At 42.2% G+C, this 67111-nt stretch overlaps 2 protein-coding genes across 3 annotated transcripts; both read left to right on the forward strand.

The window, feature by feature from the left end:
• The first annotated feature begins 15284 nt into the window (after positions 1–15284).
• LOC136477461 (chloride channel protein CLC-c-like) lies at positions 15285–28004 on the forward strand. 2 transcript variants are annotated; one of them, XM_066475630.1, is made up of 8 exons: positions 15285–15480; positions 18367–18773; positions 19439–19639; positions 19962–20139; positions 24916–25178; positions 25524–25793; positions 25884–27015; positions 27420–28004. In XM_066475630.1, the coding sequence occupies exons 2-8, from the start codon at positions 18478–18480 to the stop codon at positions 27531–27533; spliced, it is 2454 nt and encodes an 817-aa protein (XP_066331727.1). In that variant the 5' UTR covers positions 15285–15480; positions 18367–18477; the 3' UTR covers positions 27534–28004. The 2 variants fall into 2 exon arrangements, with proteins under 2 accessions (XP_066331727.1, XP_066331728.1); XM_066475631.1 differs by lacking the exons at positions 15285–15480; positions 18367–18773 and adding an exon at positions 18871–19323.
• A 2811-nt stretch (positions 28005–30815) lies between these two features.
• On the forward strand, positions 30816–36034 carry LOC136477458 (uncharacterized). Its single transcript, XM_066475627.1, has 5 exons — positions 30816–31237; positions 31335–31560; positions 34125–34150; positions 34227–34539; positions 35229–36034. Exons 1-4 carry the CDS (start codon positions 30873–30875, stop codon positions 34477–34479), a joined length of 870 nt encoding a protein of 289 aa, XP_066331724.1. The 5' UTR covers positions 30816–30872; the 3' UTR covers positions 34480–34539; positions 35229–36034.
• Positions 36035–67111: the final 31077 nt, after the last annotated feature.

Raw genomic sequence — 67111 nt, forward strand, 5'->3', positions numbered from 1 at the left:
CTGGACACCAAAGTGAGCGCTCTGGTCGGAGAGGTTGGCTAGAGTCGATAAGCGGGCGCTGTTCCTCCTCGGCCTGACCTTCCGATCGATGACTGGACCGCCCTTCTGGCCTATTGTTTTAGACACTTGGGCCAACCCATGAGTTGCATGCTGTTTGCTTGGGCCGAGCCTTTGCGCGGAAGCCAGTCCACGAGGGACCCCGGGTTTATGAACCCAACACTCCCCCTATGTCAAATTTTCCTCCTATCACTTAAATCTTTGTTTCTCTCCCCCTTGTTGTGTTTTCACTATCTTTGTATACTATTTCTCCCCCTTTGTCATCAATGACCACAAAGGTTTAAAAAGTAGATAGGTTGAGATTATCAATGTCAATCAATGAGGTGAGGATCAATTTCCCAAATTTGGTCCAATCTAGATCATTTGCCAAAGATATTTAACATGGTTTGATCCAAGGACAAGCTTCTTCACACCTCCAAATAAGGGTTATCTTGTACCATGTTGAGTTAAATACTTAAAGCTTATTTTCTAGATTAAACACTAGGTTTACAAGCCCACAAACATGTCATATGCTACCACTAGACTAAAACAAGCATAAAAGCAATAGTGGTACCATACAATCATCAAATTCATTTGATTTTTATGAATGAGCCTATTAAAAGCGAGAGATGACTAGATGCACTAAACATGTCCTTAGCAAGGATGTATGCCATGCCAATCAACTTTTACCTTAGATTGCTCGAAGGAGAGGCATGTCATATGAGTGGGGGGGGGTGCGTCAACACATATTTGAGAAAATCAATATGTTCAACTCATTCCTTAGCTTGCAAAACCTTTTTTCATCCAATGGCTTGGTGAATATATCAGCAAGTTGATCTTCGGTGTATACACTCTCAATGCAAATGTCCCCTTTTTGTTGGTGATCTCTTATGAAATGGTGGCAGACATCAATGTGCTTTGTTCTTACATGTTGAACCGGATTGTTGGTCAACTTGATTGCACTCTCATTGTCACATAGCAATGGCACTTTCTTGAACTTGATTCCAAAGTCACTCAAAGTGGCCTTCACCCAAAGTACTTGTGCACAACAACTACCGGCGGATATGTATTTGGCTTCGGCGGTTGATAATGCAACACAATTTTGCTTCTTTGATGACCATGAAACAAGTGATCTTCCCAACAATTGACATGTGCCCGAGGTGCTCTTCCTTTCAACCTTGCATCCTGCATAATCTGAGTCAGAGTAACCAACTAGCTAAAACTTTGCTCCTTTAGGATACCACAAACCAACATTTTGTGAATGCTTCAAGTACCTCAATATTCTCTTTGTAGCCTTCAAATGACTTTCTCTTGGTGAGGATTGAAATCTTGCACACATGCACACACTAAACATGACATCCGGCCTTGATGTGGTCACATAGAGTAGGCTTCCAATCATAGATCGATATAATTTTTGATCCACCATGTTTCCACTTGCATCACTATACAAGTTTCTATTTGTTCCCATTGGTGTACTAATAGCTTTACTATCACTCATTCCAAACTTCTTGATCATGTCCTTGATATACTTGCCTTGACTCATAAATGTACCATTCTTCAATTGCTTGATTTGAAGACTAAGGAAGTAACTCAACTCTCCAATCATGGACATCTCAAACTCATTAGCCATCATCTTTCCAAATTCATCACAAAAGTCTTGATTGGTTGATTCAAATATGATGTCATCTACATAGATTTGCAACACAAATAAATCTTTTCCAATCTTCTTGATGAAAAGAGTGGTGTCAACCTTACCCATCATGAACCCTTTAAAGAGTAGGAAGTCCCTCAATCTCTCATACCATGCTCTAGGTGCTTGCGTCAAACCATACAATGCCTTCTTCAACTTGTACACATGGTCGGGCTTCTTGTCATCTTCAAAACTAGGAGGTTGCTCAACATATACTTCTTCATTGATGTAACCATTGAGAAATGCACTCTTAACATCCATTTGATAGAGTTTGATGTTGTGGGCACAAGCATAGGCTAGCAAGATTCTAATTGCTTCCAATCTAGCAATCGGGGCATATGTTTCTCTAAAGTCAAGACCTTCAACTTGTGTATATCCTTGTGCTACCAATCTTGCTTTGTTCCTTACTACCATCTCATCTTGATCTTGCTTGTTTCTAAAGACCCATTTGGTTCCAATCACATTGTGTCCCTTTGGTCTCTCTACTAATTCTCATACTTAATTTCTTGTGAAGTTATTTAACTCTTCATGCATAGCATTCATCCAATCAACATCCTTCAATGCTTCATCTATCTTCTTTGGTTCAATGGATGACACAAATGAGAAATACTCACAAAATGATACCAATCTTGATCTAGTTTGCACACCTCTTGAAATATCATCAATGATAGTGTCCAATGGATGATCCCTTGCAATATTGGTTGGTTGGAGGATTGGAACTTGATTGCTTGCTCTTGCTTGATCATTGGGTTGAGATGATGTACTAGCCACTTGATTTTGTTCATTGTCATGAGAGCCACTTGTACTAGCTTGATTTGTATCATCTTGCGCATTTGAGTTAGAGAGCACTTGCACTTGATCATCTCATCATCATTCACTTGCCTAGGCCTCAATTCACCAACATCCATGTTCTTCATGCAATTTGAAAGTTGAATGCCTCCAACATCTTCCAAGTTCTCATTCTCTTCTTGTGAACCCTTGGTTTCATCAAATTCAACATCATGAACTTCCTCAAGAGTACCACTATCCAAATTCCAAACTCTATATGCTTTGCTTGTAGTGGAGTAACCAAGTAGTAATCATTCATCACATTTCTTGTCAAACTTGCACAATCTAGTATCTTTCTTTAAGATATAGCATTTGCAACCAAAGACCCAAAAATATGCAATGTTGGGCTTTCTACCATTCAAGAGCTCATATGGTGTCTTCTCTTTCAATGGGTGACAATAGAGGCGATTGCTACAATAGCAAGCCGTGTTGATAGCTTCGACCCAAAAAGATTGACTCACATTGTACTCACTAAGCATAAACCTTGCCATATCAATGAGTGTTCTATTCTTCCTCTCAACAAGGTCATTTGATTGTGGAGTATACTTGGCCAAGAATTGATGTCTAATTTCAAATTCATCACACAACTCATCAATTCTAGTGTTCTTAAACTCACTACCATTGTCACTTCTAACTCTCTTGATGGTTGTTTCAAACTCATTGTGAATGCCCTTGACAAATGATTTGAATATTGCAAATACATCACTTTTGTCCACTAGAAAGAATACCCATGTGTATCTAGTGTAATCATCCACTATCACAAAGCCATATTTATTTCCACCGATGCTAGTGTATTGTCTTGGCCCAAACAAATCAATGTGCAATAACTCAAATGCTTTACTAGTGCTCATCATGCTTTTCTTAGGATGGATGTTTCCAACTTGTTTGCCGGCTTGACAAGAGCTACAAAGCTTATCCTTCTCAAACACAACATCTTTCAAGCCTCTAACCAAGTCGTGCTTAACCAATCTATTCAATTGTTTCATTCCAACATGACCAAGCCTTCTATGCCATAATCAACCCATGCTAGACTTAGTGAACAAACATGTAGATAATTTAGCTTCACTAGCATTGAAATCAACCAAGTATAGATTCTCATATCTAAAGCCCTTGAAGATCAAGTGAGAGCCATCTACACTTATGATCTCTACATCATCTACCCCAAATATGCATTTGAATCCAAGATCACACAATTGAGCCATGGATAGCAAATTGAAGTTCAAGCTCTCTACTAGCAACACATTGGAAATGCTCATGTCATTAGATATTGCAATCTTACCAAGCCCTTTGACCTTGCCTTTGCCATTGTTACCAAATGTGATACTATCATAACCATCATTACCATTGGTATTGATTGAGTTGAATATTCTTGCATCATCGGTCATGTGTTGAGTGCACCCACTATAAGGAACCCAATGCCTTCCTCCGGCTTTGTAATTGACCTACAAAAGAAGATCAATTATTTTTAGGTACCCAAACTTGCTTGGGTCCTTGAAGGTTAGTGACCAAGCTCTTTGGCACCCAAATAACTTTCTTCTTTAAGCCCATCCATAGTTTACCAATGAACTTAGCCTTTACACCATTTGCACCCTTGGTAAGCATATAGAAAGAATCAATCTTAATGGAGGATACATTAGCATTTTTGCTCTTGTTCATGCACTTTTGCTCTACATGACCAACTTGCTTGCAACTAGTGCAAAACTGACCATTGTTCTTCACAAAACTAGTCTTGTGAGGAGCAAAGGCCGCCTTGCCTTTCTTGGGGGTATAGCACAATCCCTCTTTGTAGAGAGAAGCTCTTTGGCTACCCAAGCACATAAGCAAGTGGTCCTCACCACCATAGGCCTTAGCCAAGGTATGAGTGAGCTTATTGACCTCCTTCTTGAGGTTCTCATTCTCAACCATTAGTGAGGCATCACAAGTGAAACCATCACTACTAGATGAGGTGGAAGTAGAAGTACTGCAAGAAGGGTTAGTGGGAGCAACAATGATAGGCATAGATAATGATTCATCAATTATATCACAAGTTAAGCCCACATAACAAGTCTCAACATGCTTCTTTTTATTTTGCTCATCAAGCAAAGAGGAATGAGATTTTCAAGCTTTTTGTGAGCCTTGCCTAGCTTCTCATAGGCTTCCTCTAGCCTCTCATGAGATGCATTGAGCTCATCAAAGGCTTGCTTAAGGGCTTTTAGTTCCTTACGTAAGCTTTTGTATTCCCTTCTCTTAATGCCAAAGTGTTCTTTAGCATCTTCTAGTATGTCAAATAGTTCATCCTTAGTAGGTTCATCATCATCACTATCACTATCATTTTCATTTTCATTTTCATATTCTTCATCACTTCCATCATCACAAATTTATACCTTAGTGGCCTTAGCCATGAAGCATGATGGAGTGTCAAAGAGAGAAGGCTTCTCATTGATAGCAATGCTTCCAAATGCCTTCTTCTTGATGGTCTTATCATCATCACTATCATCATCATCACTTGAGGAAGCATCACTATCCCAAGTGACCACATATGAACCACCCTTTTTCTTCTTGAAGGTCATCTTGTCCTTCTTCTCTTTCTTTTTCTTCTTGTCCTTCTTGTTCTTCTTGTCATCATCTTTGTCACTACTGTATGGGCATTGAGCAACAAGATGATCTTTGATTCCACAATTAAAGAACCTTCTTGACTCTTCCTTGTTCTTGGATAAAGATTTCTTCCTTCTAGCGTGGTATCCTTTCTTCATCATAAACTTCCCAAATCTCTTGACAAAGAGAGCCATCTTCTTAGCATCATCATCATCCCATGAGCCATCATCTTCACTTGATGTATCTTGCTTTGCCTTGCCCTTAGATGATGTGGCCTTGAATGCCACGCTCTTCTTATTCTCATCCTTCTTCTCATCTTTCTTCTCCTTCTTTTCTTACTTCTCATCATCATCTCTATATGTATCATCGGTCATTATATCTCCCAACACTTGGTTTGGTGTCATGGTGTCTAAACCACTCCTCATTAGAATAGTGACCAATGTGCCAAATCTTGAAGGCAAACATCTCAAGAACTTGTGGGAGAAGTCCTTGTCCTTCACCTCTTCTCTAAGTGCTTTGAGATTATTGATAAGCACTTGAAGCCTATGGAACATCTCCGGCACACTCTCATCCTCCTTCATCTTGAAGCTTGCAAACTTCTCTTTGAGAATGTATGCCTTTTCACCCTTCACGGCTTGAGTGCCCTCAAATGATTCCTCCAATTTCTTCCATGCCTCATAAGCTCTCTCAATGTTCTTGATTTGCTCAAAAGTTCTCTCATCCAAAGCATCATGGATGGCACTAAGAGCAATGCCATTATTTTGGAGTAGCATTTCTTCGACGGCGGTGGGAGCCTCTTCATCTTCAATCTCAATCTTTGTCTCTACCACCTTCTAAACCTTCCTATTGATTGACTTAATATAAGTTGTCATCTTAGCTTTTCAATAGGGATAATTTGAGCCATCAAATTGGGGTGGCTTCTTGGTGTTGTTGATTTGAGCCATTTTGACACCAAAGGTTGTTAAGCCTCAAATCACGGTGACCTCGGCTTTGATGCCACTTGAAAGGTCCTAATGGCTAGAGGGGGGTGAATAGCCTATTAAAAAATTCTACAACAACACTTAACAAACCGGTTAGACAGTTATGAGGCGAAGCAAGTGTTGCGCTAGCCTACTAAAAATGCAAGCCACCTACCACAATTCTAGTTTATATGGTTTCTATCCACACAATAGCTATGTCACTACACTAAGTTAGTGTGCCCTCAAATGCTAACTAAAGAGCCACACTAACCAAACTAACAAGCTCTCACAACTAGCTACACTAAAGAGCTTGACAACTAGTTTGCGGTATTGTAAAGAGAGAGAGCAAGATAATTATACCGCCGTGTCGAGGAGTGAACCAATAAATCACAAGGATGAATACCAATGAAGACCAATCACCTCGGAATCAAATGATGACACAATGATTTTTTTACCAAGGTTCACTTGCTTGCCGGCAAGCTAGTCCTCGTTGTGGCGATTCACTCACTTGGAGGTTCACGCGCTAATTAGCATCACACGCCAAACCCTCAATAGGGTGCCACACCACTAACACAAGGTGAGGATCACACAAGCCACGAGCAATTCACTAGAGTACCTTTTAGCTCTCCGCCAGGAAAAGGTCAAGAACCCCTCACAATCACCACGATCGGAGCCAGAGACAATCACCAACCTCCGCTCGACGGTCCTCGCTGCTCCAAGCCGTCTAGGTGACAGTAACCACCAAGAGTAACAAGCGAATCCCGTAGCGAAACACGAACACCAAGTGCCTCTAGATGCAAACACTCAAGCAATACACTTGGATTCACTCCCAATCTCACAAAGATGATGAATCTATGATGGAGATGAGTGGGAGGGCTTTGGCTAAGCTCACAAGGTTGCTATGTCAATGCAAATGGCCAAGAGAGTGAGCTAGAGCCAGCCGTGGGGCTTAAATAGAAGCCCCCACGAAATAGAGCCGTTGGCTTAATTATTGGGCTGACTGCGCATTGACCGGACACGCTGCTCGAGTGCACCGAACGCTGCACTGGATGCACCGTTTGTGAATACCGGACACGTTCGGTAGGTCAACCAGATGCGTTCGGTCGCTCCCAGACCATCACGTGTCCAGTGCAAACCAAAGTAGTCGTTGTTGCCCACACTTGCTGACAATCGGACGCTTAGACCGGACGCTGAAATTAAAATGACCGGACGCTGAGCCACAGTGTCTGGCCAAGTCTAGAGAGTACCTGAGGCCGACCGGACGCGTCCGGTGACTCTAGACCGGACGTAGAAGACACAGCGTCCTGTCGAGTCCAGTAAGCACCTAGGTCCGACCGGACGCGTCCGGTCACTCCGGACCGGACGCTGCCAGCGTCCGATCAACTGTTTCACCGAACAATGACTTTGCTAATTCACACTGGACGCGTCTGGTGTGGCGACCGAACATGTCCGGTCGCTGAGTTCGTCGTTAATACCAGACGTGTCCGGTCACCATTCCAGACGCGTCCGGTCACTCTGTGACCAGCTCGACTAACTCTTTTTCACCTCTATCTTTTTCACCCTTCCTCAAATGTGCCAACCACCAAGTGTATCACCTTGTGCACATGTGTTAGCATATTTTCACAAACATTTTCAAGGGTGTTAGCACTCCACTAGATCCTAAATGCATATGCAATGAGTTAGAGCATCTAGTGGCACTTCGATAACCGCATTTCGATACGAGTTTCACCCCTATTAATAGTACGGCTATCGATCCTAAATGTGATCACACTCTCTAAGTGTCTCGATCACTAAAACAAAATGGCTCCTACCATTTATACCTTTGCCTTGAGCCTTTTGTTTTTCTCTTTCTTCTTTTCAAGTCTAAGCACTTGATCATCACCATGGCAACACCATCATCATGTCATGATCTTCATTTGCTTCACCACTTGGAATGTGCTACCTATCTCATGATCACTTGATAAACTAGGTTAGCACTTAGGGTTTCATCAATTCACCAAAACCAAACTAGAGCTTTCACACACGCTGCGCTAGCGCTTTCACGATCACTTCATGATCGCAAAAACGCTCGGGGGCTACTGTCGGGGTTGTAACCCCGGGGTGTCTCAGGGCACCGAATAGTTAGCAGGCCAAGTGGCCCACAATTCCCCAGTCAGCGAAGGTCCGAACGACCGAGGCCCAACTAAGCCGAATGCATCAAGGCTAAGGTCGACCACGACCCCTCCTCCAGCCTTGACCGCACGATGCTCACACACGCCTCTCCCTCATCGCGACCCCTGGGAGGGATGGAAGAGGTCGAGCTCCGCTAGGCATGCCCGCTCTGACAGGAGTGAGCATGCCATACTGACCCCACAAGGACCAAGGGGACAGCGGTCACCCTGGTCCGGTCAGATGCTAGCCCTGCGCCACAAAGATCGAACAAGACAACACTGCCCTGAGGTGGTGACGATAGGCACGAGGACCACCAGCTAGATACGGCCCGACAAGACGCATGAACAATCTCACCCACTATAGGATGGGATCCACGATGGGGGCCTTGACTTAAAGGCCACCCGAACCGACGAGAGCCACGACCCCAATGATCGGGATCGTGGCCCTCAGCTCCTCAGTGATGACCAAGTGATCGACGACCCAGGGCAGCTACCTAATGTGGATACGACGCCCCTAGGAGCCAGGAGACGATGACGAAGGCCATGACGGACACCCCGTTGCACGGGACGGCTGATGAACCACCATCGAGGCTACAATACCGCCACGACCGACATAGTAGCGCCACGTCATATCCTGCTGCAACGTGGCCAGAAGACCATGACGATAGCCACGACCGGACGTGCACCAGAAGACGGCGTAGTTTGTAAGCCAAGTTAGTTAGGCCCTCTCTCAGGCTCTCGACCCTTCGGTCGGGAGAACCTCCTCTTTGTACAAACCCTGGCCCCAAACTCTATATAAGGGCAGCCACGGCACCCATCTCGGGGATGATTCACATCCTCTGCCATTCCATTCATTCAGCATTGTAGTAGGGCTCCTGGAGCTTCTCTTCAGGTAGCCCTTTGCCTAGCATAGGACCTTCCATCTCTTCCACCTTTCTTGCACCCCCCATTGTAAGAACTTCAGAGCATTCAAGCGAGGAACACGCACTCGATCATCTTTGAGACTGAACGTAGGGTTTCGGCCTGAACTAGTATAAATTCTCGTGTCCATTGGATGCTACCATCGTCTTTCTAGAGCAGCGCGACAATCGTATAAGTTTACTAGTCCAGTTTACAAACACCGACACACCTATTAGCAATTCAAACCTGCTAATGGAATTAATAGTTAACAGCACTCTAGCTAATAATTAATAGGTCTGTTTGATCTATCAGTACTAATTTTAGCTGCTAATTTTTAGTCCTAATAGATTCAAAAAGACCCTAAATCTTGCAGTTTCTTGCGTTTTCTTAATCCATATACAATTAAAAAATGTTAGGACATTCTATTCCTACATTCCTAGAATATGTGTTTTAAAGAGACCCTTAGTTTCCTCCAAGATTCTTTTAGAATGAGCGAATTCATAGAAATTTTTGAAGGAATTGTTCCTTTGTTCGCTTGCTCGTATACGATCGTGGATTATAAGCTGGAACAGTATTTTTGTCTCACACCAAATCAGCCAGCAGTAAATATTACGACGAAACGAACAGGCTGTATGTTTTTTCTTCCATTCCAGTTCCGAAGCGGGTTCTGTAGGTCGTGGAGTAATTAGAGTTATAGTGACGTCTGAGACAAGAAAAAAAAAGTAGTAGTATTCCGTTGATACGATGCATGTCATCTTATTATCTCAGCACCATCTAGCCTTAAAAAAAAACGGTTCATTTCGAAACCGCTCTTTGTTGATTCGTCGCTTCCGACAGCGATAGGACGTGTCCACTGTAGCCGCGTTTTTTTTTTGGGAAGAAAAGATCGATCGATCACAGGAGTATAGTAGTAGGCTAGTAGCTTATGCGTTGTGGACGGCTGGATGGACATCGGATGGCTACAATCGGTCGACCGGAAAGAAGGATAAGCTGTGCTGCTGGAGATGGCTACAAGTTGAGCCCGAAATCGGCACTTGGTTGCTTCTTGCTTGGGACTTGGCACCGTCTCTCCGTATGACACTCTGTTAAAAAATATAGGCTTATTAGGTTGCGCAGACGACCAGATGTGGACCAAACCTATAACAATGGAAGGAAGGACCATGATGCCACTACGTAAAAAAAAGATTTTTAGCAACGGTTCAATTTTTTTTAGGGGCGGCTGGTGATGAAGCCGCCCCTACAGTAGCATGCTCGGGTGCCCAGACACCAGCCGCCCCTACAACCAGCCGCCCCTACAAATAGGGTCTGATTTGTAGGGGCAGCTCAATCACCAGCCGCCCATAGAGTTGCTATTTGTAGGGGCGGCTGGTGATTGAACCGCTCCTACAAATGCCCCCATATATATATGCTTCGATTTGTAGGGGCGGCTCAATCACCAGCCGTCCCTACAAACCCTCCGATCTATAAAACAACACGCAAACCCTAGCCTGATCCCACACCGACGCCTCTCGCAGACACCCCTCGGTCACTCCTCTCAGCAGCCGCCTCCCGTCCCCTCCTCTCTCGTCTTCCTCATCTCCCCCACGGGACAGATCCAGCGAAGGATCCGACGCTCCTCGTTCGTGCGCCCCGTCCCGTGGCCGGCGAAGCACAGCTCCGTCACCGCCGTCTGCCGTGGCCGACGAAGATGATGTCTGGCGGTGGGTACTCCGCCCTCGACGACCCCAAGGCCTCCGGATCCGTCCCGGTATGCAACCGCCTTTTCTGCCATTCTCCCTCCTCTCGTGCGGCACACAGCCGGCCTCACTATCTCTCTCTTGCCACACCACGCAGGCGGCCATGGGGACAGATCCGACGGCCATCAGGTTCGCCGACTCCAACCTCCAGACCTTCCTGTCGTCCGAGGCCAGGGGCAAGATCGCTGGCGCCTACCGCCCGCCCACTGACGCCGACGGTCAGATCTCGCGGCCTCAGCTCCTATGCTCTTCACGTTTCTCTTCGGATCCGACTCATTGACCTGGCCGCGGTGGTCTTTTTTGCGCAGACACCTTCTCGTCCAAGGGCGGCGGAGCTGGAAGCGGTGGCAGAAGCGGTGTCAAGAGGATCTGGGAGTCCGTCTTCCCCTTCCGCGACACGTTTACCGAGAAGATCTCCGAGAACCCTGACCTGTATGCTTTTCAATCAGTTCCCCTGCATTACTGAAACGTGGCAGATGCGATAGATCATTGCGAGTTTTTGTTAATAATATGCTGGCTATTATTCATAGGTTAAATTGCACCTCAGTGTTGAATGTAGACCTGTTTGCTTTGGCTGGAAGGTGTTGGTCATGTAGTTTATGCATTCACGTCTCTGGTTCTGCGCACTGATAGCTGGATTGTTCCAAATGCTTAGTTTCTTTTTGAGCAGGATCTGTTGGTTTTTGGTCGAACTGATCCTTGGAACACAAAGGTCTAGCATTGATCCAATTGCGACAAGTTCCAAAAGTGATTCATTTGGCATTGACTTTTATAGCACTTTCTCTTAATAAACATCAAAGTCCCAAAGGTTCATATTAACAGCAGCTAAACATATTGATTCAATTGACATTGAGTTTTAAGAACATTTTTGTCCTAAGAAATACTAAAATCTAATGTAAAGATGAGCATAGAGAAAGTGAAATATTTTAGTAATAAGACATTTTACATGATTAATATTTTTACAGGATCTGAGGCAATGTTTGCTGATTTATGCTACTTCTCTGTTAAATATGTTCAGGTATTTCCCCTGTTGTTTAGGGCTAAATGTTCCTCCTTCAAAATATTTTATGGTAATTTACAATTGCTCATATGTTGCAGCTTACCTTTGTGTTTCTTGTTCTTCCATGCCTTCTACTGGGATACCTAGGACAAGCTGCATTTCTTATGGAGAACTTAGATAAAAGTCAGCAGATCTTCTTTTTGTCCATTCTAAGTAAGCAAAACAGTTTGTCTGATTTGCTATGTATTGCTACATATGCTGAAACAAAAATTCTCATATACAATGAAACTGAACTTCGTTTACTAGCCTCTAGACTCATTCTGATAGACATTCTTCAATACATGTTGCAGGTGAGGCATTTTGGCCAGTGGTATTCATAGCTACTCTAGCAGCACTAATTGCTAGTCGTGCAATGACAACTGCTATATTCTCGACCATAAAGCAGGCAACAGCTCTTGGCTGTTTTCCACGCCTCAAGATTATCCACACCTCTAGAAAGTTCATGGGCCAAATATACATCCCGGTGATGAACTGGTCCTTGCTGGTTTCTTGTCTGGCATTTGTTGCAGTATTTGGGAGCATAAATGGGATTGGCAATGCATATGGTATGTGATATGAGCCTTATTGGCAGTTCATTAGCAATGCAATCTATTTCACCTATCTTTAACTCTATTTTCTTGATACATCCTTAACGAATTCGCCACACTGATTTCCTTTTTCTATAATATACTAGTTTTCTTTGCCTGTATAAACACCACCTGATTTTTTATATCATGTATGGAACTATGGATGATCTAGAAGGCTTAGCTCACTATGATTCTATCATGATCAAGTGTGGATCTGATAAGCTAACTAGGGTATACAATAAATGAAGAGAGGAATTTGAATTGGTTCAAATATATTATGTACGGGGAAGTTCAACTCCCTCATTTATCAGCATTTGGTTGCAATCTGCGCACCTTCATAGTCTAGGTGGTGTTTTTTGTCTCCTTTACGACATCTCTATTGCTATAGTGATTAATAGATTTACTTATACAACTACAAGTGACTACTTGGAAGGAAAAATGTAAAATGTCAACGATTCTTAAGAAAAAGAAACCTATGTTCAAGTGTTATCTTGTTATGTATGTGGTTATTTTCTTCCACCCTAATGAACTGGTTCTTGCTGATTGATGAGATGAACCTGCCAGTGCTACATCTCGGCTTCCACCACAGAGGCGGTGCAAATGTTTCCTGATGAGATGAACCTACCTCGAGAGGTTGTTCCTATTTTTTTGTTATTAGTAGGTCAACTGGCTAGTGCTTTGTGTTGGAATGTGTCACTTGTCTTTAGGATTGATAATTTTTAATTTTGAATTCATATGAGATTACCAGAAAATATGGCAAAACGCTGACAGGGTAGACAAAAGCTTGATTTCGAGCTAGAAGTGGTAATCATTTCTTTCCAGAAGCTAGCACATGCATTTCAGTATTATCTCATATGAATACAACTAAAGCCTTTATTTCTTGAACTAGCTTTTAAAACTTGTATTCTTCATAGTTGTAAATGGTACCAGGATGATGATGATATAAGATTATTACAATTATTAAGGTGCATCGGTTTCTTGATTGTGGGAGGATGGTAGTCATTTCTGATCCATTCTGTGGGAGATGTTGCTAACATTATTTGATATGTTGGTTGTTTGCTGGCTGAGGAGCATAATTAGAGATTTATTATTATTTTATTTGTGAATAAGTATACAAGATGTGCAACATGCTTTTTTTTCCAGAGTGTAAATGCTCAGATATGCGTGATTCCAGCAAACTTATGACTGATTAGATTCCAGCAAGTGTGGGATTATTGCTCAGGAATGGGAGGAAACCTGTTGACTTGTAGAGGAAGAGAGATGAGCATACTAGTTAGTATTTTTTAGTTGACTTGATATTTTTTTTTATATTTGATTTGATATGTATTACTACAATTCGCATTTGGAAGACATGTCATGGAATATTTGTTATAATCTGGTATAAATAAATGTGTATTGTCATTGAGTTTCAGTACAATCGCAGAAGAAGATAAGTCATGATGAAAAATATATGTTTTGGTCGAATTTGAATTGTAAATTTAATTTTTTTTACGGAAAAATGATTTGTAGAGGCGGTTGTTACTGTAGCCGCCCCTACAAATTGATTTGTAGGGGCGGCTGATGTTCCCAGACCGCCCCTATAAATTGATTTGTAGGGGCGGCTACAGTACCAACCGTCCCTACAAATAGATTTGTAGAGGCGGCTGGTAACACCAGCCGCCCCTACAAATCAATTTTTTTGGACGGTCTGAGAACCGTCCCTACAAATACATAATTTGTAGCCACCTTTTCATAGGAACGGCTGGCAAAACCGTCCCAACAAATGATTACCAGCCGCCCCTAAAAACGTTTTTCCACGTAGTGTGCCGCTGTTTGGTAGTAACCCTGAGCTGTGGTGGATCCCCTCGCTTCCCCCGGTCCGCGAGGCCAGTGCATTAGCTTCTGTGCAACCACATCCAGCAGCACAGCGGAGCCACACGTACGTATCCAAACCGGTTGTTGGCTACCTCTTGGGATACCGCTAAAGTCTCGTGGCTAGAATCTCTTAAAATATATTCGAATTCTCTGAATACGCGAAGTAGAATCTCTCGGGATGAAATAAGCGGCCTGTTCGCTGGTTGGTTTCTGGACTAGTTTGGGCTGGGTGGTGCTGGTTTGTTGTGAGAGGAAAATACTGTTGACTGGCTGGTTTGGGCTGGCTGAAACCAACAAGCGAACAGGGTGAAGAAAAGAAAGTTAAAACACCTCCGTCAAGTGCTCGATTTTGTATTAATGGTCACGGATGCATCCAACACGATCACATGCATGATTCACGTACAGGACGGCTCTGGGGCCGGCCGGGCATCATATGCAATTGACAGCCAATCAATGCATGAGAACCTTTCTGTTTCAGAGAAGAGAAACAATTTAATTTGCATCCTTTTTTTTATTAAAGAACAAATAACAAGAAAGTTACAGAGGTACACAATGAAGAAGGGAGGGCAATACAGACAGACAGCACAATTTGCATTCTTAGAGAAAAGCCAAGAGTTTTTTTAACCTGAAATAGGAGCGCCAACACATGCAAGCACGCAACGGTTTACATGCATGACTATATATATATATATATATATAAGTAAGTGGTAGATAAAGAAATGTATAATACGTACGTTTTGATGATGAGTACGACAATGGTTAATGCTATGGAGTGAAGCATGGGCTTTAATTTCCTATGAATGTATGTATGTATATCCTCCCTCCTAGTATAGTACAGTAGAATATATACTTCAATCATTCAGTCGTCTCGCTTCTAGAGCCAGCACTTCTCAGGCTCAGGCTCTCTCTTCAACCCCTTGTATTTTCTTTGGAAGCTTCCATCCACAACTCGCATCGTTCATCTTCCACTGATGATGCTATATATATAAGGAGCCAGAGAGAGAGAGAGAGAGAGAAGAGAGGATCTGATGATGCTGTGGCAGCTCCTGAACTGGACAAGTTGTAGCTTGCTTGGCTGCTGGATAAGTTGATCGATCCATCAGCGCCAATCTACAAAGCAAGCTAAGGTAAGCTCCTGTATGTGTTTTAACCTCTTGATTGAAAAAGCGCATATAATATATATGCTTGTTCTTCCTTGCCTCAAGCAACCTGCTTCTGCACTTGCTCTAAGCCTCTAGATGCTTAATTAACATGCATGATAATATAATTTTCGTACGTTTTGCTTCCAAGAATATGTAACCGTGGGATATGATCATATGAGATTCTTCTCCTTTTCTTGATGGAACCGGAGACGACTCTTCTTCTTAGCTTGCTTATTGTTCTTTGACGAGAGTTCTCTCTCTCTCTCTTTTGTGTAACTTTGAGGAGAGTTCTCTATCCATTTGTTTTGAGATATATATGATACGAGCGTACTGATTTGACAAGAAAAGGGAAAAAGTGAAGCCCATTTTTAGTAGGTTCTTCATTGGTGTTAGTCTAGATCGATCATGGGATTGGGATGCTTAACCACACTTACGTTTATATGTGTGTGTGTGTGTGTGTGTGGGGGGGGGGGGGGGGGGGGGGGGGGGGGGCAAACAGGAAAGCCAGGCTGGATCCGACGTGTCTACAGGCCATCGGTCAGTGTTCATCTCGTTGGGTCCCACACCTCGTAGAAGGTAGAAATGGAGCCGTGTACGGCCAATAATGGTGTGCTCAAGGCTCACCAAACCCTTGATCCGAAGCTAGGCCAGCTGGTCCGATCCCGCAATCCATTTCATTCGATGTTCGGTTCTGTCTAATTTTAGTCATCCGTGTAAAATGAGCCAGATCACTGACTTTGCAGGTAAGCAATTGAACATAAATATTCCACGTGGATGGTTATATATAGCCTTATACGTAGGACAAAAGAAGGTGCTTTATTGCCAAAAACAGCTTGGAAATTTTCCTTCCAGAAAAAATCCCTTGTTTCAGATTAGTAGCCCCCTCCCAATATATGCTCGTTGAACATTGATCCAACAGCATGTATACATACAGGGGAGAGAGAGAGAGAGAGAGAGAGAGAGAGAGAGAGAGAGAGAGAGAGAGAGAGAGGAGAGAGAGAGAGAGAGGGAGGGAGCAATGCAGTATTTATACGCATACTTTGTTTGGAGAATACGATGATGATGACATGGATCCGTAGTTGTTATATTATTGCCATGAATGAAAATACGATGGCTGCCGCGGCTTGCCTTTGTCTCTGTCTCATCCATTCAAGAGCCTATACTGATTAGTCACCATGATTCTAATCTAAACTAAATCCCCAATACATGATGACCCAAGTAATTGCCATTATTATACAGATATACTACATGGACATAGAGAAGACCGCTACACATTATGGCTCCGTTCGTTTCGCTGAAAAAATAAACCAAAGCATTATTTCGGCTGATTTGTTGTGAGAGAAAAATATTGTTCCGGCTAAAAAAACAAGCTGAAAAAGACAGATTATAAAAGAAGCCAACATGGCCTATAACGCTGATGATGATGGATGGATGCAAAACAAAAAGGGGCAATAAATCAAATTAAATTAAGTTCGATGGTTGGGTCGGCCTACAGCCTCGTCCGCTCTGGATTCTGGAACCAACGTGCACCATGCGCCGCCTAGTAAGTGGCACACGTTGCGTTTCGGGGAGCCACCAGCAGTTAGAAACCTCGCTGAATATATAAAAATAAGCATTTCCAAGTCACCGCAGAAACTCCACGTGGCTCCAGGACCCACCGCGGTGTGCGGCTGTCACTCAGGGAAAAAATTGTATGCGCCCTCCTGTATCCATCGCGTCGCGGTGCATACATAGGGTCAATGGCTGACGCGTGTCTCCCTCCGTGCCTGGACTGGTCGTGGGTGCCAGCTGGAAGCACGGCTTGCCAAGACGTCATCAACAGCATCGCTAAATCAAGGATCCTGATATTTTTTTTATCGACAAATCATGAACCGCTACGGCGGACGACCTCTCGACGCAGACCTGGAGACACGCGTCAGCCATCGACCTGATGTATGCAAGGCGACGCCATGCATACAGGATCCATATAATTTTTTTTCCGTCACTCACCGCCCTGGTCCCCCCCGGCCCGTGGGCCCTTCCTGCATGGCCCACATGTGGCCGCCCATTTCCTTTCAGATTGCTTGTGCCTATAGCGTTCGAATCTGCTGCTGTACACCCATACATACACAGACACACAAACAAAGGGCGCGTTTAGTTACGAAATTTTTTTTGACTTTTAGCTACTGCAGCACTTCCGTTTGTATTTGGTAAAAATTATCTAATTATGGACTATTTAGACTTAAAAGATTCATCTCGCCAATTACAGACAAACTGTGCAATTAATTATTCTTTTTACCTACATTTAATGCTTCATGTATGTGCCGCAAGATTTGATGTGATGATGAATCTTGAAAATTTTTGGTTTTTGGGTGGGATCTAAACAGGGCCTAAAAACACATTTCTTTTTAACTACAAAGTCACATGACGACTCTGATCCTGTATGGCTGTATTATCCGTATACGACTGGGTTACTTCGCTTTAGAAACTTCTTTCATATATAACAAATGTCAGCTTAACTAAGGTATCGTTTAGGTGACAAAATTTTTAGGAAAATGCCACTGTAGCACTTTCGTTGTTATTTGACAATTAGTGTCCAATCATAGTCTAATTAGGCTTAAAAGATTCGTCTCGTGAATTTCATCTAAACTGTGTAATTAGTTTTATTTTTTATTTATATTTAATGCTCTATGCATACGTCTAAAGATTTGATATGACGAAAAATCTTGAAAAATTTAACATTTTAGAGTGGAACTAAACAGGGCCTAACACAACCTTCTTTCATGTAGTCACATGAGTTCTACTTCTGTATGGCTGTATCCAATCCTTAATGAACCCTGGCGACATTCTGAAATCATTTTCAACTTTATCTTCTCAATTCAATTCTTGCAGGCTCTACTTGGACATTGCGTAAGCTGAGAGACCGTCGAGGCAAGGCAAGCCAACAGCAAACGAGTCGACAACACCACAGGTCGGCAGGTCCAGAGCAGAGGCGGGCGTCCAATGGACATGGACGGCAACGGCAACTCCCCGCGGCCTCCTCCTCCGCGCCGGCCGGAGCGGGAGGGGAGCTACAACAGCTACGACATCGAGAGCATGGACGGCGGCTCCGGGGCGCCGCCGTGGCGCCAGCACAACAACGGCTCCTCCGAGGCCCTGCTCCGCTACGACGACGGCGGCGGCGCCGACCGCGGGAGCGCGGCGCGCCAGCCGCTGCTGAGGAAGCGCACCATGAATACGACCTCCCAGATCGCCATCGTCGGCGCCAACGTCTGCCCCATCGAGAGCTTGGATTACGAGTAGGCATTCTTGTTTGTTATTTCTCCTTCCCTTTCTTTTTTTTTACCCCCCTTGACTATTCCTCTTACTGCCCTGTCTGCTTTCAAGTTTATGGTTTTTCTTCAGCCTCTGTCCTGAAAAAAAGAAGATTTTCTCCCCTTCTTTGTTGCTACCCTGGTTGATCTTCTTCCTTGGGTTAGAATTTAGAGTGCCCGTTGCTTTTTAGTTCACTTGGCACAGGGAATTAACAATTGTGGCTGTGATTCTGATTCCTGTAGCTGTTCTTCATGGTTCAACCGTTGCGGGAAGCAACCAGGAGAGTTCCTCGTTATAGGACATAGTATCTCAGCCACTGCCTCCTTAGTACTTCATGCTCGCATCTTGCTTATTCATGTCAACTCTATGATAACTACTACTTGCTTTATGTCCAATCTTCCTTTCGTCTGTAAGTAAATGGCATGTAAGATGGGTACACAATACGAGTTCCTATAATATAAAGCTTCCCAGATATTGTTCTGTGAAGACAAACTATGAACTGGAGCGGTGCCAGCATCCTATATGACAAGTCATGTAATGATCTCCATTCCATGAGTAGTTTAATGGTGACTGAATCGCAAAAGTAAAGCAAATGTGCAGACATACTTCAGTCCTTTTCTTACACCCTTCAATATCTTGCATATTTCAGAGTCGTGGAGAATGACCTTTTCAAGCAGGACTGGCGATCAAGAACGAAGAAGCAGATATTTCAGTACATTGTCCTCAAGTGGAGCTTGGTGCTCCTTATTGGCCTACTAACTGGAGTTGTTGGCTTCTTCAACAATCTTGCGGTTGAGAACATTGCTGGATTCAAATTGCTGCTCACGAGTGATCTTATGCTCAAGGGGAGGTGAAGTTTCAGCTTCTTTTTTGATGGACAACTTGCATTTTGTTAGTTTTGGTATTCTACTTTGTCATATATTGCTTCGTAATCTTTAGCTCATCGCTACACTACCGAAACATTTTGTTGATACTTGGAAATGTTACCAAGTTCACAAAGGCAATAGTTAAGTTCTTTTGGTTGCAATCTATAAAGATTTTCATGTGCAATAGAAATGCTTCTGTGAGAACTAGGGAGCATACAAAGTTGCTATTATTAGTAATAAATGTTTTATTGGATTGAATACATAATACTTCGAAGTAATTAATAATTGTGTTCTGCTCCAGTGCAGGTATATTGGAGCATTTTTTGTGTATGGAGGTTGGAATTTAGTCTTGGCGGCAGCTGCAGCAGCAATCTGTGCTTATATTGCACCTGCTGCTGCTGGGTCTGGTATTCCTGAAGTTAAAGCATATCTTAATGGGGTCGATGCCTATTCTATATTAGCTCCTAGTACACTCTTTGTTAAGGTAAGTTTTGGCTTAGAACCATATGTAAAATCTTATGTTCTAAACCTTTTTGTTTACACCATTTGCAATTTTCTGATTAGCTTGTGGAACAGGATCCTGGGACTAGTAAGCTCAACTGAGTGTTATTGTTCTTATTCATATCATATCATAGTCTAAAACTTAAAGGACTTCTCTCGGAAGCAATATGAACCTGAAGAAACTTAGCGCTAACTTACTTCCAAGTAGCAAGAGAAAGAATATTGCTATTGAATTTGATTTACAGCATTCATCATCCGTGATAATGAACAATATATTCACATCAATGAGCGTCCAGTACTATTTTTTGTTTATATTTTCTTTCTTACTAGGTTCGTGCCCGTGCGTTGCTTTGGGACAACTAAACTTTTGTACTAAAAACATAAAGATCACACGATAAAATAAAAATACTGTGAAATTAAATATGTTAAAGTGACATTTAATCCAAAAGGCAAAGTTCATGAAATTAACATAGTCACGGAGAGCGCGACGTCGCAGGCTCACCAACTCTACTGTATACACCTTTTCGTGCGTCACAGCGGCGACAAATAATGCCCTGATAATTTGAGCATGAACATGTTGTATTGTTACAAAAAAACGATAATGTGAGCGTGATGTTCGGAATGTCAATATTAGAAATTGAATTTTGTGCATGGCTAAAATTCTTATTGATGGTTTGCAATCATCAAGGTATGCATTTATAGTTTTGTACATTTGTGCACACGCACTAAAAAGTTCATATCACCATAACAAGATTAATTGATTCCTTAACTTTTTAGAACTAACCATCTCTTAGAACGCTTCAACCAAAAAATGCTTAGTCACAGACTTACAACCGCCATGTGTCAAACAAGAAAAATATCTCATGTTACCACTTCCATTATATCACTATTTTTCTATCCTCCAAATTCAGTACAGCATCTCCTATAACTTCCTCTAAGATCACCAAAAGTAATTGCAACTCTATTTTTAGCATCCACTATTTTGAACAGTTGTCCAAACCCAACAATCTCATCTTTGGAAAGCTATCCCATTTGCCTTGAACTGAGTGCCAAATTATGCCATTTATGAGCAGAATTGTCCAAGCATTAAAAAAAACTTGATCCTTTATATTGAATGCCACAAGTCTACTAACAGACACAATCACGCACGCCACTTTCAATACAGATTGCTGTACCTTTTCAGCATAATTTACAAACCTAAAATAGATTACAAGTGAGAATATGCTGACTCAGACACACTAAAGTCTAAAATAGAGTTCAATGCCAATTGATCATAGAATTGCTATTTTCAATAATGCTTTGATAGATTTTTAGTTTTCTTGTGTTTCCTAAATGCAGAGACCATAAGATTTTGGTTATCAAGAAAAAAGGGTAAGCAGCTGCATGCCATACCTGATCCAACCATACTGTTCATTTGCAAGTGATTTGGCCCCCAACCTTATATGCTGATCATGCCATTTGCTCAAGGTGTCGCTTTCGCTGGAGCTCAACAACCTAAAAGAAAACAGAAGAAATACATGAGCCAATAGTGTTAGAACATGCACAGGTGGAAGGAAAGCCCATGTATATATTCACCCAAATTGGTTTGCTTAGGAATACATGTATCAGCACAAATGAAATTAGAATTGAGTGCCAATTTAACTGGACTCAAACAAAGAACCATAATCACCATCTGAGTATTGTCACACTTTCAAAACAGGGATAAGCCACAAACAAATATCAAAACAACAATGGCTAGATTGTAAGCCTGTAAACAAAAAAAATATCATAACAATGGCTAGCTATTTCTTGACTCAATGCACTGACGAGCAAATCGGAGAAACCTAACTTCTTAACCATCTTCAGAAACTCGCACCGTTGAATAATAATGTTTGTGGCTTCTTGATATGTTTTTAGGGATCCTTTATTGTAAATCCCAAGTAATTTTTGTCCTGCACGTACCACAACAGTCACATCTCAGCTGTTAATATCATGAATTTTTGAACAATAGTCATATACAGTTTGAAAAGGATGATTCCACCTTCCTTTTTCAGAGTATAGTGCACATATGTATTTTTATTATGACATTTGAGTGTACACACTATCTCTTATAGAGCATACTTGTAAGTACTCCTATTTTTATACAGTTCGTGCATTAGAAAGTACACTTTGCCCTTATACTGAACCAAAGAACAACCTTTGCCCTTCAAATACCAAAGTAATAAGTACTTAATGCCTAGATTTCTAGTACCAATAGTGATAACTGCAGGCACAACCGTTGTCCAACCAAACAAGACATTGGCGTGACTGTTTCGTAATTAGAGCCCGATTCATAACACATATTAACAGACTACAGTAAATGAATAATCCAAATGGGAAGGACTGAGAGAAGGTGGACAAGGTAAAATGAAGCAAGAGCAGCGGGCTCACCAAGGCTTGCGCTGTTGCGCTCGAGAAACTCGGCTGCGCTCACCACCGCCTTCAAAACACAAACAGAAACCTATCAATGTACTATCAAAAGTCTAGTGAGCAAAAATACACCTGAATACCTTTTTATTGATTTTTCATCACTAAAGAAACAAACATCCTCAGGACACAAGGCTCACTTATTTAGAATTCTGCAAATGGATTGAATGAAGGCTCAGTTGCAACAACGCAATATGCTGGAATTTGGTTGCAGATGCTTCCTGAGTTAATATTATTTGTTGAAATAGGTAGCTAGGTAGCTGTCAAAATAAGATCGTTGAGCGAGCACCAAACCCCAATCCCAACTGAGAGAAAGGGAGCTCAGTTTTTTGATGAACTGGAAGCTGTTGGCCGTGGCAAGAAACAGAACAAAAATTGGTTAAGCCGTTACTTTGTTGCAGAACATCGAAGGGACAATATGAATATATTCTATTTTCTAGACACCATTTGGTCACAAATAATCTGAAGCACAATGAATATAAACTGCAACTTTTCCCAGAAATTATTTATGTATGAAATCCGTATAGTTTCTAATTGAACAATGCAAATGAATACAGAAGTACTTGATTAATTGTAGCAGCTGAGGACAAGCATATCACACATATTTTTTTGAATAGATTGTTAGCGCTGAGGTTTCCACAAATGAAGTCGACTTACCTTCATGGAGATCCCGCTCGGATGGTTCTACTTGGCTACTTTGTGTCTCATGCTTCTTCATCAGTGTGCTGTATACAAATGCAATGCGAGCATGCGGCTGGCTCCCCATTTACATGAACCCTGAAGCTGCTTATAACGAAAGGCTTGTCATCGGTGTGTGTTGCTATACAACAGAAAGAGCTGAATTTTTTTTTCAAGGAATAGCCCTACTTCCTTCGCCTGGGTGCTATTATCAGTAAGGGCTAAGAACTCAAATATTCAACATCTTGTTCGTACAGCTCTCTGGGCGGCTTCTAAAGCAAGTAGAAATTCCTACGGCTAAAGGAAGGAGTCCATGCCTCCATGGAGGCTAATAACCCAGACCAGAGAAAGTAATACCTGAGCGACCTCCGCGAGGGCACCGGCGACGCGGACCTCACCCTGGCCTTGCCAGCGGACCCCGGCTCCACGGGCTTCCGGCGCCACCGCACGCTGCTAGTACCGCGACCCGAGGCGGCGGCGGAGTAGCTGAGGGTCTACGCGAGGTCAAGGATGCCGAGTTCCTGCATCCGCTCCATGTTCTCCTGGATCCTCGCGGCCCACTCGCGCTCGTAGTCCCCAATCACCTCCGCCTCGGTCGCCGCCAGCGGGGACGCCGGGCTGCCCGACGGCTGGTCGGGGGCAGGGTTCTTCGGCGGCCGGCCCCGCCGTTTTGGGGCTGGAGCAGCACGTGCAGGCGGCGTGCACGCGGTAGCGGCAGCCGGCAGGATCGGAACCGCACGTCCTCCAGGCGGCACGGAGCAGCACGGGCAGGAGGCGTGCCACGAGTCCTCTAGTCCCTCCCGCGACAGCCGGCAGTGGATGGATCGGCTGGTGAGGAAGATGGAGGACGTCAAAGGCGAGGGCAATGATGGCGAGGACCGCCCGCGACGATGATGACGGCGCAAGATCCTGGTGGGTGACGGCGACGACGGGGCGGCGGCTGAGGACGACGGCAGCCGCGCGTGGAGAGCAATTGTCTGTCTACGGTCGAATCTCGGGGCGCGAGCTGGATGACGATTCCTTTCTCACGGATGAATCACGGGGAGCGACGCGGATGGCGGTTTCCTTTTATATCGCGCGGGGGAAGCGCGGTGAAAGCAGGCGGGGATCACAGGGGCAGCCCAACAACCCTAAGCGGTGATTGTGGCACCAAAAAAATGTCATATTTTACTCTTTTTAGTCTAGGGAATTGATTTTTGCCTTCCTAATTTGTTGCGGCTGTTATGGGGATTGAGCTGATCGCATGGAGCGAGTGTGCGTTGCCTTCCTGATCTGATCGCATGGAGCGGCTTTGGTGTCGCACCTGTGGACGGAATAGTTATGAATGTTTTAGTTGTATAGAGATTAAAAAAAAATAGAACGGTGACCTCAACAGATGACAAGAAACTGGCGGCACTAATTTGTTCTTAGGATAGTGACCCTAAAAGAGTGTCCTTAGTCCTTACGAAAATTACACCAAATATTTCTGTTAGAAAAGCTTATACAGATATGATGTTTGTATATTTAGAATAAGGGAAGGTTCCTTGACTTGGCAGAATCATTTTACATTGGAAACTGACAACAAACTGTACCAATACCAGCATGGGTTATAGAGCTGTCTGTAGAAATATTCGATTCTGAAATCTTCTACTTGCAGATTTTTGGTTCAATACTTGGAGTTTCAGCTGGATTTGTGCTAGGAAAGGAAGGGCCCATGGTACATACAGGGGCATGTATTGCCAACTTGCTTGGTCAGGGTGGATCACGCAAGTATCATCTTACTTGTAACTGGCTACGATACTTTAAGAATGACAGGGATAGGAGAGATTTGATCACATGTGGATCTGCAGCTGGTGTGGCAGCTGCCTTCCGTGCACCTGTTGGTGGTGTTCTGTTTGCTCTTGAAGAAGCAGCATCATGGTAGCACCTCTTTCTAGAAAATTTAGCATTGTTTTTTGGGCTAAATACTTTCACTATTTGACCTCTTGCATATTTTGGTTGTCACAATATTGCAGGTGCAGTATCTATGAACTTTCAATGTCTATCCGTTTTTACCTAACATTGATTTGGTGTTATGCTTTTTATTGTTCAACAAATAATCATTAGTTGGGCATGTGGCTACAACTACAATAGATTGAACAATTGATGAAATTGGGAAAAAATGATATTAGCATAGTTATCTACTATTAGTCTGCAATCTGCATAAATTTCTTTTTTCAGTTTTTCGTATGATGAAATATGATGTTTATATACATCATTTTACAGGTGGCGAAGTGCTCTTTTGTGGAGAACATTCTTTACAACTGCTGTTGTTGCGGTGGTATTGAGGGGACTGATTGAGTTCTGTCGCAGTGGAAAATGTGGTCTCTTTGGGAAAGGTGGATTGATCATGTTTGATCTCAGTTCAACTGTTGCAACCTACAGTACTCCAGATCTAATTGCAATTATAATCCTTGGGATAATTGGTGGAATCTTTGGAGGCCTCTTCAACTTTCTGTTGGACAAGATCCTCCGAGTTTATAGTATTATCAACGAGTAAGCACTCAACTGTAATTAACATGTTTGCCTAACTTCTCTGCTTATTTTAAGATATGATATCATCTATATTATTTAATCTGCCTGCAGGAGAGGTGCTCCATTCAAGATCCTTCTCACTATTACAATATCAATAATCACATCGATGTGTTCCTATGGTCTTCCTTGGCTTGCAGCATGCACTCCATGCCCTGTTGATGCTGTGGAGCAGTGTCCTACTGTTGGTCGCTCAAGCAATTATAAGAACTTCCAATGCCCACCAGGGCATTACAATGATCTTGCGTCACTCTTCTTCAATACAAATGATGATGCCATCCGCAATCTCTTCAGCAACGGCACATCAACTGAGTTCCAAATGTCATCTCTTTTCATCTTCTTCACTGCTATTTACTGCCTTGGACTAGTGACTTACGGTGTTGCTGTCCCATCTGGTCTCTTTATCCCTGTTATTCTTGCTGGAGCCACGTATGGGCGCATAGTGGGAACTCTTCTTGGATCCATATCTGATCTTGATCCTGGCCTTTTTGCCCTTCTTGGCGCAGCATCTTTTCTTGGTGGAACAATGAGAATGACTGTGTCAGTCTGTGTGATCCTTCTAGAGCTCACCAATGATCTCCCCATGCTCCCTCTACTCATGCTTGTTATTCTCATATCCAAAACCATAGCAGATAACTTTAACAAGGGAGTTTATGATCAGATAGTGGTGATGAAAGGCTTGCCATTCATGGAGGCTCATGCTGAACCATACATGAGGCACTTGGTTGCTGGTGATGTGGTGTTTGGCCCACTAATCACCTTTTCTGGGGTTGAGAAAGTGGGGAACATTGTTCATGCATTGAGGTTAACTGGCCACAATGGTTTTCCTGTGGTTGATGAGCCACCCATAACGGAAGCCCCGGAACTGGTTGGGCTTGTGACTAGGTCTCATCTATTAGTTTTGCTGAACAGCAAGAATTTCATGAAGGGACGGTTCAAAACTAGTGTTAGCTTTGTTCTGCGAAGATTTGGTGCATTTGACTTTGCCAAACCAGGTTCAGGTAAAGGTTTGAAAATTGAGGATCTGGATTTCACTGATGAGGAGATGGACATGTATGTGGATCTCCACCCGATCACAAATACATCACCTTACACAGTGGTTGAGACAATGTCACTGGCAAAAGCGGCAATCCTTTTCCGGGAACTCGGGTTGAGGCACCTTTTGGTTGTGCCAAAGACACCAGACGTAAGAGACCTCTCACTTTCTTAGTCAGACATGGAATCGATGATTCTAGTGCTTTATCAATTTGAGTTTGTTATTTGTTTACATTCACAAATTGGATACATCATACATGATATGGATTCTGGCTTTAGATGCATTGAAAGTCATATACCTTCTAGGTGCTTAGTACCTCATTAGTTGTCATGCAGAGTTATATCATTTGTTCTTTGTTTACTTTATATCTTCTGTTTTCTTGAATATTTAAATATATGTATTTAAGCTAGTATATATGTCCAGAGTAACCTTAACCCCTTAACCCAGTGATTACGCCTGCAAATTTATTACTATAATCCATTTATGCATTACCATCTTTAGTTTGGGAAAGTTTCCATGGCTGATGATGGGTGTCTGTTTCTTGTCGAGTGCAGAGGCCTCCCATAGTCGGGATTCTCACGAGGCATGATTTCATGCCTGAGCACATTCACAGTCTGTTCCCGAACCTCAATCCTCACAAGTACCATTCAGCATCAATGGCAGGTTGATAATGAGGCTTTTTTCTGCTTCCCATCTATGTACATTATTCGGATGCGGATGCTGGCTGTATGTAAATTGCAAAGGTGTATCTGGTGTTCAATTGGATAGAGCTCATCTTCTCTACATGGTTTGGCTTGTGTGGATTTTGTAGCATATGCTCTTTTTTGCAATAAAAAAATGTGGCAGTTATTTTGCTGGTGACTGCCTATTATGAGCCTGCGGCAAGAAATGCACAGCAAGTTGCGGAGTAAACATTCAAAGCTCCAGAATATGGAGAGAAAGTGTGTATTGCATATTTGCATTGTTCCTGTAAAGCATGTTTAGAGAACTGAAACTCTTGAGGATTTATCTATAAATAATACGGAGTATATATCTCAGGCGGACACATGGGCGATTGGGACTGCGAAGTGCAGATTTCCTCTTGCGATTGTAAGATCTACTTGGATTGAGATTCGTAACATTTCTGCTCTGCTCTGTTACGATATTCACATGTCAAAATGTGTTGACATCCTAACCGTGGTTCCTGCACAATTAAGGCATGTGTCATGTTCATGCGTTAAGTTCTTTTTTTCAAATGAAAATGGATACGAGCTATTAGAATATATTACTCGTACCTAATGTAACAGAACAGCATGCCACGCTCGTCGGCTCGTGGCCGCCAGCCATCTGCCGACGACGTGAGATACCTCACAGTGATAATCCTTCCAACAGTATGTGCTTTGGATGTTGTCGCGCACCGTGATGATGCCCTTGGGCTCTGGGATCTTGAGCTTGTGGTATACGTAGACGTAATTCGGAACCGTCATGAACTTGATGTAGCATGGCCTTCCGAGTATAGCGTTATAGGACCGTGACCTGTTTGGTTTTAATGCTACATGGAACTAGACTAAAATGTTAGTTGAAGCATATTGACATGGGCCTATTTGTATATTAGTCTGATTATCTGCTATTCTCAATATTTGTTAGATTGTTCGTATATACTCTAGAGATGCATCTGTAATTTCTTTGAAAGAACTAGAAAAACTGTCCATGCCCGTAGTGCAGGCCAGCCAACTAGCTGGTTGAGGATGAAAGCTAGATAGAGTAAGAAATCTATATGTGAAAGTCACTGCTAATGATTCCTTTTTTTTCTTCATAGTTTTATAGGCACTGAGAATGATGTAGTGAAAAATCTCAAATTTTGATATGTTGCTTTGATTATGGGTTGCATTACTTTGACTATTAGCATAATAAAAATGCATTAGTAGAATGATCTAATATGGATGGCAGTTAGAATTGTTCTGAGATAAAAGAAAGCATCATTGCCTCAGTCCTGATATTATCTTGATTGTGTTAGTTATTTATTTTTCCAGAAATTTCTCTGGTTGCCCTCTGTAGCTCTTTGCTTTCTCAAATGGTTATATGCTTTTACATGTTGGTTTGGTCTGTCCTACTGTCATTTCAATATTAGGATTATGCTGTAGCTGGTTTCGAATTATTATGTGTGCATGTAGTGATAAGTCATTTGGTAGATTAACCACTGCCAGGAGATGTACAAGTAGAAGGATCCAAAGCACAAGGCCTATGTGATGGTGCACTATTGGTCATTGCTCCAACACAATAAGGAGTGGAAACTGAGAAAGAATAATTGTGATTCACCGAAGAAGGTGCCAAGCAAATCCTCTCTAGGCTTGGCGCAAGTGCATGAGGAAGATGAGGTGGGAGGAAGCAATTACTGCTCTAAGATTGGAGGCGCCCAAAAACAAGAGGGAGAGGATTAAGAAGGGACGGGACCACGTGTTTCACACAATAGTCCAAGAGACAATTGCAACAAAGGAGTTTGAGGCTGAGAAGAAGCAAGAAAATGAAACAAGATGGATGGAGATCAGGGCCATGGAGATGCACAAGGTGGTGATTGAAGAGAAGTTGCGAGTTCTTGAAGAGGAGTTGCAAATGAAAAAAGTGGAGCAAAAAAATGCAGGATTATGTTCATGGACATTATTGGGCTTGATGAAACACAAAAGGCCTATGTTTGTCAATGCATGCTCAAATTTTGGCGTCGAAGATGGGAGGGAGTGGCAGTGGAGTGGAAATGCAAGGGTTTGTTGATCTGTATATGCATTTTCAGAAATAGAATGCCTTGTTTCGCCACCAATTTTGGAAGAAAAATCACATTAATTTGCACTCTAAACAAATGGCAGCACTCTGAACCAATTTTGGAACTAGCTTATTGTTTGCTCTTGAGAACAATATGGTTTTGAACAGAAGGTAGACCTTAATACCTATTTGTGTTACTGTCTTCAAGTTGAGCATTAGTAGTAGCACTAATAGTGAAATCGGTCTTGTGCTATGGCTATGGTGAACAATCTTTGCCTATTATTTATGAAAGGTTACTTGAACCTTGCACATAGTTGGTTGTGTAACATATCCACTGGTTGTGTGATTTGTCCAGTTCAGACCATTCTATATGCTTTCATATTTAACATAGCAGGTGAGCTTGGTTGTCTGAATGCCCACAGGCCATGGTTTCACAGCCGTAAAATTTTAGTCTTCTCATTATCTAAAAAAAAGTTTCAGTCTTCTACATATTTTTAATATATCTTGGCATAAATTTGAATATGACCATGAGCCTTTTTAATATTGATTGAATTATGTGTGGTAGACATAAAAATAAGAATGATTGTGAGTGCAATTAGAGTGTTCATGAGTTTGTATGAAAATATAGAGAGAAATACAAGAATGGACTATTGGGATAGGGTATCAGTGATCTGCAAAAGTATTCTCCCCTAATAATCCAAAAAGGGGTATTAGGTTATCCTCATTAACATCTTATCGGAGTTATATTGTGGAGCCGTAATACTTTGCCATGGCCCACTATTAGATTGATGCACACCTTTAGATCTATAAAGACAATAAATCATCAAAAGATTCTGATATAGGTAGATGAGAATCTTTCGAGTGTGAAGTATTTTCATTTCTTTCGTTTTTTTATAGTAGACTACAAAGAGAGAACTAATTGAATTCCATTTAGTAGCCTTGTAGCTACAACAAAACACTTGGCAACAACTACACAAAAAAAAAGACAGAACCAATTGCCAAATTGCATTAGAATGATTATTTCAGCATCCTTCCTATCTTGCGTATCATGATGCTTAATCCTCCTTGCGAACGAAGTTAACGAGGTTGTAGATGATACATGATAGTGGCTGCGAGCATAATTCCAGTGCCAGTGCTAAGATGGAGAGAGCTAAGGCAGGAAAAACAAACAGATAAGGCAAGGAAAAACCTGTCTGTTTTTTGTTTATCTTATTTGGCACCATTATCCTTGGGGGATCCCAAACCCCCGACCACTCAGCTCCACGGCCACCATGCTGCCGCTCCACTGCTCAGCTAGCGTCCACCTCCACTGCCTCCCGCCATCTCGCCGACTCCGCCTTGCTTCATCCTTCCCTCTCCTCTGCCGTCGCCTCCGCCGCTCCACCGCCATCCGCGCCGAGGCTCAAGTGCGGCCTCCGCCGCCCGTCTCCGCAGCGGAGCCAGAGCCCCCCGACGCCGGCGCTGTCGAAGCCGAAGCCCAAGGACAGGGACCCGTGGAGCTCCGTGCTCCGACGCTCTTCTCGACGGATGACAATCCCACCCCGCTCCAGACTGCCACCAGTCTCCTCCTCACCGGCGCCATCTCGGTCTTCCTCTTCCGCTCCCTCCGCCGCCGCGCCCGCCGCGCAAGGAGCTCGTAATACATCCCCACCCGATGCCATCCTCTATCTACATCACTCCGCATATGCTCTCCAACAGAAATCTGATGGCGTGGATGATTGATTGCCGCAGAGAGTGCGGTCGAGCGGGGTGAAGAAGAAGCCCAACAATCTCACCGAGGAGGCTCTGGAGGGGCTGAGGCTGGTGAGCGCCTCACCCATCGAGACCGAGAAGCCGCCATCACCGATCCAGGTTCTGCTCGGCGGGATTGCGGCGGGGGTCATCGCACTCATCCTCTACAAGTTCACCACCACAATCGAGGCTGCGCTCAACCGTCAGAACATCCCCGACAGCTTTTCGGTCAGCACTTCACAGTCTTGTTCTTATCGTTTCTTAGTAGTTCATTAAGCACTGACATCGTCATTATACGCGTTTGAGCTTGTTTGGCTAATATGCCATAATTGAAAGTGCTATCGACTGATTTGGTGTGAGAGAAAAATACTGTTCGTTGGCTGATAAGTCATAGCTTATAAGACAAACACGACCAAACGAACAGGCTGATAATCGGGGATTTTGATATCGAAATGACCTATGTACTTGCAATTGTTTGTTGCTAGAAATCGGCAATTAAGTAGGATGCTCGTACTCGCTTGTTTTCAGTGAAGAAGACAATTCAACTAGCATTCGTGAGCTATGATGCAGTGGAGCCATGCTCCCACAGGACAGGCTGAGCACACCTTTGGTCGGTGATAAGCCCTAGCTAAAATCAATAAGCGAACAGGCTGAGTGTTTAGTTGCCCACGTAAAGATATAATCGCATGAGACAAAAGTGGATAAACATGTGTTATTGAGATATTTATTTTAGACAAATATACTTTAATGGTTCTTATTTTATCTTATTAAATCTTAATATCCTTCGAAATATGTTAGTATCGTTTAATATACAGTAATCATACTCTAATCCAGTCATTAGTTGGTGCACGATGCGCATGCCACAGGCCTGGCGTGCTAGAAACGACCAAAAAATCCGTATCCACAGATGCAGGCTGTGGGTTGCTTTTTGCACCCGCGGGGATATAGGCTCTGATGCAGTCATCCAAACATGAGAGGCTGCACGCCACGGGCCTGGTTCGGCCTCCATGCAGCCAACCAATCGAACTGATGTGTTGCCTGTAATCCTGTTCCTGTACACGCCCGCGTGTTACCTTTGGGTCAAATAAGCATTCCCAGTTGTTTAGGACGGCAATTAGGCCTGCTACGGTGTATGGTGTAGAATATTGACTTACGAAATGACGACATGTTCAATAGATAAGTGTCGCAAAAATACGTATGTTGCGTTTGATTTGCGGTCATACGGATCGAGTTTGGAACGATGATATACGTGATAGATTAGGGGTAGCACCAATTGAAGAAAAGCTTATCTAACACCGGTTGAGATGATTTGGACATGTTCAACAGAGACCACCAGAGGCACCGGTGCGTAGTGGAATCTTAAGTCAGGATAGTAACGTGAAGAGAGGCAGAGGAAGACCGAAGTTGATTTGGGGAGAGGCAATAAAAGGAGACTTGAAAGGATGGAATATACCCAAAGACTTAGCCTTAGATAGGAGTACTTGGAAAACAACTATTCACGTGCCTAAACCTTGATTGCTTCTGTTAGGTTTCAACTCTAGCCTACGAACTTAAAGGCTTTGTTGTTGTTGTGTTGATGTTGTAAGCCATTCCCAGTTGTTCTGGACGTGGACGTTTGTAGTGCTCGACGCATGCAAGCTCATGCGGAGCACATCCAGGTCTATAGGGAGATGTGTGCTATGCTGTGGTTGTGGATGTGGGATGGCACGGCCGGTCGAGTGGCATGCCGTGCATGTAGGGCAGATCACTGCCACTATTAGGAGTTGTTGTTCTCTTTATATTAAGTGAAGCATACGGAAAACGCTGCCAGTTCTAGCAGCACAAAAGATCGGGTGACTGGGTGATCACCGGCGTTGTGTGCTCGCCGGAATTTACAACATTATAATCATAAGAGTTTGTTTTTTTGCTTTGTGTGTCTGGGTATGGGCTGGCTAGGTGGTGTTCCTTCTCAGGTCTTTGGACTTTGGATGTTTCAGTGTTAACATTTTGAATTTTCTCAAGCAATATAACTTTTACTTTGTATGTTTACATTGTAACACTTTCTGTGCAACAAACCATGCTATGCATATGACTCCATTTCCAACTAGCACAATCAAGCCAGCACATTGAGCCATCAAGGAATGGACCAGGGTTAAGTTTAGTTGCAGATGAACTGGTCATATGTTTCATTCAAATGTGTAGCATTTTTTTACCTTAATGGAGTCACTAAAAGCAGTGAAGGGCTGATTCGTATTTTCTTGTAGTGTGTCAAATAAGAAACAACAATCTTATAATTGTGCCATAAGCTAAGCCCATAACCAAATTTTATTAGTTTGACTGAAATCTGTGCTGATCGGCCATTGCCATAAAATTAGATATATGTATTTATTAGGCAATTCTTCGAAATGAGTTTGATATCGATCTGCCTTTTTTATGTTCTTGGTTTGGATGTCTCCTGTTCCTTTTAGTATGCTTCTCGGCAAGATAACTTTTATTTTATGTGTTTACATCATTACACTTTCTTTGCAACAGTTCAATAGTTCATCCTATTTGTGCATTGTGTGTTACTGGCAGGTCTCTGAAGTTAAACATTGTAGTCCATATCAGCATTAGACTTGTATCAGTTTAATTGAGTTTTTTGGCTTTTGAAACAAGTGACACCCTCTTTCTTGTTAATGCAAAATGATGTGTATCATATAGGGTACAGTACAATGTATTTTGTTTTTGTGTTGTTTTCAGTATGCTTATAGATAACTAGTTTGTTATAGCTATCTTACACATTATCTAATAGAATCCAATTGTGTTTTTTTCAGGTTCGTCAGATTACAATCACAATAAGGTGTTAAATGATCCATTTTGCTGTTTGTTCTAAGCTGGCTTCCTAGACCTTATTCCACTTATACTGCTCTTTTCAGAACAATTATCACTGGGCTATGCTACCTAGCAACTTCTGTCTTTGGAATCAATGCAGTGGGATTAGTTTTGTATTCCCTCCAACTCACTTTACAATCAATCGTGGACGATGACTCCAGCTCCTCCACAAGGAAGATTACTGAACAAGCTAATACACTGGCATCATCTGATAACTCCACAAGTAGCAGGGAATCAGACAGTAGTGATATGCGTGTCTCTGACAAAAGTAAAAACTCAGCAGAGAAGCAGAGTTAGACATGTAATATAAGTAGCCAAATTCTGAGCTCTGAGGGTACATATAATTGGACAATCATTGTAAGCATTCCTTCTCATCTTTAGCTGAAAAACTTATTCTCATCTTTAGCTGAAAAATCTGGCGGGTGCAATCTCAACTAGAGAGTTTCAATTAAGCTAGTACTCCCTCCATCCAAAAAAGAAGAGAAGAATGCAATTCTAGATTTGAGCCAACTCAAATTGTCTTAAGTTTGACTAAGTTTTAGAAAATATATCAATATTTATATCTCTAAATATGTTTATTATGAAAATATATTCTATGATTAATCTTATGATATTTACTTGGTATCATAAATGTTAGTACTTTTTTTTGTATAAATTTGGTCAAACTTAAAATTATTTGACTCCTTGAAAAGTGAGAATTACATTATTTTGGAATGGAGTAATAAGCTATTAACATATGGAACTCGAACATATTTGTCTGAGCTTGTAAAGTTGTACTTGTTATATAGTCTTGCAAGATTTCTGATTGCCGTTGCCCATTGGCACTCTTTCCTTCTGGTGTAGAAATTGTTGTTGCACAAACTGTTGCTAACGACTTAAACATTATCATATTTCCTTGCTGCTACAACTTAACATTATCATATTTCCTTGCTGCTAATCTCTCTTTAAAAACTTATATCATGTTGTCTAACAACTTGAGATTATCAGATTTCCTTGCCGCTAATCTCTGTTAAAAACTTATGATGCTGTCTTACAAACATTCAAAGGCGGATAACAAATTAACAAGACCTGTCAAGACTCAAGCTCAAGCAAAAGCTGGTGTTGGGAAGTGGTCCGTTCTGGTATGCCCCAAAAAGCAGCTAGAGCTATGAGGCAATTGGGATCATCGTCCATCTGTAAGCTGAAGGCTGCTCTGTGCTCACTCGATGTCACAATAAAAAAAACTTCGAGTAGAGTAATCATTTCGTAACATTTTGTAAGTCTTGTTCTGTATGTATGTCTGCACATGTATTGCCTATGAGGCTATGAACAAAGACACCGGCGTTCTTTTCAGTTTTGTATGCAACTTTTATACGGTGCGCGTGTGTTTTGAAACAGATGCTGGATTTATGGATTGGGAAAGGATTAAGAACAGTAGGTAAATATGCATATTATATCTGATGTTTAACACTGAAAATGCTAGAGTATTACATAATTATATATTACATACTCTATTGCAGCAGTTTTTGTAGAGGGAGTTGTACATAGGAATTTTACATACTAGATAGTAACTTGATCGATACGATATTACTGCTAGGAAACACATGTATAGTAGGGGTTTCTTTATTGCCACATTGGAGTATACTATATTCCTATAGATCATTGTTCGTCTAAATGGTCGTTTAGCCTGTTTGCACACTGTTTAAATGCTACGTAGTGGTACATTGTTTTCGTTTAATCAACCGTTTAGCCCTTTTAAACAATCGTTTAGCCTGTTTAAGTGGTCGTTTAGGCCGAATAGTGGCTAAACAGTAGGTGACCGATCGTTTAGCGTTTAGGATAACTTTGCTATAGATAGAGGCTTTGCTTTGGTGCCCATAAGGTTGATGAAAGGTCAACACAAACATTAGTTTCGCTGGCTGTGGCGCAAAAGGTTCGATGTTTTTTGAAGCACCGTTGCCCAATACGTTGTTTATACATGACATAGAAGATCCATGGTCAGTTTTTTCTTCAGTTTTTGCCCATTTCAAAATGTGTATTCTGTTTGGAAGGCTTACCTTTTCAAGGTGGTGCTAAGCAAAGGGTCATCTCCTGGTGCATCAGTTACCTCCTTCATTTTTCTTCTGACTTTTGTTCCTTGGTCAGAGTAGCATCAATTTCCTAATATGAAATGATGTATCAAATTATAAATCTATGGAGACTCATCAAGCAAATGCATTTGAACGTACCCGATAGAAAATATATTACTCGTATCTCAATCGATAGCAATAACAGAATCAAAGTGGATAAAACAAATAAGGGGTTCTCAAATGAATACCAAATGCAGAAAAAATTGAGCATGGATAGAATAAAGGTGATTAGCCATAAAATTAGATATATGTATTTATTAGGCAATTCTTCGAAATGAGTTTGATATCGATCTGCCTTTTTTATGTTCTTGGTTTGGATGTCTCCTGTTCCTTTTAGTATGCTTCTCAGCAAGATAACTTTTATTTTAGGTGTTTACATCATTACACTTTCTTTGCAACAGTTCAATAGTTCATCCTATTTGTGCATTGTATGTTACTGGCAGGTCTCTGAAGCTAAACATTGTATGTCCATATCAGCGTTAGACTTGTATCAGTTTAATTGAGTTTTTTGGCTTTTGAAACAAGTGACACCCTCTTTCTTGTTAATGCAAAATGATGTGTATCATATAGGGTACAGTACAATGTATGTTGTTTTTGTGTTGTTTTCAGTATGCTTATGGATAACTAGTTCGTTATAGCTATCTTACACATTATCTAATAGAATCCAATTGTGTTTTTTCAGGCTCTTCAGATTACAATCACGATAAGGTGTTAAACCATCCATTTTGCTATTTGTTGTAAGCTGGCTTCCTAGACCTTACTCCAATTATACTGCTCTTTTCAGAACAATTATCACTGGGGTTGTGCTACCTAGCAACTTCTGTCTTTGGAATCAATGCAGTGGGATTTGTTTTGTATTCCGTCCAACTCACTTTACAATCAGTCATGGACAATGACAGCTCCTCCACAGGGAAGATTACTGAACAAGCTAATACACTGGCATCATCTGATAGCTCCACAAGTAGCAGGGAATCGTACAGTAGTGACATGCACGTCTCTGACAAAAGTAAAAACTCAGCAGAGAAACAGAGTTAGACATGTAATATAAATAGCCAAAATCTGAGCTCTGAGGGTACATATAATTGGACAATAATTATAAGCATTCCTTCTCATCTTTAGCTGAAAAACTTATTCTCATATTTAGCTAAAAAATCTGGCGGGTGCAATCTCAACTAGAGTTTCAATTAAGCTAGTACTCCTTCCTTCCAAAAAAGAAGAGACGAATGCAATTCTAGATTTGAGCTAACTCAAATTGTCTTAAGTTTAACTATGTTTCAGAAAATATATCAATATTTATATCTCTAAATATGTTTATTATGAAAATATATTATATAATTAATCTAATGATATTTACTATATGGCTTGAATATTTTTTACATCTTTGGTTGTGATTAGTAACCGGTGTGAGCACTCTTGTACCATTTTTTGTGTTTGAGATGTTGGATCAGGATTGTCTGGTCTTTGTTCTATCCATGCTTATGTGAAATATTGAGATCATAGGTTCATGTTGTTGTGCTGTTACTGTTATATTCGATCTTTCTATTCAGTTTGAAGTGAGTTCTTGTACTGTTATATTTGATCTTTCTATTCAGTTTGAAATCATGCTTTCATTTCACTGTCAATTGTTAGGACCAATCTGTATGCTTATTTGATACAGTTTCTTTAGATCATTAGCTTGCATTACTGATTTGAACACCTGATTGACTGATTTCTGAAATTTGCCCAGGAAGATGATGGTAACATCCAAAAGACACGAGAATTTATACTGCTTCAGGCCGGAGCCCTACGTCCAGTCTTAGAGATGATCGAGCGCATGTTCCTTGCTTGAATGCTCTGAAGTTCTTATAATGGGGGTGCAAGAATGGTGGAAGAGGTAGGAGAGCTAGAGCTAGGAGATGAACTGCCCGAAGGGAAACTTCAGGAGTCTAGAGGTTGTGAGGAATGTGGAGATTCAGAATGAATCCGATCCCCTCAGAGGGATGCCCTGGCCGCCCTTATATAGAGTTTGGGGCCAGAGCATGTACAAAGAAGAAGATTCTTCCGACCGTGGTGTCGTGAGCCTAGGGGAGGGGCCTAGCTAACTTGGCTTGCAAGCTACGCCATCTTGTGGAGTACGTCTGGGCGTGGTTGAAAGCTCTAGTTTGGTTTTGGTTAATTGATGAAACCCTAAGTGCTAACCTAGTTTATCAAGTGATTATGAGATAGGTAGCACTACTCCAAGTGATGAAGCAATGGCAAAGATCATGACGATGGTGATGGCATGGTGATGATCAAATGCTTAAATTTGGAAAAGAAGAAAGAGAAAAACAAAAGGCTCAAGGCAAAGGTACAAATAATAGGAGCCATTTTGTTTTTGTGATCAAGACACTTAGTGAGTGTGATCACATTTAGGATCGATAGCCGTACTATTAAGAGGGGTGAAACTCGCATCGGAATGCGGTTATCAAAGTGCCACTAGATGCTCTAACTCATTGCATATGCATTTAGGATCTAGTGGAATGCTAACACCCTTGAAAATGTTTGTGAAAATATGCTAACACATGTGCACAAGGTGATACACTTGGTGGTTGACACATTTGATCAAGGGTGGTGAAGTTTGGGAGCAAGAGTAAGGAACTCCACCGACGGAGTGTCCGCCCGTAGAGTGCGAACAGTCCGACGGTGCCACCGGCGCCCTAGATAGAAAAATTGGAGGTCACTATAAGTGATCGGACGCTGGCCTTGGTTGGACCGGAGCGTCCGGTCAGTGGCAGCAGAGGGCGCGTGTTTTGGTCTTCGACCGGACGCTGGCGCTAAAAGCGACCGGACGCTGGTAGGGTGCGTCCGGTCAGTGCTGACGTACGCTGACGTAGGGCATACAGAAGAGAAGTTGAGTGACCGGACGCTGGGTGAGTCCGGTCGTGAAATCTCATGTTTGGAACCTTACTGGAAATGACCGGACGCTGAGATCCAGCGTCCGGTCACTTTGTAACTGACGCGTCCGGTCATGTCATGACCGTTGAGATCAGACGACTCCTGTTGAACGCAGGATGACACGTGGCTTACATCGGTTGACCAGACGCTGGGTCTAGAGTCCAGTCAGTCTGACTGGAGCGTCTGGTCAGCCCGTAGTGTGCCCAGTGAAGGGGTACAACGGCTCTATTTCGTGGGGGCTTCTATTTAAGCCCCATGGTCGGCTCAAGCTCACCCTCTTGCACATTTTCATTGACATAGCAACCTTGTGAGCTTAGCCAAAGTCCTCCCACTCATCTCCATCATTGATTCATCATCTTTGTAAGATTGGGAGAGAATCCAAGTGCATTGCTTGAGTGATTGCATCTAGAGGCACTTGGCATTCGTGTTGCGCTGTGAGTTTTGCTTGTTTCTCTTGGTGGTTGCCACCACCTAGACGGTTGGAGCAGCGGTGGAGGATTGGCACGAGTTGGTGATTGTTCGTGGCCATCTTCGGTGATTGTGAGGGGAGTTATACCTTCCTCGGCAGAGCGCCGAAAGGTAACTCTAGTAAATTGCTCATGTCATTGAGTTACCTCACTTGTGGGTCGGTTCTTACGGTGTCCTATCGTGTGGATGAGGTTTGTGAAACACCTCTTAGCTGCCGAACCACCAAGTGTTGGTCGACACAACGGGGACGTAGCGTGTTGGCAAGCACGTGAACCTCGGGAGAAAATCGATTGTCTCTTGTCTTTGGCATTCTCCCGATGATTGGCTATATATTCATCTTGTGATTGGTTCATCCCCTACACGGCGGTATAATCACCCTACTCTCTTATTTACATTCTTGCAAACTAGTTGATACAAGCTCTTTAGTGTAATTAGAATTGAGAGCTTGCTTTATTATTTACATTCATCTAGTTGAGCTCTTTAGAGTAGTAGGTTTGAGAGCTCTCAGTGAGTAGTTATATAGCAAATTTGTGTGCCTAAGTAATCATTGCAACTAGAATTATTGGATAGGTGGCTTGCAACCCTTGTAGAGCTAGAGCAAGTTTGCATTACGCTATTTGTCATACTAATCAAATTGCTCTAGTTGATTTGTAGATTTTAAATAGGCTATTCACCCCCCCCTCTAGCCATATTAGGACCTTTCAAGTGGTATCAGAGCCGTGGTCACCGTTTGATTGAAGGCTTAACAACCTCGGTGTCAAATTATGGCTCAAGTTGTGTTCAACCATGCGGGGGACAAACCACCGTTCTTTGATGGCACAAGCTATGATTATTGGAAGAGAAAGATAAGGGTGTATCTTGTTTCAATCAATGATCAAGTATGGGATGTAACCAAGAATGATTATGCTATCATTGATCCCGACAATCCCACCAACCAAGATAAGTCTAACAAGCAATGCAATACAATGGCTCTCAACACCTTATACAATGCCCTTGATCCAAAGGTGGTTGAGCAAATCAAGGATTGTGAAAGAGCAAATGAAGTGTGGAGGAGATTAGAGGAAACCTATGATGGCACACCGGAGGTGAAGAGTGCCAAGTTATATATTCTCAAGGACAAGTTGATAGGTTTCAAGATGAAAGATGATGAGAGCATACCGGAGATGTTCCATCGCTTGCAAGTCATTGTCAATGATTTGAAGGCTTTGGGAGAAAAGATCAAGAATGATGATGTCTCTTATCAGTTCTTGATGAGTCTACCTCCAAGGTTTGAAATGTTGAGATTACTAATCATAAGAGGAGGATTAAAGGAGATCACCCCCAACCAAGTACTAGGTGAAGTCATGACACAGGAGACATACCATGTGGAAAGGGAGGGGGATGACAAGGAGGACAAGAAGGAAGATGAGGACAAGAAGAAGACGAGTGTAGCATTCAAGGCTAGCTCATCATCATACAAGAACAAGGGCAAGTCAAAGAAAGAGTCAAGTGACGATGAGGATCTTAGTGATATTGATGATGAAGCTATGGCTCTCTTTGTGTGTAAGATGGGCAAGTTCATGAAGAAGAAGGGCTATGGTGCAAGAAAGAGAAGAGACCATACCAAGAGCAATGAGTATGTGAGAAGATGCTACAATTGCAAGAGCCCCGATCATGTTGTAGCAAATTGTCCTTATAATAGTGACAATGATGAAGATGAGAAGAACAAACACAAGAAGGACAAGAAAGAAAAGAAGGAGAAGAAGGAGAAGAGGATGACCTTCCAAAAGAAGAAGAAGGGTGAAGGCTATGTGGTCACTTGGGATAGTGATGGCTCATCGGATAGTGATGACTCTAGTGATGGTGGCAAGAAATCAATCAAGAAAGCACTAGCAAGCATCGCCATCAATGACAAGCCCTCCATCTTCGACACTCCATCAACATGCCTCATGGCTAAGCCTACCAAGGTAAAATATGATGAGAGTGATGATGATGAATGTGAAAGTGACTCTTGTAGGGATGACAATGATGATGATGACGATGATGAGTACTCTAAGGAGGAGCTCATGGACATGTGTGAGCAAGTGCATGCTTGCAATGAGATGAAGAGAAAGGAGTGCAAAGAATTGCGCAAGAGAGTAAACTTTCTTGAGCAATCCTAGCACCCACCGGCTCTTAACCTCAAAGAGCCACCGGAACAACTCTTTGTTGGGTTCTATCCCAAGAAAAGCCTCATAGATGACCCTGAAGCCTATCAACTATAGCACACCATTAGGAGGAAGATGCTGCATCTGGACACCATGCTTCTAAAGGAACCCCCAGAGGAAATCCGACGCCGGAATCCTAAAGCCGCGCTCGTGGAAGTCAGTGAAAGACACCACTTCCCTAGGCCATGGATTATGAAGCACTTCACCGGTGGCGGCCCTCCACCCGATGACCCCCTTTGGTAGAAGAAGACCATCCTTGACAAGCCGCAACAGCCGCACCTCCATCACCGTCGAAGGTTTCCATTCACTCATCCTTGACACAGGCAGAGGCGAAGGCAGAGACATCGGTGGAGGGATACAGCGCCAAGCGGCCACTGGCAACTACGCACCTCCTAGGTAAATCCCTCAAAGTTCAATTCCCTTCCATTCCTCCCCTGATTGCAGCGTGGGATAGTGGAAGGCCAAAAACAAGGTAAGGGAACATGAACCAAAGGGGTCGTATATGTGGCGGTGATTGAGAACACGAACCGCTCCCACGTGGGGTCCACCTCGGAGCAAGTCCCACAGGCCCTCGACAAGCGAACCGCCACGCTGCAGCGATCGTGTGGCACGGTGTGCCATGAATTCATGTAGGGCAGCCCCCAACGACCATGACTCCACGTCGCGCTTAGGAAACCCATCCTTGGGCCAACCCTTAGAAGGGCTCGAGGCCACAAAAGAGATAGGGGTAGAGAGAAGATGGGCCTCCGTAGCTCTAATCAGTGGTGTTGAGCCGCACGACCGTCTCTCTTTGTGTTCGAGTCATCTACTTTGAAGTCTCCTAGGTCGACCCCCTCTAAGGAGAGGCATCTTGCCCTTCGGCCACTACGGAGGCGGTTGGGGATCGACGTGATTGATGGCCAATGATTTATGGGACGTCTCGCGTGAGGCACAGCCGAACTCCACGTCGATTGGGGAGCATATCAGATCCCACTCGAATTACCCATTGACCTCGACGAGGTGCACCGCTCCGACCATGTGGTTATGGTAGACAAGCCTCTCCCCGCATGGGGTGAAACCAAAGTCGCTTGAGAACTAGCATCACAACCCCTTGGGGTCAAGAAAGACGCCAAGGAAAAAAGGAGTGGGGCCCACGTGCCCCCGATAAGGATTGTGGCCAAGCCACGACCATCTCCTCCCAACATCCTAGGTCACCAGCCCACTACCGCATTGAATCTCATGAACCAAAGAGGGCTAATATCCCCATCATGGGATAACAGCCAGATCGATAGAAAGACCTGCAAAAGTACCTCCACAAGGAAGACACCCATAGGCACGTGGTCCGCCTCTTGACCACACACAACAAAGGATGCTTCAAAAAACCCATGCGGTAATCCTCAGCGGATGAGGGCATCCCAACCTGTGTTGTTGCCAAGGCAAGCGACCACGACTCAACCACCACCAAGAGACCCAAGAGACACAAGTAAATCTAAAGAAAGGGACTCTCTCTCATCAAACCATAGAAGCGGGCGTGGCTAAGATGTGATGAAAATCTTGAAATCACCACACTGGCAACATCTCTAGTAAGCTCGAGGAGACCTCACCACCACCATGGAAGGGCAGACGATGCGCCGACCTTCCCATAGCAAGACAGTTCCTAGGGCATGGGAGCGTAGGGGCAGGCCTGGAGGTCACGCCAGCTCAAGGGTGCCTGAGCAGGCACCCATGGGCGTTCATGAACGCTAATAGAGCTCAGGCAGGAAGCCTCTAGATCAGGACAATTCTGTCCTAGCAGAGACAGGATTGCCTAATCCCAAAAGAGCATGCGCCCTACGGGCATGACCCCCTCCTTCGCAAGTTCCTTTTAGGCACCAGACGGAGGAAGGAGCATCGCCAGCCCCCGAAAGCCTAAAAAACACGAGTTTAGGACCCCGCGGCTCCCTCCCAATCTCCCACATTTTGGAAACCCATCGGAAGGGAGACAAGGAAATGGCAAGAGAACCATTACTTACAGGTCTTAAGGAGAAGCAAGCAGCTAAGACCCCCGCGCCAATGGGAGGTCTCAGCCCACGTCGGACGCCTTCAAAAGACGGGGATTGAAAGGACCTAGGATGCCGCCTAGAGGGGGGGTGAATAAGCGTTTCTGAAAATTAACACCTTTAAATACAGAAATAATTAGAAAAGGGAGTTTCCAAAATGGAAACTCTAAATTAAGAGTAATACCACCCCTCACAAGTTAGCCACAGAGTAAACAAGGTATAAAGAATATATCTAGAAGCTACAACCCTGCAACACAAAGTTAGAACAGAGAATAAATATTTTCAGCATAGGTAGAAAATACCGGACGTGTCCGGTATACACGAATTCTGCAGAACAGCCCCAAACTTGCTCCTTTCAATTTCTATCTTCGAGCCAAACTGCAGGTACCTACTAGAGATGACAATATACATAGAGAACCTACACAAGAGCTGGAGCAACACAAATATCAAATGAAATGCGAATTGGGACACGATATTTGTTTTACCGAAGTTCGGACTTGTTCGAGTCCTACTCTCTGTTGAGGGGGCTACAGGTGACCCAGCGAAGGTTAGCCCTAGAGGGTACCACAAAGGTCACTCTAGCTAGAGTCTTTTCTAACTCCTTTCCTCCTTCCACTAGTTGATTCTGAGGCGGCGAAATCGACCGTTACAAACTTTCTGAGGCAACCACAATCTCTTGGATGCTCTCCGGCGACGCCTAGCCATCTAGGACCGAAGAGTCCAAGAGTAACAAATGTGAATCATGAAATATACAATATGCACAAGTGCTCAAGTGGTGGCTATCTCTCTTTTTCAAATTCTCTCTTAACCCACAAATGGAGTATGCGATTTGGATCACACACTCACTAAGAGAGGGTTTAGGAGAGTTGGCAAGGCTCAAAAATGTGTATGTGTATCAGCAGAATCAGCAGCATCAACAGCCTCCAAAGGTCGAGGCTTAGGGATATTTATAGCCACCTTGGAAAACTAGCCGTTTTATAGCCGTTGCCATACCGGACACATCCGGTATGACTTACATTGCACAAACGGTAACTAAGTTATAGTGTCAATGTGAGGCGTCGGAACTCCCGATGAATGCCGAAACTTCCGACCGTTGGAATTCCTGACTCATGTCGGAACTCCTGACCCTCAGCACATTTGAAAACTAAGTAACTGAGTTGAAGTTTGTGAGATGTCGGAACTCCCGATGCATGCCAAAACTTCCGACCGTTGGAACTCCTGATTCACGTCAGAACTCCTAACCCTTGAGACATTTGAAAACTAGCCGTTGGCCTCTGGTCGTCCATATCGGACACGTCCAGTATGAATACCGGACATGTCCGATATGACCAGGACAGTGAACTCTCCAAGTTAGTTAAAGCGTGAGACGTTGGAACTCACGGCCACTGCTGAAACTCCCAACTTACGTCGGAACTCCCGACGAACCAACCCGAGAACAGCAATTTTACCATTGCTGGGCAAATACCGGACACATCCGATTGCCAGACCAACAAGAAATCAGTTAGCACTTTTGTCCCTCAAACACTCAAAACTCACATGGGTTGGCATAAGCACTTATGAAACATTATCTGTCAACATGATGCATCCCTCTTAATAGTACGACATTCCTATTAACTCAAATTTAAAAGTATAACAAATTTAAACCTTTTGAGTTGATCTCTTTCAACTGAAGCCGTGTATTCCACTCTTCATCAAGTGAGGGTGCCAACATGTTGATATTGATCTTTTCACTTGAGCATAGCCATCTTGAGCACGTGACTTGATTCCATTCATCAAACTTGAATAATCCCAAATGTATCAAGTCACTTCCATCAAACACTCCAATAGTGATTTGATCCTTCACATTGACATGACTATCATAGATTGATTAGTACCTCAACTAAATGCAAGTACTTCCTTCTTCACCCTACCTAGGTTCTTTAGCCGCCAAGCCATCGCTTGCCCTTCACCCTTGCTTAGTACCTTGAAGCCTTTCCTTGCTATCTTCACCATCTCAAGCCATCAAGTCACATCTTGTGTTGAATCATCCATTCATTTATATTGTTATCTTTTTCATTTCAATTTAGCAAGCTTCAAATATGAGACCATTCCATATGCGATCCCTCATGTCTCATTAATTAATTCTTAGGAGCTTGCTTTCACATAGTACATGGAAATCTCACAATAAATAAGCCTTTGCATGAATTCCATTTGCATTGTTGTCTTGTGCTTGAACTAGATTGTTTATACAACAACACATCATTTTGGCTTTCATTAAGTACCTATGAGATAACCTATAACCTGTCCACACTTAGCAAATGAGTTAGACCTTTAATCACGGTGTCCTTCAATCATCCAAAACCCACTAAAGGGCTATATGCACTTTCAATCTCCCCTTTTTGGTGATTGATGACAACTTGATTAAAGCTTACAAAAGAATATAAACATTTAAGCTTTTGGGTTCAATGATTTATGAGAGGCTCCCCCTTAATATGTGCTTATGATTAGAATTCATAAAATGTCCTCAAATGTCAATTGCACATACTAAAACATATAGGAGACTCCCCCTAAATCATTGCATCCGTGGGGTGCATGTGTGTGTGATAAGTAAAACCGTGATGCATATGACAAGATATATCACACAAGAATAAATATAAAGACATCACATCAAATATTTTCATTCTAGCATGCATAGTCCTTATGAAAATAAATATAACACATGTATGTCACACATAGCACTCATTACACATTTTCTCAAGTCCACAAGCCACTAATATAATATAAATAATGATCATGTCTCAAGAGATACATAGATAAAGCATAAGTCTCATCTCTCACATGATACAATCTATCTCAAACTCCAAATACATCAATGAAGCTCAAAAACTGAAATAAAGCTCAAAAAACTACAGCCTGCAGTACATGTCTTCAGGTACAAAGATAAGCAAATGAAACAAGTATCCCTAAAGCTTTAATCAGTCTCTCCCCCCTTTGTCATCTATAACCACAAAGGTCCATCAATGACATACTAAGGACAAAGGGGCTACAAGCTATCTCTGAAAGCTGTGATCACTCATCATCATCTTCATCTCTACCAGCATCCTCATCATCTGAGCATGTAGCACCGGCTGGACGAGAACCACCCACACCAGACAGGTCATAGAAACTACCCATGAGGTCACTCCACCAGTTCGAAGCATACTCATCTGTAGCACTGGGACGTGTCTAAGAGTGAGTAGGCACTTGAGCCTATAGTGGTAAAGTGTCAGGGTGCTCTAGAGCCTACTGCTGCTGCTATCGCTGAAGGAACTCAGCATACTCTATGTCATACCTGCCCTACTGCTGCTCCTTAGTCTTAGGCTCACTAGCTGCCTCATCTGATAATGGAGACCTAGGAGGATCAAGCTCAAGTCTAGAAGCAATCTGCTTCAAAGTTCGAGTATCTTTCCTCCTAGCCTCCCTCTCCTTCTGCTGACAGGTCCGTATGTCCTTGCACATCCCAAAGATAGCACTGAACATCTTGCAAATATGAGAAGGAGGACTGCGGTGATGTGAAGAAGAATGTGAAGGAGCATGTGGTAGAGGATAAGCTCATCTAGCTGCTGCACGACCTGTAGGTGAATCTGCCTCTAGTGCTGCTGCTCCTCCTGGTCCTGCTGGAGGTACCCCAATCTTTGTCAAGTCATCTACAATCTTCAGGACTTTATGCTTCTTGTCATACTCAAATGTGTGTCATGTGACCTTCTTAATCATAAACATGATGTAAGGTGCAAATCCATAGCCCTTGAGGGGCCTCTCTCCCACACTCCTAATCTCTGACCAAATAAAGTCAAACACACTGAATGGCTGAGCATCAGGTGCCATCCTGTGGAGCAGGTTCCTAGAATAATCTGCAATGTTGCCCTTGTCTCCACCCTTGTAGTTAATAGTCTTCCTGAACATCCTGTCCAAGTATCTACAAGTAGGGTGAAGACCTAGAACCTTCCCCATTGCTCCTCTCTCACCTCCTGGTGGATACATGTAGGCGAGCTGCTCAGGAGGTAACACCTGCTCAGTGTGGATCCTGTCTCTCTAGAGGTCCTCCTCTGAGAAGCCAAGAAAAACTACAAAGGTGTCATAGTCAACACTGTACCACTGGCCTTCAAGCATCCAATGCATACGCCTCGGCTCCTCTTCCACATATAGAGTGGCATAAAACTGTGCAATGACTTCAGAGTTCCAATCATGCACAAACTCCATGAGCATGTATACACCTGTGCGCTGACAAGTGGCAATAGCATAGTCAATGGAGGACTTCCATAGCTCTCTGACATGTTTCCAATCTATCCACTAAGACTTGGCTACCACAGGATTCCTAGCAAGTATCACACTAGTATAATAATTTAGATGGAACATAGTGTGAAAGCGATGATCATACTGAATCCTAGGCAAACCTCTAGGATCAATCCTCCTCTGATCTCTTGCTCTCATAGTCATACCCTTTCCTTTGTAGTTGGCTCTGACAACATAGTTGGGTAAAATGGGAGCATGTACTTCAAGAAGGCCATAGTCCATGCCCTGACCTGGGTGGTGCACTAGAGGTGTCTGCTGCTCCTCCTCTATCTCCTCAGAGCTGTCACCATCATCTGACTCTCTATCTGAGTCTCTGTCAGTGCTCTTCCTTTTCCTATGCTCAAGTCTGTAATCCTCAGTTTCATCACCAGAAGAGGGGCTGCTATCACCATCACCACCCTCTTTGTACTGTGGAGCACCCCTAGTGGCTCTAGAGGGTCTCCTGCTCCTGCTGACTGAATTTGGGATGCATGTCCTGCCTTGCCTTCTTGTGTTTCTCCAAAGCTAGATCATGCCTATGCTTGGACCTAGGCTCCTGTCTCCCACTCATAGCTGTTGTCCTGTATTCAAAGATTTGTAAGGAATTTTAGATACATGCTCAAAAGATAACTTATTTTAGTTGAAACATAGAAATAAGAGTAATTATCCTATGCTTTGTAATCACCTCAACTAAACTAGGTCAAAAAGGTTCACAAAACACAATAGATAATTAAACTTAGTCCTAAGAATCAACCACCGAGAAGATTGAAACAAGGGAGCAAACTCTGCTCTGATGTCCCATACCGAAGACATCTAGTATGCATATCGAACACGTCCGGTATGAGCGGACAACAACCCTAATCGTGGTCCTTCGCTCAATCTTCAACCAATCCAATCCAAACTTTGGGCATTGCTTCTAGACAGCTAATGTAGCATCTCTACTGAAGGAATTCCAAAATCATGCCCTAACCATTTAGATCGGATGAGGTCTGGGATTAGGGTACCTTGTGAGAGTGAATGAAGATACGATTGGAAGTCCAAGTCCTGGAGTCTTTGATCTTGATGCAAATCTCCTCCGATCCAATCTCCCTCTCTTCCTTTTTTCGGTGGAATCACTCGATCACCAATATGGTGGAACGGCGGTGGCGGCATCGGCTTAGAGGAGAGAAAAGAGAGACAGAGGATTAGGGCCAAAGGGGTACCAACCGTTTTTATAGCCCCGCTCATACCGGACACGTTCGGTATTTGCGGGCTGGCTAATCTTTTTCCAAATTTCATTTACTTAATTCCAATCCCCTTCTATATCATTTCTTGATCCAAAAACATGCATGTCCTTGATCCAAACAAGGTGTAAATACTTTTCTTATCCAAATGCCATGAGTAGCACTTCTCTTTTCCAAATATTTGGCATATATAGATTTTGATTACTTGAGAGAGATATTGTGAGACATAGTAGATTGTGGACTTAAGAAAGTCATGTTATGTGTAATTAGCCAATCAAACAATCAAGGAGAGTTATAATTATCACATGACAAGGCTAGGTCACAAAGACCAAGATTCAAATAGTTTTTCAAATTCACACCACCTACACATGCTAGTTATGGGTTTTGAAAAACATCTCTCCTATGTCACACAAATGCACATTCTAACATATAAAGGGCCTTAGATGCACTTACAATGCATGTATGTAAAGACATACCTTTGCCTTAAGCCCACAAGAATACCACTAAGAAGATACATAGCATGATAATCTTTATGTTGACCTTAATTGCTAAATAATCATGCTAGATACATTTTCATTCAAAGGACTACAAATAATGCTAGATAAATGTGTTAGTCCACAAAGGTGCAAAATAGAAATTAAGCTCCCCCTAAATAGGTGTTTTAAGTAATTTGAATGACTTTCAACTAGCACTTCATTCTATTAAGAATATGGGAGACAATTTTCTATTTTGAACTGCAACTAAATAATTTTTCATATTTAAATTTGAGTTCAAGAGATGCTCACAATTCACTTAGATTTGGTAAACCACAAGCTTCTGAGTAACTTAATGATATATGAAAATATATGGATTGAAGACTCAGTTGCAATGCACATAAACAACATTTGTTTTTATATAGGGCATAGTAAGACTACTACTCCACCACACAAACCTTTTTAATCAAATACGGAATGGTGAGAAAGAAATAAGATAAGTCAGAAGCAATTTGGACCAAATTATCAAGTTAAATTTAGTCATCCTAAATCATTTTGAAGTTTTTGTAAAACAATACAACAAAAACCTTGTAACGATCTCTCTGATACCATTCTATGGCAGAACCTCCTAAGTTATATGGCCCACATGCACCTGTCACTGTTTGACGACCTTTGACATTTATGCATATGTTTCCATTAACTTAAAAAGACTGTCGGGTGTCCTCGGGGAACCCTGAATCATCCATGATTTCTGAGCAGAATCACGTTACAGAGTCATTGCAGTATTACAACATTTATTCAAATATCAATACCAGAGTAAAAACAACAGAAGTCTTACAATAACATAATTTACAAAACAGTAGTTTCAAACCTCGCAACTAGGTTTGATGTTTATTACAAAACGAAATAGTGGAGTGACATTATAATATAATACAAAACACACAATGAAACTGCCGTGCCCATGGGCCACACATTTACTTCTCATCGTCATCATAAGGAACAACTGTCATGCAGCACGATCCAAAACAGATCTGCTCATGAGGCTCACCTGCAACAAGGGTCAACGAACCCTGAGTACAAAAGTACTCAACAAGACTTAACCGAAATAAAACTGATAGAACTCAGGAATGCCGGCTCATGGGATTCAAGGTATGGCTATAACAATAAACAAAGTTCTTTTGCGTAAAAGCTCTTTAACAAAATTCTTTACTTCAAAGGTAAAACTTTATAAGTACCACATATGAATCTGCCATGATCCGTAATGAGATCATGAACTTCATATCAATCTCTTTCACAAACCTTTCTCAAGTTCCAATTATTAATCTACGATGATGAATAGTGAGTTGAGTCTCCATAATCTAGGAGCAACGACGATTCGAACCGATTAAAAACCCAGCTGGGAATTCCAGACCATATGACATATGCAGATCCCTGACCTACATATACCAACCTGCACTCATATCCTCTAAAACAAGAACGAGTCCGCGCCACCCGAGAATACAGTACTCCACCAATCCAGCCCATGGCCACGTGGGTACATGCTATTCCCTCCATCTCTCCACTCCCAGTGCGTGAGTAGCCATTCTCATAATAGAATAGTCAAGTAAAGGCTTACCGGAGTATGTGGTTAGTACTACAAATTCTCACCTCATGCAATTCAACAACGGACGTGCCTTAATCGACACAGGCGGAAAGAACCCGCTCACAAGACCTCCATGTCTTGTGGCTCACACACACCGAGTCCGCCCGGTCTAGATTTATTACTCCACATTCCCATATCACATGATAACATAAGTAACCAAAGTTCCATTAAAAACTTGCAGGTGGCAGGTAATCACTCGACTTTCATCGTTCTAAGCATAGTTAAGCAAAACTAGGCATATACGAATTTAAAACTGGTAATATGGTAAATATGGAATAACAAGGTTGGTAATGCACCAATTAGGCTCGTACTTGACTCCTAATTACTTAATGCAGTAAAAAGAAGCAAAAGCAAAATCAATTTGTAAAATACAAGGTAGGGTTGTATGCATCCAGGGCTTGCCTTCGTTGATGGAAAAGTCTGGTTCCTGTGACGTTTCACAAGTATTCGATCCAACCTCAACAGATGGAGTAACTTCCTCCACAACTTGATTAACTACTACGTGTTCACCTTCGTTCACTACACGTAGTAACAATGCCATGTTTAACATGATGCGGAATACGAAACATGATGCTCGATGATGAATGCAAAAATTAACAATTCGAATACAACTTTCCTTCGTGGTACAGTTGCAAGTCAAACTAACCAAATCTTTTTAGTACTACTTACATCAATTGCCAAGGATCATTATCGACAAATGACCCAAGGTCATCACTCAATCCAAAATTTCAAACAAAACCTAAATCATTAAAGGTTACTATTTGCTTTTATGAATTAATTATTTAATTCAAAATTATGAAATAAATCAACTTAGTCTAATTGAGCTCAAAATTTTAGTAAATGTTCATTACATGATAAGTAAGTGGCAAAACAAATTTCATAATTTTTGGACAATTAAATAAGCCTAGAAAAATCATGGAAATCCATTTATTAATAAATTGAGCAATTTTTATCACATTCAAAAAGTACTGAAAAACATTATTTCATATTTTTATTAAATACTATACATCACTAAGAAGTCACACAAAAATTTTCATAATTTTTGGAGCTCTAAATAAATCTACACAAAAATAACAAATTATATCACTATTCATTCAAATCTGAAAATAGAAAAATCCATTTGAACGCTGAGTCACTGACAACGGGTCCCACCTGTCATCCCTAACCTCGCGCGTTTGACCACGACGGCGATGGCGCTGACCGACATAAACTCGTCGACGGTGAGTCCAACGGCGACGGCCAAAGTACCAAAACGATCACCAAGACTAGGCGCATCGATTGACGTCCCTATCAGCACTGATTACGGCCCTATACTAGCTCGACGTCGGCAATGGCGGACGCGGTGGCACGGCAGCGCTACGCCGGTGGCGTGAAACCAGTAGAGCTCAAACAAAGGATCCAGGAAGCACCAGTAGCTCACCCCGAACACGTTGAAGCAAGGAGCGAGGTCGGAGAAGCAACGGAGAGGCGTGACGACGACCACGGTGATCACGGCGGAGCAAAACGTCGTCGGCGATGGTGTACAGGTGACTGCAGTGGTCAAAATGAGCAACCAACTATGGATTAAGTACCACAACATCGAGACAAAATAGAATCAACCAAAACCAAGGACAGAGATGCACCGTGGAACTCTGGCCGTGGCGAATCGTGCTCGGCGGAGGGGTTGCCGGCCGCGAGAAAGAAGACGATGCAACTCGAGTTCCCGACGAAGACAAGCCGAATTGGTGGGTCAGCTAGATGCGCAAGGAGTAAGCGAAGTTGGAACTATCTTATCAGCGATGGTGGAGCACTACAACGACGGCGCGGGCTCAACGGAGCTGCGGCAATGGCGCCGGGAAAACAGAGGAAGGGAAACGGCGAAGAACGGCGATGGCTTAGGCCTTAAGGAGCGGCCAGAAGCGCAAGGAAGCCACGCAGGAGCCTTTCCCACGCCAGCGCGAAGCCGAGGACGTCCACGCGCACGTCGGGAAGCGAACCGAAGGTCGCCGGCGGTGTAGCTACGGCGGTGAACACTGTTCACAGTATTTACAAGTTTGCCATTCGCCAAAATTCACAAATTACTCTCAAATTTTCATATCAACTCAAAAATCTCCAAAAACAAAAGTTGTTCAAAATCAAAAGTTCTACAACTTTGCTTTTATAACCAAATCCTAATTCGGTCTAGATTTTGAAATGAACTTTTGAATTCGAATAGGGAAATTTAACGAATTACGCCTTTTTGAATTACTCCAAATTTTTCTAAACAACTTGAAAAACTTCAAAAACAAACTTTGTTTAACTTGTCAAGCTCTACACTTTTGCTTTTGGGCTCAACCCCAAAATATGCTTAGATTTTGAAATGAGTTTTCAGGGTAGGATTTAAATATTAAAAATCAGGATTTTCGGAATTTCAAATTAATACAAAAATTTCAAACTTGATTCAAACAATACCAAGCAATACTTATAACATAAATATAAACTTGTTTGAGTAAATGCATATCAAAGTTTGCAATATGACCAATGCCTTGCAATGCATATGATGACATGTCCAGTTTTTAATACTTAAACACCCGGGGTGTTACAATCCTTCCCCCTAAAAGAAATCTCGCCCCGAGATTCGAAGCCATAGAGTAAGTAATGGAAAAGGAAATGTGTCAGTCCAATAACATCCAAAACTTGTCCATAAAACAGCTGAGGTTCCTTTACAAATATGATTGGTAACAACATAGTGCACTAACATTATTCTATATTGCTGCAAGAAACTCTGGAAATTTTTCTATCAAGTAATCTTCGGATTCCCAAGTAGCTTCTTCTTCTGAATGTTGATTCCATTGTATTTTGTAGAACTTGAATGTCTGTCTTCGAGTAACACGATCCTTCTGATCCAAAACTCGGATAGGATATTCGGAATAAGTCAAATCCGGTTCAAGTTCCACTCCTTCAACTTCAACATTCTATTCAGGCACTCGGAGACACTTCTTCAATTGAGAAACATGGAACACATCATGTACAGCGGCGAGATGTTCAGGTAATTTCAAGCGATATGCCAATTTTCCATACCTTTCCAAAATTTGATATGGTCCAATATATCGAGGTGCCAACTTTCCTTTAACACCAAAACGGGTAACTCCCTTCATTGGTGATACTTTCAGATATACAAAATCTCCTTTGTTAAATACTAATGGTCTCCGTCTTCTATCCGCATAACTCTTTTGGCGGGACTGAGCTATCTTCAAATTACTCTGTATTTGCCTAACCTTGTCTTCGGTTTCTTTCACAAGGTCAACTCCAAAGAATCTTCTTTCTCCAGGCTCAGACCAACTCAACGATGTTCTGCATCTACGACCATAGAGTGCTTCAAATGGAGCCATTCTAATGATTTCCTGATAACTATTGTTGTATGAGAACTCGGCCAAAGGTAAGCATTCATCCCACTTTTTGGAATAGTTAAGAACACAACACCTTAACATATCTTCAAGTACTTGATTGACTCTTTCAGTCTGTCCATCAGTCTACGGATGATAAGCTGTACTATACAGAAGTTTGGTACCTAACGAAGCATGTAAGTGTTTCCAAAAGCTAGAGACAAACTGTGTACCCCTATCTGATACTATGGTCTTTGGTACTCCATGTAAGCTCATGATTCTTGCTAAGTACATCTTGGCATATTGGATCGTAGGATATATAGTCTTGACAGGAAGAAAATGTGCTGACTTAGTGAGTCGATCTACAATAACCCATACTGAGTCAAATCCTTTTGATGTCTTGGGTAGACCAATAATAAAGTCCATACTTATGTCCTCCCACTTCCAAGATGGAATATGTAATGGTTGTAATTCACCAGCAGACCTCAAATATATCGCTTTCACCTTCTGACAAGTATCACACTTTGCTATAAATCTAGCAATCTCTACTTTCATTTTAGTCCACCAGAATCTTTGCTTCAAATCATGGTACATCTTGTTACTTCCCGAATGGATAGATAACCTAGTAGCATGTGCCTCTTCTAGAATTGACTGCCGCAACTCAGGAACTTTTGGTACCACCAGGCGATCCTTGAACCATAACACATCTTCATCATCTATGCTAAAGCATTCCGCTTTTCCATTCTTGACTCTTTCCTTGATATGGGCTATACCCTTGTTTTCCTTCTGAGCAGCAATAACTTGATCTTGAATAGTGGCTTCAACAATTATGTTGGTCAAACTTCCTTGTTGAATTACTTCTACATTCAACTTCTCCATTTCTTGACATAAAGTCAAACCCATTGTTCTCACTACCAGACAATTGCAATAACTTTTGCGACTGAGGGCATCTGCAACTACATTTGCTTTACCGGGGTGATAATGTACTTTCAAGTCATAATCCTTAATCAGTTCTAACCATCTTCTTTGTCGCATGTTCAATTCTGACTGAGTAAAGATATACTTTAAGCTCTTGTGGTCTGTATACATATGGCACGTATTACCAAGCAGGTAATGCCGCCAAATCTTCAGAGCATGAACCACAACTGCTAACTCCAGATCATGAGTCGGATAGTGTTCTTCGTGTTGCTTAAGTTGCCTGGATGCATAGACAATGACTCGGCCTTCTTGCATCAACACACATCCAATACCAATACCTGAAGCATCACAATAAACATCAAACGACTTCTCAATATCAGGTTGGGCTAATACTGGTGTAGTGGTCAACAGTCTTTTCAAAGTCTGGAAAACCTCTTCACAATCAGATGACCACACAAACTTGACTTGGTTTTTCAATAGTTCCGTTATGGACTTTGATATTTTAGAGAAATCTAGAATAAACCGACGGTAATACCCTGCCAAACCTAGAAAACTCTGAACTTGATGAACTGTGGTTGGCGGTTTCCAATCAAGCACATCCTTCACTTTGCTGGGATCAACTGCAACTCCTTCAGCTGACAAGACATGTCCAAGAAATTGCACTTCCTTCAGCCAAAAATCACACTTGCTGAACTTGGCATATAGTTGATGTTCTCTCAAGCGGGTTAGAACAATTCTGAGATGTTCCGCATGTTTTTTCTTATTCTTGGAATATACTAAAATGTCATCAATAAACACCACTACAAACTTGTCTAGCTCAGGCATGAATACTGAGTTCATCAGATACATAAAATGAGCTGGAGCATTTATCAAACCAAAAGACATTATCAAGTATTCATATAATCCATATCTTGTGGTAAATGCCGTTTTGGGTATATCTTCAGGCTTTATCTTGATTTGGTGATATCCTGACCTCAAATCTATCTTGGAGAAAACTTTGGCTCCGGCCAATTGATCAAAAAGCAAATCTATCCAAGGTAATGGATACTTATTCTTGATGGTCACTTCATTCAACGGATGATAGTCAACACATAACCTCAGGGTCTCATCTTTCTTTTTCACAAAAATTGCCGGACATCCCCAAGGTGAGGAACTAGGTTGGATAAACCCCTTCTCAATCAATTCTTGTAACTAAGTCTTCAACTCGGCCAATTCCTTAGGTGGCATCCTATAAGCTCTCTGAGAAATCGGAGCTGTTCTAGGTTGCAATTCTATGTTAAACTGTACATTCCTATCAAGTGGTAGACCGGGTAGATCTTCTGGAAATACATCCGGAAATTCACACACTACCAGAATATCTCTAATCTCTTTGACAGCAGTTGCATAAACCTTGCCCACTGATCTTCTTAAGATTGGAAGTTGGATAAGAAGTTGAGAATTACTATCAGGCAAACTCACCCTTAAAGTTCTATTCAAAGCATCTATAACAGCCTTATGCTGATACATCCAATTCATTCCCAAGATTACATCTATATCCTGATCCTTAAGGATAATCATGGTAGTGGGAAAAATATGCCCACCCAGGTTTACGGGTACCTGGTATACCATTTCATTAGTACACAGACATCCCCCGGGCGACTGTATAAAGAAACTTTCCTTTGTTGCCCCAATTGAAATTTCATACTTCACAACAAATGTTCTATTGATGAATGAATGCGATGCGCCAGAATCAAAAAGTATAACTGTAGGGTGATTGACAACAGGAAACATACCCATCATCACTGGCTCCCCTTCCGGAATTTCTCCAGCTTGAATATAGAACACCCGTCCTGTCTTCCTCTCATCTTTGCCTTTCTGAGCATTCTGATTGGGGTTCTTATTTGGTGCCTGACCCTATTGCTGATTGGCAGGGGACTTCTGATAATTTTGATTAGCCTGCCTAGGATATGGACATTCCCTAGAGAAATGACTAGTCCTTCCACAATTGTAACATGGATAGTTGTGACCCTGGGACGTTGGAGCATTGCCACCAGGAGCATTGGTTGACTGTGAGTTCGGATAGGTTATAGCAGGACGGACATTTGACTGTTGCCCGGCTTGGAACTGTGGCGGATGGTAAGGAGGACGATTATGATGTACTGGATGATAAATCACCCTCTGCCTCTTCTGATTTCCCCCAAAAGATCTGGACGGCATACTCTTTTTCTTTTTGAGCTCCTTATGCTGCCGATACTTTGACTCTGAAGCAATTGCAATATTTACTGCCTCATGATAAGTAACATTAGTACACGTTGTCATCATTGTCTGTAGTTTGGTATTCAAACCTCTCATAAACCACCTCTTCTTCTTGGCATCAGTATTGACATGTTCAGATGCATATTGTGACAGGTGATTGAATCTTCCCACATACTGCATCACTGTTTGATCTCCTTGCTTCAAAGCAAGGAATTCATCCAGCTTCATAGCCATAACTCCTTCAGGGATATAATGGGCTCTGAAGGCAGTACGGAACTCAGCCTAGGTTATTGGAATGCCAGCTGGTTGCATAGCCACTAAGTTTGCCCACCAAGCACTTGCTGCTCCTCTAAGTTGCTGGGCGGCAAAAGCAGGTTTCTGATACTCCGTGCATGGAATAAGATCAAATTTCTACTCCATGGTCCGAAGCCAGTCATCAGCCTCCAATGGTTTATCTACCTTGGTGAACACCGGTGGTCTTATGTCTATAAAATCAACATATGTAGCCTCCTGTCTGTTATGGTGGCGACCACGGTTTCTGTGCATCTGATTCTGATTACTCTGAGCTATCTCATGAAGCAAACGAGAATTTTTGACCGCCACATTGACAAGTGCGGTTATAGCATCAGCCAGATTTGTTGGAACTGGTGGTGGATCTGGAATACCATCCTCATCTTGTGAAGTTCTAGGAATATACGAACCCCGCGTACGACACATCTGCTCATAACAAACCAAACTTTATTCACAAGCCTTTATTGAATTGCACAAAAGCTTACTCCAGGCACATTACATAGGGTTTACTAATATAAACACCAGAACCTGTAAGTACCAAAACAAAGCTACATAGCTTAACTATAACTAACTATTATACAACTCTACTCTTTTCCGTGATTACTTCAAACTTCAGGCTCGGTATCCATTCCGGAATTATTACCGCCTTCATCATCACTTTCATTGATCATTACTAATTCTTCAGGATCTTCTTCTTCTTCCTCTTCCAATTCATCATCATCGGCACGGATGACACCGGGGTCCATGGCATCAGCTTAGGGCTCATGATTGGGATTTAGTAGATTGCTAAGCCTATGAACTTCCTCATGTAGATAGGTATTATGTTCTTCTAAATCTTCTACATAGAATTCTAGCTCTAGCTACATTTTCCCTGTGCCAAGCTTCATTTCTTCCCTCCACCGTACGAACTAACATGCTTTCACAGTTCTGGTGCGCGGTGGTGAGATGCCTCAATTGATCCTATAATTCTCCTACATGTATTGCATCCAAAGCCCTATCTCTAGTTGCTTGTGCTAACTCTGCAGAAATCCTCTGTATCTCTGACTGGGGATCAGGCCTAGAGCTGCTACTGCTAGCACTGTCATTCCTAGGGGCAAGTTGGTGACAAGGAACTCCTTTGGGTCCAGTGGACTTACGGGGTGTCATCTTGGCACGAGCCATACTGTAGGAAGCCAATTTAATCCAAGTAAGACCATTTGATCAAAGTCTAAAGAGTAGCTAAGATGGATTACATTACTCAAACCAGACTCACTACTCAACTCTAGACTAAGAGGTGAAGGAAGTAACGAGTGAATTAATCATGATGCATGAATCGTTCTTACGAACAAAAACATCAAAGTTTATAATGCACATAAACAACATTTATTTTTATATAGGGCATAGTAAGATTACTACTCCACCACACAAACCTTTTTAATCAAATATGGAATGGTGAGAAAGAAATAAGATAAGTCAGAAGCAATTTGGACCAAATTATCAAGTTAAATTTAGTCATCCCAAATCATTTTGAAGTTTTTGTAAAACAATACAACAAAAACCTTGTAACGATCTCTCTGATACCATTCTATGGTAGAACCTCCTAAGTTATAGGGCCCACATGCACCTGTCACTATCTGACGACCTTTGACATTTATGCATATGTTTCCATTAACTTAAAAAGACTGTCGGGTGTCCTCGGGGAACCCCGAATCATCCACGATTTCCAAGCAGGATCACGTTACAGAGTCATTGCAGTATTACAACATTTATTCAAATATCAATACCAGAGTAAAAACAGCGGAAGTCTTACAATAACATAATATACAAAACAGTAGTTTCAAACCTCACAACTAGGTTCGATGTTTATTACAAAATGAAATAGTGGAGTGGCATTATAATATAATACAAAACACACAATGAAACTGCCCTACCCACGGGCCACACATTTACTTCTCATCGTCATCACAAGGAACAACTGTCATGCATCATGATCCAAAACAGATCTGCTCATGAGGCTCACCAGCAACAAGGGTCAACAAACCCTGAGTACAAAAGTACTCAACAAGACTTAACCGAAATAAAACTGATAGAACTCAGGAATGTCGGCTCATGGGATTCAAGGTATGGCTTTAACAATAAACAAAGTTCTTTTGCGTAAAAGCTCTTTAACAAAATTCTTTACTTCAAAGGTAAAATGTTATAAGTACCACATATGAATCTGCCATGATCCATAATGAGATCATGAACTTCATATCAATCTCTTTCGCAAACCTTTCTCAAGTTCCAGTTATTAATCTACGATGATGAATAGTGAGTTGAGTCTCCATAACCGAGGAGCAACGACGATTCGAACCGATTAAAAACCCAGCTGGGAATTCCAGACCACACGACATATGTAGATCCCCAACCTACATATACCAACCTGCACTCAGATCCTCTAAAACAAGAATGGGTCCGCGCCACCCGAGAATACAGTACTCCACCAATCCAGCCCATGGCCACGTGGGTACACGCTATTCCCGCCATCTCTCCACTCCCAGTGCGCGAGTAGCCATTCTCATAATAGAATAGCCAAGTAAAGGCTTACCGGAGTATGTGGTTAGTACTATAAATTCTCACCTCATGCAATTCAACAACGGACGTGCCTTAATCAACACAGGCGGAAAGAACCCGCTCACAAGACCTCCATGTCTTGTGGCTCACACATACCGAGTCTGCCTGGTCTAGATTTATTACTCCACATTCCCATATCACACGATAACATAAGTAACCAAAGTTCCATTAAAAACTTGCAGGTTGCAGGTAATCACCCGACTTTCATCGTTCTAAGCATAGTTAAGCAAAACTAGGCATATACGAATTTAAAACTGGTAATATGGTAAATATGGAATAACAAGGTTGGTAATGCACCAATTAGGCTCGTACTTGACTCCTAATTACTTAATGCAGTAAAAAGAAGCAAAAGCGAAATCAATTTGTAAAATACAAGGTAGGGTTGTATGCATCCAGGGCTTGCCTTCGTTGATGGAAAAGTCTGGTTCCTGTGACGTTTCACAAGTATTCGATCCGACCTCAACAGACGGAGTAACTTCCTCCGCAACTTGATTAACTACTACATGTTCATCTTTGTTCACTACACGTAGTAACAATGCCATGTTTAACATGATGCGGAATACTAAACATGATGCTCGATGATGGATGCAAAAATTAACAATTCGAATACAACTTTCCTTCGTGGTACAGTTGCAAGTCAAACTAACCAAATCTTTTTAGTACTACTTACATCAATTGCCAAGGATCATTATCGACAAATGACCCAAGGTTATCACTCAATCCAAAATTTCAAACAAAACCTAAATCATTAAAGGTTACTATTTGCTTTTATGAATTAATTATTTAATTCAAAATTATTAAATAAATCAACTTATTCTAATTGATCTCAAAATTTTAGTAAATGTTCATTACATGATAAGTAAGTGGCAAAACAAATTTCATAATTTTTGGACAATTAAATAAGCCTAGAAAAATCATGGAAATCCATTTATTAATAAATTGAGCAATTTTTATCACATTCAAAAAGTACTGAAAAACATTATTTCATATTTTTCTTAAATACTATACACCACCGAGAAGTCACACAAAAATTTTCATAATTTTTGGAGCTCTAAATAAATCTACACAAAAATAACAAATTACATCACTATTTATTCAAATCTGAAAATAGAAAAATCCATTTGAACGCTGAGTCACTGACAACGGGTCCCACCTGTCATCCCTAACCTCGCGCGTTTGACCACGACGGCGACGGCGCTGACCGACGTAAACTCGTCGACGGTGAGTCCAATGGCGACGGCCAAAGTACCAAAACGATCACCAAGACTAGGCGCATCGATTGACGTCCCTATCAGCACTGATTACGGCCCTATACTAGCTCGACGTCGGCAATGGCGGACGCGGTGGCACGACAGCGCTACGCCGGCGGCGTGAAACCAGTAGAGCTCAAACAAAGGATCCAGGAAGCACCAGTAGCTCACCCCGAATGCGTTGAAGCAAGGAGCGAGGTCAGAGAAGCAACGGAGAGGCGTGATGACGACCACGGTGATCACGGTGGAGCAAAACGTCGTCGGCGATGGTGTACGGGTGACTGCAGTGGTCAAAATGAGCAACCAACTATGGATTAAGTACCACAACATCGAGACAAAACAGAATCAACCAAAACCAAGGACGGAGATGCACCGTGGAGCTCTAGCCGCGGCGAATCGTGCTCGGCGGAGGGGTTGCCGGCCGCGAGGAAGAAGACGATGCAACTCGAGTTCCCGACGAAGACAAGCTGAATTGGTGGGTCAGCTAGATGCGCAAGGAGTAAGCAAAGTTGGAACTATCTTATCAGCGACGGTGGAGCACAACAATGACGGCGCGGGCTCAACGGAGCTGCGGCAATGGCGCCGGGAAAACAGAGGAAGGGAAACGGCGAAGAACGGCAATGGCTTAGGCCTTAAGGAGCGGCCAGAAGCGCAAGGAAGCCACGCAGGAGCCTTTCCCACGCCAGCGCAAAGCCGAGGACGTCCACGCGCGCGTCTGGAAGCGAACCGAAGGTCGCCGGCGGTGTAGCTACGGCGGTGAACACTGTTCACAGTATTTACAAGTTTGCCATTCGCCAAAATTCACAAATTACTCTCAAATTTTCATAACAACTCAAAAATCTCCAAAAACAAAAGTTGTTCAAAATCAAAAGTTCTACAACTTTGCTTTTATAACCAACTCCTAATTTGGTCTAGATTTTGAAATGAACTTTTGAATTCGAATAGGGAAATTTAACGAATTACGCCTTTTTGAATTACTCCAAATTTTTCTAAACAACTTGAAAAACTTCAAAAACAAACTTTGTTTAACTTGTCAAGCTCTACACTTTTGCTTTTGGGCTCAACCCCAAAATATGCTTAGATTTTGAAATGAGTTTTCAGGGTAGGATTTAAATATTAAAAATCAGGATTTTCGGAATTTCAAATTAATACAAAAATTTCAAACTTGATTCAAACAATACCAAGCAATACTTATAACATAAATATAAACTTGTTTGAGTGAATGCATATCAAAGTTTGCAATATGACCAATGCCTTGCAATGCATATGATGACATGTCCAGTTTTTAATACTTAAACACCCGGGGTGTTACAATTTATTTTATGTCCTGTATCTCAACAAATAAATTGCTCCACTAGAGAGCCATTAAAAGCATCATATGGCAAAATAAAATACTTTTCAATTAAATCTTATTAGCCACTTTAAAATTTTCACAAATAGACTTAATTGTGAGCCATTGTGCACAAAAATATACAAAGTGGCTATGCTATAGGGTTTAGGTACTTGTTACCAATGGTGAGGATGAAATATATGATATATTCATTGAATTATCTTCGGGTCAACCATATAAGAGATTATGATAAGAATTGGTTGATAGATTGAGTGAATATTATCAAATTGCTAGCTCAACCACCCCGAATCCTTCATCTCATCACCAAGTACCTACATCATTAACCTAAGCACACTTTGATACCCAACTCTTGTTGGGTCCTTTTAAGTTAGTCAACAAGTGCTTAGGCACTCAAATGGCTTTAGCACAAGTTTGTGGTGAACATATCACCTTGCTAGTGCTAACTCCATTCGTGGTCTTCCTATGCATATCATTATAAACAAATGTGTTCGGCTTAGGTGTGTTACCATTTGGGCATTCATAGCTTAAATGCCCCTTTCTTCTACAAGCATAGCATATGCGACCTTTGTTTGCTCTATACTTGCTTTGCTTGTATGGACATCTATCAACCTTGTGGCCCATCTCATTGCATCCATAGCATCTTCTTGTTGCAACTTGGGCTTCTTTTCTTGCCTCTTTGTACATTGGACATTTCTTGGTAGGATGCCCCAATTTCTTGCTCTTGAGACAAGTGCTTTGTCCATCACTTTTCTTTTGGTTGGCCAACTTGTTTGAGGCCTTTTGTTCGGCCACTTCACACTTGTTGGCCCAACTCTTATGCGGACACATGGCCCACTCATGTCCATATAATCCACAACCATAGCATAACCTTTCCCATGTTTCTTGCTCTTGGTTGTGTTGGCCTTGCTTGAGATGTGATTCTTTTGTTGGGTTTTGGAGGAAGCAAGGTTTGAACCCTTCTCAAGCTTCTTCACCATGTTATCATGGTTATCTTGAGAAGGTTATGCTTTCTCCTTACCCTTCAACTGAATCACATCTTTCTTTAATCTTTCCACCTCTTCTTTGAGCTCTATGTTTTCTATGCGATTTAGCTCAATCGAAGATTGGCTGCTTGAGGAGCACATTCATTAGTACAAGAAATATTTAATTGAGATGGTGTACTAGTGAGTGAATGTGTGAGAGGTCGAGAAAATTTTACCAATGTGATCAGAACCTCATGAGCCACCTCAAGCTCGATGCTTGATTCTACTACTTCATCATGAGAGCACTTTAGATGAACATAGTTTGCTTGTGGCACATTATACTTGCTTGATAGTTCATCTAGCCTTGCCTTGAGTTCAAAGTTTTCCTTCTCTAGTTGTGAAACACTAGAAGAGGAGTTAGTAACTAAAGCTTGCTCAATTGACAATTTTTCATACCTTTCACTTAGAGCCTTTAGTTCTTCCATCTTAGAGATGAGAAACAATTCTTGCTTTTGAAGTGATTGCTCTTGCTTCTCAATCTCTTCTTCAAGCTCATCATTCTTTTCAACTATCTTCATGATGATGAACTTGTCCTTGTGGTTGAGATGATCAAGGTTGTAGTTGTCTTTAACTTCAACATCACTCTTATCTTGATCATCCACTTGTGCTTTCTCTTTTTCTTGATCTTTCTTGTTACTCTTCTTCTTGCTTTTCTTGGCCATGAGACACAAGTGATGAGTATCATGAGATACTGAGGTTGACTCATCACTTGGTCATCACCGGGCTTGAGCCTCATCATCATAGATAGCCTGCTGTCCTGCTTCCACGGCCATACCGGACACGTCCGGTATGTGCAGGCAGACAACATGTCATGCGTTGCTTGCACTTCTTGCTCCGGCTCGGCGCTCTTGAGGTCTTGTGAGGCTTCTTCACTACATGAAGACACAATGGACATACTTTCCACTTGACTCGATCTCAAGTGCATCATCACATTTGGATTTTCCATATAAATCAAAAAGTCTAGTCCAAATGAGATCAGCACTCTCCGGAGGTGGTTGTCCATTGAAGATTGCCTCATCTTGAACCTCTACACTTAATGTACTCAAAATGGCATTAATAGCTTGAGCATTGAGTTGCCCACATATCTCTTCCTCTTTTGACAAATTTTTGTAGTTCCTCTAATCAACTATAGGAAGAGGTATGCTTGCATCCACAATATGCTCAACAAGAGGACTAATATCCCTAAAAGCATGAGTACATGAATTGATAAAGGTAGAAAGTTTGAACCATCATTTTGGAGAAGCCACCGGCTTCAACTCGATAGGCATCGACATCCTTTTCTCACGGCGGTGAAGCTTTAGGTGAGAACCTAGCTCTGATACCAATTGAAAGGACCTAGGATGCCACCTAGAGGGGGGGGGGGGGTGAATAGACGTTTCTGAAAATTAACACCTTTAAATGCGGAAACAATTAGAAAAGGGAGTTTCCAAAATAGAAACTCCAAATTAAGAGTAATACCACCCCTCACAAGTTAGCCACAGAGTAAACAAGGTATAAAGAATATATCTAGAAGCTACAACCCTGCAACATAAAGTTAGAACAAAAATAAATATTTTCAGCACAGGTAGGAATACCGGGACGTGTCCGGTATACACGAATTCTGCAGAACAGCCCCAAACTTGCTCCTTTCGATTTCTATCTTCGAGCCAAACTGCAGGGTACCCTACTAGAGATAATAATATACATAGAGAACCGCACAAGAGCTGGAGCACACAAATATCAAATGAAATTGCGAATTGAGATACGATATTTATTTTACTGAAGTTCAGACTCGTTCGAGTCCTACTCTCCGTGAGGGGGCTACGGGCAACCCAGCGAAGGTTAGCCCTAGAGGGTACCACAAAGGTCACTCTAGCCAGAGTCTTTTCCAACTCCTTTTCCTCCTTCCATAGTTGATTCTAAGGCAGCGGAATCGATCGTACAAACTTTCTGAGGCAATCACAATCTCTCGGGTGCTCTCTGGTGATGCCTAGTCATGTAGGACCGAAGAGTCAAGAGTAACAAATGTGAATCATGAATAGACAATAGCACAAGTGCTCAAGTGGTGACTATCTCTCTTTTTCAAATTCTCTTGACCACAAATGGATTATGCGATTGGATCACACACCCTAAGAGATGTTTAGGAGAGTTGGCAAGGCTCAAAATGTTGTATGTGTCAGCAGCAGATCAGCAGCATCCAAAGTGGAGGCTTGGGGGTATTTTTATAGCCTCCTTGGAAAACTAGTCGTTTTTATAGCCATGCCATACCGAACACGTCTGGTTGACTAACTGCGCCAACGGTAACTAAGTTACAGTGGTCAATGTGAAGCGTCAAAACTCCCAATGAATGCTAGAACTTCCGACCATCGAACTCCTAACTCACGTCGGAACTCCTGACCCTCAGCACATTGAAAACTAAGTAACTGAGTTGAAGTTGTGTTGGGTGTCGGAACTCGATGCAATGCCGAAACTTTCCGACCGTCGGAACTCCTAACTCATGTCGGAACCTCCCGACCTTCAAGGCATTTGAAAACTAGCCGTGCCTCTGGTCAGCATATGGACACGTCCGGTATGACCAGGTAGTGTGAACTCTCCAAGTCAGTTAAAGCATGAGAGTCGAAACTCC

The sequence above is a fragment of the Miscanthus floridulus genome, chromosome 8 (genome assembly GCF_019320115.1).
Source record: "Miscanthus floridulus cultivar M001 chromosome 8, ASM1932011v1, whole genome shotgun sequence".
Taxonomy (NCBI): domain Eukaryota; kingdom Viridiplantae; phylum Streptophyta; class Magnoliopsida; order Poales; family Poaceae; genus Miscanthus; species Miscanthus floridulus.

Coding starts and splice junctions, on each gene's coding strand:
- LOC136477458 (XM_066475627.1), top strand. CDS start 30,873: ATGCTGCCGCTCCACTGCTCAGCTAGCGTCCACCTCCACTGCCTCCCG. Junction 31,238..31,334: donor GCCCGCCGCGCAAGGAGCTC/GTAATACATCCC, acceptor ATTGCCGCAGAG/AGTGCGGTCGAGCGGGGTGA. Junction 34,151..34,226: donor CAGATTACAATCACAATAAG/GTGTTAAATGAT, acceptor TGCTCTTTTCAG/AACAATTATCACTGGGCTAT.
- LOC136477461 (XM_066475630.1), top strand. CDS start 18,478: ATGGACATGGACGGCAACGGCAACTCCCCGCGGCCTCCTCCTCCGCGC. Junction 19,640..19,961: donor GATCTTATGCTCAAGGGGAG/GTGAAGTTTCAG, acceptor GCTCCAGTGCAG/GTATATTGGAGCATTTTTTG. Junction 25,794..25,883: donor GTTTATAGTATTATCAACGA/GTAAGCACTCAA, acceptor ATCTGCCTGCAG/GAGAGGTGCTCCATTCAAGA.